At 44.4% G+C, this 72,089-nt stretch overlaps 3 protein-coding genes across 3 annotated transcripts in view; 1 reads left to right on the top strand and 2 right to left on the bottom strand.

Annotated features, from left to right (window-relative positions):
* LOC308155678 (protein FAM83H-like) overlaps window positions 1-7,586 on the bottom strand; it is a gene marked incomplete at both ends in the record, with an annotated part of 14,263 nt that extends 6,677 nt beyond the window's left edge. Inside the window, 5 exons of the mRNA XM_080529052.1 lie at window positions 1,780-2,099; window positions 3,723-4,617; window positions 6,066-6,190; window positions 6,573-6,737; window positions 7,143-7,586. Coding sequence (XP_080385178.1) covers window positions 1,780-2,099; window positions 3,723-4,617; window positions 6,066-6,190; window positions 6,573-6,737; window positions 7,143-7,586 — 1,949 coding nt within the window. The remainder of the gene's footprint in view (window positions 1-1,779; window positions 2,100-3,722; window positions 4,618-6,065; window positions 6,191-6,572; window positions 6,738-7,142) is intronic.
* An 18,836-nt stretch (window positions 7,587-26,422) lies between these two features.
* On the top strand, window positions 26,423-30,178 carry sord (sorbitol dehydrogenase). The gene is made up of 9 exons (XM_080528744.1): window positions 26,423-26,560; window positions 26,744-26,777; window positions 26,919-27,083; window positions 27,458-27,617; window positions 27,721-27,839; window positions 28,323-28,388; window positions 28,710-28,888; window positions 29,179-29,300; window positions 29,758-30,178. Exons 1-9 carry the CDS (start codon window positions 26,507-26,509, stop codon window positions 29,921-29,923), a joined length of 1,065 nt encoding a protein of 354 aa, XP_080384870.1. The 5' UTR covers window positions 26,423-26,506; the 3' UTR covers window positions 29,924-30,178.
* Window positions 30,179-31,651: 1,473 nt separating this feature from the next.
* Window positions 31,652-50,428, bottom strand: apba2b (amyloid beta (A4) precursor protein-binding, family A, member 2b; the record flags this gene model as incomplete). The annotated part of the gene is made up of 12 exons (XM_080529053.1): window positions 31,652-31,723; window positions 32,030-32,170; window positions 33,992-34,111; window positions 34,336-34,548; window positions 34,897-35,076; window positions 36,611-36,796; window positions 39,611-39,697; window positions 41,165-41,200; window positions 44,238-44,383; window positions 45,846-45,885; window positions 47,395-47,475; window positions 48,827-50,428. The coding sequence occupies 12 exons, from the start codon at window positions 50,426-50,428 to the stop codon at window positions 31,652-31,654; spliced, it is 2,904 nt and encodes a 967-aa protein (XP_080385179.1).
* Between the last annotated feature and the right edge of the window lie 21,661 nt (window positions 50,429-72,089).

Below are 72,089 nucleotides of genomic sequence, written 5' to 3' on the forward strand. Positions count from 1 at the left end.
ATACTGTACTGTAAGTCAGAGGGTGCCAAGCACCACTAGTACTTTCAATAAGGGATAAGGGAACTTTTGGAACTTGGTAATGACAACTTAAACAAGCCATAGAAACTGCCTTGCAGAGCACCAATCTTGTCATTCAAAGATGAAATTTGACCTGTTACATAACAATTCCTAGTATAGCACTTACAGTACTGCACTGTGGAGCCTTAAAACAAGTCCAACCAGTTGAATCTCATGAATCTCATTATAACTTTAAAGTTCAACAGACATGTCAGTGCACATACGCAGGGGATTGGGCAAATAACTTTAAAGTTCAAAATACATGCCAGTGCACATACGCAGTGGCGTGGACAAATTACAAATGACAACATTGTTTGGCCTTAGGACTGAAGGCATTACTAATCCATACAAATATTAAACCAACAAACTATTTCTAACTGAAGCATTTTTATAGATAACTAAGTGATACGTTTGTATTATAGTATGTTTAAGTTTTTCCTCTGTTATACAACCACACTGACCCATTATGTTCCATAGATTAACAATCACAGTAGTAAATATTAATTTACACATTTGTGGTGCAAATATACATGATTAATCATACATATGTTTAGCACATGACAAGCTTAATTTGGTAAACTAGAATAAACTAGCCTCAATTAAACAGGTGGTTTGCAGACTACTGTAGCCTAGGACATCAAATGTATTCTCAGATCAAACTCCTTCACATTCTCTTTAATGATCCTAGTCTTTGTACTAGGATGTGTAGATTATGTGAAACGGCTGTTGTCAGTACATTATACAGACCCTCAACCAGATCAGATTTAAGCAACCGACAGAGTAACAGTTATTAAATTGCACTTGACCTGTACTGTCAGTAATAAGACATCTTATATAACATTCTATATAAAGTTGATGAAACAATATTTTTCAAATGTCGGAATGTGGTGTACATTTTGAGCTGATTGGAGTGGTTTTCAATCTGACCTCATCCCAAGGCTATTGCACAAATCACATATAAGCCTGGAATAACAACAACTCAAACCTGGTCTTCATTGGATTGAATTTACTGTGAAGTATTTGTCATTATTTGATTTTAGCAAATCATGACTGTGAGGCGTGGCTGAGAAACGTATGGTGTGCAAGAACTGGGGGGGAAGTGCTGTGAGAGATGATTGATGTGATGCCAATGGCTATGCAGAGTTTTTCCCATTCATTGTATTTGAGAACCAGTACTTCCACGCATATTGGGCAGAAGTGTCTGGTAACAAGATTACTTTCAATCTCACCCTTCACCGGCCCATTGTTTTGCACTAGACCATCTGCTTCTCATAATTCAGTTCATGTTGGCAAATTTAGTCAAAAAAGGTCCTCTCTCTGTTAATACAATCCTAGGTTGACATGCTGATACATGAAGAAATGTCCATGTTTTACAAAAAAAACATATTCTATATATATGGTCTATGCTATATTGTTTTTACAAGATTGAATGACATTATGCCATTTAACACAAGAACTAACATGTAGACTACTAATTTGCATAAGTAATAACCAGGTGAGCAGAAGAGGCAGAAGCCTATTCAGAGAAATTCTTTGAGGGATAATTGTTACAAGGCTGTGAAATTCAGTGATGACCTTTCTGTAATCTCTTCTCTTCTTTTTATGTCCATGGTTAAGGCGTCTATCAAATAAATGGAAGACATGAGCTGACATGAAGAAGGCAAAAACTTTCATCTTACTGTATTGCCATTTACCTATTAATAAGTAGTAATAGTAATATACTTTACCTCAAAGCGGCTGTAGACTTTCCTATCCTTCCGCATTTTCTCAATATTCCGAAGCAGCTTGTTCCGCTCCTGAGGGGTCCTGGTCCGGCCTCTACCCTTTTGTTGAATAAGGGTCTCCACTTCCCCACTCGCATCTCCGTCAGCCTCGTCCTCATTGGTGTCGTCAGTAGCAGCAGATTCTTTGGTGAACTCTGTCCTATTCTGGCTGTTGGCTGAAATCTGTTCTAAAAGGAGCTTTGTGTCATCCTTGAGGTTGCTGCTTGAGAGTACATTGGCTGTGGATGAATGAGAGCGGGACTTTCTTCCTTTTGCATGCTTTGCTGGGATTAACATGGGATTTACTTGATCTGTTGTGCTCTCCGGTGTCATAGTATTATTATTCTCCATTGTCTGATCACGACTCTGTGGTCCACAGCAGACAAGTTCTTCAGGAATATTTTTGTTAACAGTGTTTGGAGTCACAGCATGTCCTCCTGATTTGCTAGATTCAGATGCAATTGTAGGCGGGCATGTGTTAATTTCAGATGGAATGGTAGGGCGGGAGTGGCTAGTTTCTGATGGGATGGTAGGAGGGGATGTGAGGCTCAGAGGTTGGATGTTGGATCCAAATGTTACAGGTTTAGAGGATGATAATTGTTCCTTTGAGGTGTGATTAGATGAACTGGAATCCTTTGTGGTGGGAGTAGTGTTTGATGCAACAGGACTTCTTGTGGTGGTCTTACATGAACTGAATTCCTTTGAGGTAGCCGATAAACCAAACTCCTTTAAGGTGACATTGGAGATGGGGGGCTTTTTTGAGGAGGGTTTAACAAATTCACTTGACTCTCTTGCACTAGACTTCCGTAGATTATTCTTATACTCAAGCTTCTCAGCATCAGTTGAGTCATTTTTTAGAAGATCTTCCTGCTCCTCACATGCTTGTAATGACTCACGGAGCACGGAAGCCTCTTTTGATGTAGATGCAGGTTTGGTTTTTTGGTGCAGGTCTGGTTTACTCATATCTACATAGGATGTATCGCTCAACAAAGGTTTGGGCAATTTGTTACCACCTGCATCATCCAATTTGGAAGACTCTGTAGTCAAGTTATCAGCTGTGTCAGCTGACTTTATATAGTGGCTCCATTCAACAGGTGTTTTAGCAATGGATCTCTGTTTCCCCAGAATTTGAGAGACCTTGGATAATTTGGATTGGTCATTTTCCTCATTGGCAGATTCATGTTGGCCAGGGGTATTTTTCAATTGTTCTAGTTGTGAGCTATAGATTAGTGAGGATTGTAACCTTGAACTTCTCTGGATTACAGGATTGTATTTCCTATGGAATGACTCCTCCTTGGTAATACTGATATCTTTGGGTTCCTTTACATCCATGTCCTCTATTTTATTACCTTCCGTGGTTGATGATGACTCTGAAGGAGTTGTGGGTGTTGTTTTGGTATCTGTTGCCAACAGCTCTGTCCTATTCTGTCTGTTGGCTGAAATCTGCTCTAAAAGGAGCTTTGTGTCATCCCTGAGGTTGATGCTTGAGAATACATTCTTTGGTGGTCTGGCTTCTAAGAAAGCCTCTGATGTAGATGCATTTATGATGGAAGTATCTGCTGGGGTACGTGGTACCTCTGTGACTGTGGTCTTAGTTTTCAAGTCAAATAAAGGCAGTGGAAAATCTGGTTTTATGGGAGCCTTTTCAGCACTGCTTTCAGACTCAGCAGCTTTTCGTTTGGCAGCTAACTCTTTAAAAAACATGAACCTACTGTCTGGATTACTCATATCTACATAGGCTGTATTGCTGATGTACTGATCAACCTGAAAAGGGTTAGATTGTTCCTTTGTAGAAATCGACTCTGTAGTCAAGTTATCAGCTGTGTCAGCTGACTTTATATTGCGGTTCCATTCAAAAGGTGTTCGAGTAAAGGGTCTCTGTTTCCCCAGAATCTGAGAGACCACGGGTAATTTGGATTGGTCGTTTTCCTCATTGGCAGTTTCTTCCTCATGTTGGCCAGGATGTTCTGAGCTAAAGATTCGTGAGTACCTTAACCGTGAGCTTCTCTGGACTGTAGGATTGTATTTCCGAAGGAACGACTCCTCTCTTGTAATACTGATAAATTTGAGCTCCTTGTCCTCAATTTTATCACTTTCAGTGGTTGATGATGACTCTGAAGGAGTTTTGTGTGTTGTTTTGGCATTTGATAGCTTTGGACCTAAGGACTTGCCCTTCAAGGGGTTTAGGGGCTCTTCAATTGCGTCAGGTCCAAAGGGTGGCTGGTCCTCCTCTCCTGCATTATCAGATGCACTGAGGAATGAACTGATCCTCCAGTCTCGCAGCCCCTGCTTTGCATCGGTGTCCTTTTCTTCAGGTGGGTTTAGCTGTTCTACATCAGAGGTTGATGAAAGTACTGGGTCATTGCTGTCTGGTGGCTCTGTGTTTGGTGGGTACACAGGCTCAGAGTCATGATGCTGTTTCCCCTGGAGCTTCTTCCCTTTGATACCCATACCTTCAACGTTTGGCGTGGCTTGATGCTGCATGAAGTGGTAAGCAGAGTGTCTGCCTAGAATGTCCTCAGCATAGTTGTGCCTTTTAAAGCCAGACATCTGAATCTTGTTGGAGGGCACCATAGCATGAGCCTGCTTCATGAAAGGTGGGAGTTTCTGAGTGGAGTATTTCTTCTTGCTGTACTTTACACTACTGACATCTGGCATCGGAGTAAGGGCACTTTCAAGTTTCAATGGTTGCGAATGGGCAAACAGGATCCGGAACTCCTCATCAAAGGTATTCACAAGCTGTCCAAGGAACAGATGAGCTATACAGCGATGAATCTTCTCAAAAGACCACATGAAACTGCAGACAGACATATTTGAAGATTTTACTACATAATGCAGTATAATGCCTGTACCTGCATAGTAATGCTGTAAATACCCCTGTAACAACATGTGTATTAACATGTTACAAAGTCATTTGGTAATTCCATGGCATATGGGGTTGAGTGGTTTGTGTTATTACACACATAGAATAAGGGACAGTTCTTATCCTACTTGTGTAATAACTTTAACTATTATTATTATGCAATTGTGAGCATTTACGAATGGTCTGTGTAGCATCATGTTAATACAAGGTTGTTACTAGAGTACTTCCAGAGGTACTGCAAATGTATAGGGGCAACATCTTCAGTTTTTACATGTTTACAATAATGTACAAGACATTGTACAGTGGACACACATGAAATATCTGAATGATCGAATTCAGAAGCCAACATTACTAGATAGGCCTGTCTGAGAAATCATGCAATATTATAGATTGGTTTCCCCGACCTAGATTATTTTTAAAAGTGTTTTCAAGTCCAGGGGCGTCATTTATAAAACTGTGTGTAGGATTGATTGACGTGAAAAGGTTGCGTATCTACAAAAGACAGAAGGTTTAGGCACAAAAATATTCTGATTTATAATATGCCACGCCGGTTTCCCTTTATAAATCACAATCAACTCTAAATTTTGTGCACGTGAATGAGCGTCTTGTCCCACCCTTTTAACGTCCATAGTTGCCTATAAATGGTCAGTGAAACGCACCTAATTAATATTAATCCATACTGACAGCATGACGACAATGAAAGGAAATCCTGACAGAAAGGCTAAAAAAATTCAGAGCAACAGTTCTGTGCAACGAACACGTGATAACAATATATGGAACTATGCACTCATATCTGAGGCATCGAAAATGGTATCAAAAAGGTATGGTAAGATCATTTCGTATGGTAATCCTATGGTGTCCTACTATTCACCTTATTATTTATGAGAATAAATGTCTTAACATGAAAGTATTGTTTAATAATTACAGATCCAATTAAATATGATTCCAGATTAAACTGTACAAGATACAGTATTTGAGGGGTTGTTTTGCAGAAACAGATATCTACATTTGTATTTATTATCCTAAATCATGTTTAACTCTTAATCAACTCTTCATATATAATACATGAGAGGTAATATTTCAATTTATTTTACACAATGGTATGAAAGCGTTTCTTGAGTTTCATTCTTCTGCCATCGGAGTCGCATTTGCTCATTTCTCCAGTTTATGTGCATAGGCATGGGTCAGAGTGTCCGTAGAAGACCGCACATTCTCTTGTCAAGTCTTTTTTATAAATCCCAAAGTTTGCTTAAAAGTGGCGTACGCCTTCTTTTGTGCATACGCAACATTTATAAATGAGGCCCCAGGACGTGGCTTATTCTGTGTCCAAACCACCCCAAAATGGCTTATAAGTACCACCTTCTTGGAATTAGAAGCCTCACCTATAGTTTCCACTCAGCACTGCCCGGCAGTCTGTCAACAAGAAGCGGTCTTTCATCTGGCCCTTGAAGGACTTCCCAGAACGACAGTAATAGGTCAAGCCAGACACCGTTCTGACGCATATGAGCTGCAAGATAAACATAATTTTACATAGTACTGTATCCCAAAACTGAATTAGGATCATATGGAAAATAAAAATGGGGAGTTCATTGAATTAAAACAAATCCATAACCTACAGACCTAATTGAAGTGTACCAAAGTTCCTGAAAATCCACACATCTAACTATATTCATCCCATTCTCTAGATGGCAGTAATGCACCAAATGGAGCCTCACACAAATAAGAATAAGAATGATAAGAATAAGAATAAGAACTTTCAGAACATTAACTTCTTGAGGAAAGTTACAGCATTTTTTTTTTTTTTTTACAAATGAAATAACAACATCAAAATGATCAAGATACAATATAATGAATCAATAGGATATAACTAATCAATAGGATATACTCACTGGGATGCTCTCCAGATTGACACGGCAGTTGGACACCATGTTGGTGAAGTGATGTGCATTTTGTTCATCAAGAAGGATATAGACCACAACACCACGCATGGCAGCATCCAGAATATCAGAAAATATGTCAACATCTGTAAACATGTCCATTACCACAGCTACCAACTGTGGAGGAGGAGAGAACACTGTCAGAAGCAATACATTCGAGGGATCATTATTGGAAAATGTTATATTACTGTACTATTTTGTGATTATTCCTAAAATGCCAATAAAATATGTTCATAAAAAAATTGCCTTTTCTTTCTTTAAAAAAATTAAATTATATATATTATATTATTAATATATTATATATTATATTCCTTTCAGAAGTTACAAAGCCCTAATAGATTATTTGAGACATGTATTGCATGCAGAATGTGCAATGCAAAGACTCATGATGAAATAATGGGCTGACGTCGACCATCAATGAATTACTTGTAATCATTTGTTGTTACACCACATTGTCTAATAATTGAATAACTAGAAGATTTGGTATGTAAAAGCTCCTACGAGACAATGTGAGAGACGTACTTGTTGAGCGTTCTTAATGAGTCGGCGAGCCTGCTCCTTGATACTGGGCATATCAGGCTCAGAGGGGTTAACCAGTGTGGTGACCTCAGTGGGGCCCAAGAAGCACTGCTGTTCGGGCCAGCCAAGGTCAAGGTGGGGTGCATCCAAGTCTGAGTGGATGGGCCAGTATGTGTCTGAGGAGCTATCATCCCCAGACCCCAGACCCTCTGACTCAGTCTGAGAGCTCTCATGTGGAACCTTTACTGTGGACTTAATAGACTCAATCTCTGGTCTGGATAGGAAATCCACCACATCTGCAGTCTGGAGGAATTCGTAGTAGCCCTCAGAGTTCTTCTCAACAAGTGCATCAATAGCCAGCCTGTACTCCTCCCGGTAATGGTGCCGCAGGTAGTTGGGGTCCAGGGGGTTATCCCCGGCTGAAGAGCACTGTGAGCGGTGTGCCATACTGATATCTGAGGAGAGGACAGACAATTAGCCAAAGCACTATCAATGCCACTTGCATAATTAATAAAATATGCATTACAAGACATGGCTATTCGAATCGGCTATTACACAATGGGAACACTTAACAGATCATGAGGATGATAGATACGAAATAATACGCAGTAGCAGCGGACAATATCAATAATTGTGAGTAGGTTACTTATACAACATACATTGCAAGTATGAACTTTTCATTGAAAATGTCATAAAATGAATGTAATCCATAACCCAGCCTAAAGACCAATCGCTTTGAATAAATGTGTAGGCCTATGCCAAATAACTAAAATGTAAAGTAAATGAGAGGGTGTGGCTATTGCATTGCAAGTACAATATATTTAATATATGTTTATGCCATATGAAACACGCAGGAAATATTCTAGAGCCAATAATGAAATACAAATGCAGAGTATAAAATACATTTCACCAATAATTGAAACCAGAAGTGGGAAATGAACATCAGGCTATGTCGAAAACAAAACAATTAGCCAAGAAGAAAATAAAAAGTTGCATGAAGCATGAACATGTTTCCTGTAGCTAAAAGTTAAGACAACCTTACCTTAAAATGCAATATCAACGGTTAACCTTCTCAAACTTAGTCCGGCCTACGTTTTAAACAAAAGTTGTTAAATCGTAATTTCCAGACCGATTTCTGAAATGTGCCGCATTGCCGGTCCGGGACAGGACTCGACTCGAAAAGGAGTGTATTGAGTAGCTTTATTAGACTATACCTACTCCGGCAAAACCAGTTTATTATTTTTTTCGTGCCTGAGGCAATTGGGGAGAATGCGAGAAACAACTGGCTTCATAACGTTTGCCCCGCCTCAAGACAACCGCAACTGGAGTTCCTTTCCTCAGCTCCCAAACAACAAAACAACAGCAGTTTTTCTTGGCATCCATGGATGCAATAAAGCGGCAGTATAAACCTATTTTGGATTGATAGTATACGTACGTGTCCTTGCAGAGGTGAAACCTTGTGCTACTAAGGCTGAGTGAACATTTGGTCTTAACAAAGCGCCTGCTTGGAGATAAATGAACCATATTTCTTCCCACAGTCTCCCCTAATCTAACTTTATAAATAAAATAAAAATCCGTCTTTACAAGCAGCAATAAATAGGTCACATTGTCAACTTTGCGCTTCCAAACAAAAGCCTCCACTAGATGTTGCCCTCTGACTGAGTGTTATCACAGGTAAGCACATTTAGAAAACACACTGCAATAAGCTAGTCAATTAAATAGCTAGTAACGTTTAGGCCTCGCAGTTAATTCCCACCACACTAAAAGCAGAAACCCCACCAGAAAGAACTGGAGCTAAGGCACCATTGAAAGGGCACTGTCATGCCAAATAGTAGGCTATAGGTGATAATCAGGTCTTTCAAATGCCACGACTCGTTCGTTACTATGCCGATTGCCGATGCTAAATCCACCAACAATGATTGTGTAAATTATAGTCCAAATGATGGTTTGGATAGACTTTGGTGAGCCTGAGGGTGTAGTAAATTCCAAAGATAATTGTTCTTTGGCTCTTAGGCCTAACCTGTCTCTGACAGTGACATAATGCGTGGCCTTAGGTTTGATGAAGCAGGCAAACGACTCTGTCAGAAGCAGCAGGTGGGCCAGTCAGAGGTCATTATCCGAGAGGGGCTGACATCAATGCCAAGACACAGGTGAGAGAACCCACCCCCAACAGAAATACTAGAAAAATAACCCTACCCTCAGTTCCATAAGAAACTTTGTGGGCTTGCCAAATGTTATTTTGGGCATGTAAAAAGTTTAAAGATGCTTCGATAGATAAAGTCAGTGGGTAGAAAGTTGGTTGGTCGAGTGGTTGCGAGTGGTAGAGTTGGTGGGTTAACCGGATGACAGTTTCTGGAGTAAAAAAAATAATAATAATAGTTGAATAGGTATCAAAAGCCTTTTTATGAGGGTTGATCAAGAATTCCTGGGCTAAATTAACATTCCACCATGTTAAAATATGAATAGTTTAAAAAGTATAATGAGTTTGTAAAATATAAATGTATGAATGAATGAATGAATGAATGAATGAATGAATGAATGAATGAATGAATGGACTTTATTGTCATTGCTACAGTACAGGTACCAAACAACGAAGTTTAGGAGGGGTGGCTCCCCTGGTGTTAGGAAAGGGAAAAAAAAAACTTTTAGAAAAAAAATCACAAGAAGGGAAGGAGCTGGTTTACATAAATAAAGGCTATGTACACTATCCACTGTACTATACTGTACAGACAGATGACTAGGGTTGTCATATTGCACAATAGTATTATTCCACATTTATTTAAAGTGTCGCAGTTTGCAGGCTTGAAATGTACATGTTTGTGCCTCAGCACTACACCTGATTTCTTCAGTCCAGCAGCTGCCATCAATCCGTCCAGACTGTCCAGGGCCCTGAACCTAGGTCTTTGCTGTGTTCAGGGCCTGGACGGCCCTGTGGTAGAAGCTGTTCTTCAGTCTGTTTGTCCTTGCGCCCAAGGTCCTGAACCGCCTTTTCGAGGGCAGCCTGGTAAAGTGTTCGTACCCAGGGTGGGTCGGGTCCCTGGAGATCTTGGAGGCCTTCCTGAGACAGCGTGTGTTGTACAGCTCTTCCAGAGAGGGGAGGGGGGCGCCGGTGATCTTCTGTGCTGTTCTCACGACTCTCTGTAGCGCATTTCTCTCCGCTGTTGTGCAGCTGGAGAACCAGTTGCAGATGCCGTAGGTGAGGATGCTCTCCACTGCGCCGCGGTAGAAGGTCACCAGTTGGCAACTCAAGTTAGACATCTCTGCACATTTTAAAGTTTGATGTGTGTGTGTGTGCGTGTGTGCGTGTGTGAGGTGTGTGTGAGGTGTTTTCCAGTAGCGCTCCCGTGCCCTCCCAGAATGAGGAAGTCCTGTGCTGTGCATACTAGTCATTTTACACATTTCTGAATCTCTTCCTTGAGTCAGACTAAACTCCCAACTTCCTTGAGTCATATGCCAGGCTCCAGGCTCCAGGCTCCAGGCTCCAGGCTCCAGGGTCCAGGGTCCAGGCTCCAGGCTCCAGGCTCCAGGCTCCAGGGTCCAGGGTCCAGGCACCAGGCTCCAGGCTCCAGGCTCCAGGGCTGAGTGTGTGTCTGAGTGTGTGTCTGAGTGTGTGTCTGGGCATCTCTGGCACCGCACACTCCTGGTTTTCTTCCTACCTGGCGGGCCGCTCCTACCAGGTGACCTGGAGAGAATCGCTGTCTTCTCCACGAACCCTCTCCACTGGGGTACCCCAGGGTTCTGTCCTAGGGCCCCTACTTTTCTCTCTCTACACCAAGTCTCTTGGCTTGGTAATCTCTTCACATGGGCTCTCCTACCACAGCTACGCAGACGACACTCAACTCTTCCTGTCCTTCCCCCCGTCTGATGTACACGTGGCAACCCGTATCTCTGCATGTCTCGCTGACATTTCAACATGGATGGCTGACCACCATCTCAAGCTCAATCTTAACAAGACCGAGCTCCTCTTCATCCCCGGGAAAGCCTTGATTGATTGATTGAAAACTTTATTAGAAGATTTGCAGAAGTAGGTACATGAAAGTACATATTACATACACGACCCTGCAGTCAGCCCACTGGCACCGTCGGAGGTGCGACAGGCAGCAATGCCCAGCAGGTATACCCACCTGTGCTTTCATCTATTTAATCTGGCTTGCCAGTGACTACTGAGAAAAGAGCAGTTGGCATCCAGGAAAGACTGGTGGGCTGCCAGGGAAGTCTGGCTGGCGGCAGGAAAGACTGCACCGGGGGTGGCGGGGCTAGTTACCCTTTAAACACGTCCTTGTAGCCTTGCTACAGGGACTCCCCAAACTAACTACAAGCAAAATAAGGAAAAAACAACCCGGCGGTCCACCGAGAGGCGGGATGGAAGATGGACCAATCAGGACAGATAACACGGTAACGACTGGAACGGCAACGACTAACGATCAAAGGATCCTGAGAGAATGCAGCTGTGGGTGGTCCAAAGTAACAACCTACTTGGGCCTGCGGATCCACCAGGGGAGGACAAAATGCGGCGGCAGCTATCAGATGCAAACTTGCACTGCGCCAGCAGGTCAGACAAGGAGGAATCAGAGCCAGGTTGAGCACCACAGTGCTACTGATCCCACCATTGCATCCGGTGAGAGAGAGCAAGAACAGCCTCCCCAGCAGGATTTGCAACCACATCTGCACGACCCACAACAGGAGCATCAGAGCAGAACGCCAGGTAGAGAATCCACCAAGGAAACCCCAGAGAAGCCAGACCGGAAACCCAAGATCAGGTGGCCAAAGGCCAGCGACAAGGATTCATGGAGAAGCTTCGACGAAAGCTTACATACCACCCTCCAGAACAGTCTAAGAGGCAGCACAACGTCCAAGCTGAACATCTTCGGCCATATCATCTATGAGGAAGGCAAGGGAAGATTTGGAGAGATGCCTCAGAGGAGGACCGTTCCTAGGCAGAGCGGGAGACGGGAGAGAGAAATCCTCCAGCTGGTAAAGGAGCGGCGACGTTTGCGGAAGGCATGGAGGAGAGCTGAGGAAGAGGAGAAGGAGGGCTTGCAGAACCTCTGGAGTCAGATCAGAACCAGACTCACCCACCTGAGGCGAGCTGAAAGGATCAGGAAACGTAGAAGCAACAAGGAAAAGGCAAGGACGAACTTCTTCCGGGACCCGTTCAAGTACGCCCGGGGTTTGCTTGAGGAGACGAAATCGGGGAAGCTGCAGACCACCAAGCAGGAGCTGGAGGAACACATCAAGGACCAGCTCAGTGACAGCCAAAAGGAGAGTCCCCTTGGTTCCCCAGGGCACGTACCGCTCCCACCCGAGCCCTCTTCTCAGTTTGACACCACTCCCCCCAGATGGTCTGAAGTTAAGCAGGCGGTGGAGCATGCGAGAGCTGCATCTGCACCCGGACCAAATGGCGTCTCCTATAGGGTATACAAGAACTGCCCAATGACCCTGAAGCTTTTGTGGAGACTAATGGGCATTGCCTGGAAAACAGAATCCATCCCTTCAGCATGGAGCAGAGCAGTCACTACCTTCATCCCGAAAGAGAAAGACTCCCATAACATCAGCCAATTCAGAGGCATAGCCTTATTGAATGTGGAGGGGAAGATCTTCTTCTCAGTGATGGCAAAGCGCATGACCAGCTACCTCCTGGCAAACAATTACATCGACACCAGCTGTCAGAAGGCAGGCGTCCCAGGATTTCCTGGCTGCGTGGAGCACTCGGCTATGATCTGGGAACAGATCCAGACAGCGAAGCGGAGCAAATCAGACCTGCACGTCGTTTGGCTGGACCTTGCAAATGCATATGGGTCTGTTCCCCACCAGCTCATCCATTTTGCCCTCAAATTCTTCCACATACCACCGTGCATCCAGAGCCTACTAGCAACCTACTTTAACAACTTCCATGTATGCTACACAACCCAGGAGTTCTCAACGTGTTGGCACCGGCTGGAGAAAGGGATAGCGATGGGTTGTTCGATCTCCCCCATCCTTTTCACAGCAGCGTTTGAGATCATCCTAATCGGCGGAAGACAGATGGTCCGAGGAATCAGATCCCAGTCAGGTCTGCGACTCCCAGCCCTACGGAGCTATATGGATGATGTCACCACACTCCTTCAGACAGCAGCGTGCACAGCGAGACTTCTGAAGAGGTTTGAGGAGCTCCTAACATGGGCCCGGATGAGGATAAAACCAACTAAGTCCCGCAGTCTCTCAATCAGGAAAGGAGTCCGGAATGACAACATCTCTTTCTCAGTGGATGGCGAGAAGATCCCGCTGCTAGTGGACCATCCTGTGCGAAGCCTCGGAAGGCTTTACACGGCTGACCTTTCTGACAAGCACATGGCTTCTTCTGTCACTTCCCAGCTCTTGGACGGCCTGAAGAAGATCGACCAAAGCCTCCTGCCAGGGAAATTCAAGGTGTGGTGTTACCAGTTCATCTTATACCAACGTCTCATGTGGCCCCTGAAGTTGTGTGACATCACTTTAACAACAGTGCTGAAGTTGGACGCAAAAGCCAACAACTACATCCGCAAGTGGCTGGGCCTTCCCCGCTGCCTCACTAATACAGCGCTGTTTGGAAGAACCACACTGAAGCTCCCACTGAAATCCATCAGCCTGGGCTATAAACAGGAGAAAGTGAGACTCGTGTTCGAGCTGAGAGACTCACCCGACCCGTTTGTCCAACACAGCAAGGCCCAGGTTCGCACAGGACGCAAGTGGGATGCCACGCAGGCAGTTGACCAGGCCATCAATCGCTTGAAACACCAGGAGATCGTCGGGGTGCTGCAGCCAGGCAGGACTGGTTTTGGATGGGGATCAGCACCCAAGATGTGGTCCAAGGCAACGAGGAAGGAAAGGAAAGATCTAGTGATCTCTGAAGTCGTAAAGATCGAAGAGGAGTGCTACAAAATCAGAGCCGTGGGCCAACAACAGCAAGGAAGGTGGACAACGTGGGAGGCTGTGATCAACAGAGCCATCACATGGAAGGATATGTGGAGGCTGCCCCAAGCAAGGCTGAGCTTCTCGATCAGGGCCACCTACGACACCCTTCCCAGTTCCCGGAACCTGCACCTCTGGTACGGCACAGAGGAGACCTGCCAACTCTGCAACGCCAACAACCCAAACTTGCGACACATCCTCTCTGGATGCAAGGCGGGACTGACGCAGGGTCGGTACAGATGGCGGCACGACCGGGTGCTGCGCAAACTAGCAGAAATTCTGGAAGCACGCAGACTGGAATCAAACAAGAGCAGCCCAGTCACATCACAGCAGCGGATCCAGTTTGTCCGGCAAGGGGGAGAAAGTCAGGGCAGCAGCACGAAGCAGTGGTCCCTCCTGTCTCCTGGAGGAGAGTGGAACATGAGAGCTGACCTCGATCGACAGCTGAAGTTCCCACACGAGATCACATCAACCTCCCTTCGGCCAGATGTCGTACTCTGGTCTACCCCGATGAGGACAGTCATCATGGTGGAGCTGACCGTTCCATGGGAAGAGGGGATGGAGGCTGCCTTCGAGAGAAAGAAGGAAAAGTACACAGACTTGGCAGCTGCGTGCTCGCAAGCAGGGTGGAGGGCAGTCACCTATCCTGTGGAAGTTGGGTGCAGAGGCTATACAGGAACATCTACACAGCGGCTCCTGAGGTCGCTGGGGATCACAGGATCCAAGCTGAGAAAGGCGCTCAAAGACCTGGCGGAGGAGGCTGAACAAGGGAGCTTCTGGCTCTGGCTCAGAAGAAAGGACAAGGCGTGGGGGAAAGGAGGATCCTAGGGCTGGCTGCAGGGAGTGGCAGGGAGACGTCCCTGTCACTGCTCCACCACCTTGAGATGTTCCGGGATTAAAGGAGCGAAACATCAGTGAAGGGTGGCTCCCGGCTGACGACCCTGCAGTCAGCCCACTGGCACCGTCGGAGGTGCGACAGGCAGCAATGCCCAGCAGGTATACCCACCTGTGCTTTCATCTACATACAAGGTCAACTAACAGGATAAAACCCCAAGAAAGCCACTGGCTTATTTCAATTGGGGTCCTTGATTCTCAATTCATCGTTACATGTAAGACAGACAAAAAAAACTAGTACTATCTACAAGATAATACAGACAAATAACTAGTACTATCTACAAGATAAACATACATCCATCATGGGAAGAACAATACAACAAAACATTAGGTATGTACAGCGGGTAGGACAGGTGGGGACATACACCACAGGTGGGGGCGGGGGACAAAACACAAAGTATGTACAGTGGGTAGTTCGGGTCTTTTAATCTGATTTTTGATTTAGAGGGTCCAGTTACGGATTGCAGCCTCCTGTAAATGTTTTTTGAGAGTGGTTTTGAAGGTGGGCAGTGTTTTGCACTCCTTTAAGATTATAGGAAGGGCGTTCCACATTTTTACTGCATAGTTTGCAAACGAGTTTAACCCCTTGTTTGTGGTGCAACGCGGTTGAACGTGGTTCGTGGAGCTTCCTCTGGTATTGTATGTGTGGACGTTGTTCACTTTTTGGAAGTATGTTGACAGGTACTTGGGTGTCTTTGTGGTGTAGCGTATCTTGAAGACCAGGCCCAGTGCAAGCTGCTGCACTCTGTCAACTACTCGTAGCCAATCAAGGCTCAAAAAATGAGCAGCGGTTAGATGTGTCCTAGGGTTGAGGCCTAGCAGAAGCCTAACCAGTTTATTTTGGGCTGTCTGGAGTCTTGTTTTATGGGCCTTTGTGGTTCTATAGTACCATGATGTTACGGCATAGTCGAAGTGACATTGAATGAGAGCTCCTGATAGGGTCCTCAGTGTGTTTTTACTGACAAGTGAGGATATCCTGTACAAGAATCTAGTTCTATGGTTAACTTTTTTGATTACTTTTGCTGCCATTTTATCTCCGGAAAGATTTGCCTCTAAGATGGGGCCCAGGTATGTAATATCCTCTTTTCTTGTGATATTAATGTTACCCACTTTTATTTTAAAATGTTCAGCCTTTCTTAGTTTAGATGGGGATCCGTATAGGATGGTTTCAGTTTTACCTAGGTGTATTGATAGTTTATTGTCAGCTAGCCAGATGCAGATTCTACTCAGTTCAGTGCTTAGCGCTTTTTCCACCTGCAATATGTCCCTGTCAGAGACCAGCAGAGCCGAGTCATCCGCGAACAGGAACAAATTGCAATCACATGCTGATGACATGTCATTCACATATATTAGGAACAGTAAAGGTCCCAATATGCTTCCTTGTGGAACGCCGCAGGTCACCGGGAGGGGGGGGGACAGTGTTCCGTTCACACTAACCACCTGTTCCCTCCCCTCTAAGTAGGATTGCATCCAGCTCACCGATGTTCTATCTAACCCAATTGCTTTCAGTTTATCTAACAATATGTGGTGATCTACTGTGTCGAAGGCCTTCTGGAGGTCCAGCATGACCATGCCGCAGTACTTGCCCGAGTCCACCTCATGGTTGATGTGGTCGTTCAAATAGAGAAGGCATGTGTCAGTGGAATGGGATGTTCTGAATCCTGATTGAAATTCATACATCAGATTTTTTTCGGTAAGGTACCTATCAACCTGTTCATAAACAATTTTTTCCATAAGTTTCGAGATGGAATTAAGAATAGAAACAGGTCGGTAGTTGCCTGGGTCTAATTTGCTTCCTTTTTTATACAGTGGGGTTACCCTTGCTATTTTAAAGTCAAGGGGGACGTGTCCCTGTTTGATGGAGAGGTTTATTATGTGGGTGATGATTGGGGTAATGGAGGCAGCTGAGTCTTTTAGAAATCTGGCTGGAATATTGTCATGGCCCGTGGCCTTTTCTGAGTGTAGAGCGCCCAGTTTTTTAAACACCTCATCGTTTGACACCATGGAGAGTTTAAAATCATCTTTGCGTACACCCAGTTTATTGTAGAACGCACGGATGTGCTCTACACCATAACGCCCTGAGTGGGGTGGTAGATTGTTAACTAATTTAGTGGCTATGGTTGTAAAGAAAGTGTTTAAGCACTTAGCCACATCCAGCTTGTCTGTAAAGAGAGAATCTCCAGATTTTATGCTGATGTTTGTAGACCTGGTTTTGAGTTTTTGACTGCAACCTAGTTGGCTATTAAGTAGCTTCCAAAGGTCACGTGGTTTGTTTACGTTTTCTTCGATTTTGTTATCGAGGTATTTTTTCTTAGCAGATTTGGTCATGTTAATTACCTGATTGCATAGTTTGTTGCATTGTTTTTTAATTTTCTCAAAGTGGGTTTTGAGATCTTCGTTTAAGTGTTTCACTAATTTTGATTTGCATTTTTGAACTTCAGAGCATTTTAGGTCTCTGACTTTCATAGCATTTAGAATGTCCGAATTCATCCATGGTTCCGATCGGGCTTTAACCCTGGTGGTTCTCATGGGGGCTATACTGTCAATAATATTTAGGAATTTGGTTTTGAAACCTAGCCATGCCTCCTCAACCTGTGTGCTTTTTAGTTCATCTAACCAGTCTTGATTCTTGCCCTCTCCAAGACTTCTCTATCACAGTGGAGAACTCTACTGTAACCCCCTCCCTGACAGCCAAGAACCTTGGAGTGATCCTGGACAACCGACTATCCTGTGCGGAGAACATTGCAGCAACGGCTCGCTCCTGCAGATTCTTCCTCTACAACATCAGAAGGATACGACCATTCCTTACCAGAGAGTCAGCGCAACTCTTGACCCAGGCACTGGTCATCTCCCGCCTGGATTACTGCAACGTACTCCTGGCTGGGCTCCCCGCCTCCGCCATTAGACCTCTGCAGCTCATCCAGAACGCTGCTGCCCAGCTGGTATTCAACCTCCCCAAATACTCTCATGTCACCCCTCTCCTTCGCACCCTGCACTGGCTCCCGATAGCAGCTCGCATCAGATTCAAGACTCTGGTGCTTGCATATCAGGCAGCTAAAGGGACAGCCCCTGCCTACCTGAAGGAAATGGTAACCCCCCAAACTCCAGCCCGCTCACTCCGCTCCTCCACCTCGGCTGGCCGACTGGCCCCACCACCTCTGCACAGCAGTCGGGCTGCCCGATCACGTCTCTTCACAACACTGGCTCCCCGCTGGTGGAATGAGCTCCCCACGGCCGTCAGAACGGCAGAGTCACTACCCATCTTCCGTCGTAGACTGAAGACCCATCTCTTCAGGTTACATCTTAACTGCTCCTCCTGAGACATCTTCTGACCCTCACCACTACGTCTCCTAAAGACACCCGCTTTTCCCTCTACTGTGTCCCTAAGAACTTCTACTGCCCCCCTTGTACTGTTTCTCAGTTTCTCCAGTAAAAAAAAAAAAAAACGTTTTAGTAGAAGGCGATAATAGGGAGAAGGTTTTTCCTTCTATCAGTGGCCCCGGGCCCGAGCTAGAGTACTCTTCCTGCAACGAATAGTGGACTGCTGATTCACATGCTTAGTATTCAAATGTATTGATTGTAAGTCGCTTTGGAATAAGGCGTCTGCTAAATGCCAAAAATGTAAATGTAAATCTATCATGGAGGTCATAGCTCCAGAAGAGGGGTGACTGGTAGACAGCTAGGCCCAGTGAGGGCTCTCCTAATCGGACTGACAGAGTAGCAGTTAGGCCCTGGAGGTCAGAGCTCCAGATGAGGGGTGAATGGTAGACAGCTAGGCCCAGTGAGAGCACTCCTAATCGGACTGTCAGAGTAGCAGTTAGGCCCTGGAGCTCATGTGACCTCCAGCATAGGGCCACAGGCCTAGTCACAGCACCCATGGAAGGTGTGTTGTCTCTGGGCTGTGTGTCTAGCTGAACACCTCTGGTAGTCCTTGGTACATCTCATGTTGGTACATCTCTTCCACAATGGGAGGTGAGAGTAAAGCTATTCAGCTTCACTTTCATCTCCCTTTTTTTAGGCCTCCATAACAGGTAAGTTACTGCCCAGCAGAGTGTCTCTCTGCTGGGCTGAGTGAGTAGCTGAAGCAGCCTGGTTCTATTGTTCCACATGTAGTGAGGCCTATGACTCTGTTTCCATGCCCATGATAGTGTCTCTCTGCTGGGCTGTGTGAGTAAATGAAGCAGCCTGGTTCTATTGTTCCACATGTAGTGAGGCCTATGACTCTGTTTCCATGCCCATGATAGTACCTCTTTGCTGGGCTGTGTGAGTAGCTCAAGCAGCCTGGTTCTATTGTTCCACATGTAGTGAGGCCTATGACTAAGTGTCCATGCCCATGATAGTGCCTCTCTGCTGGGCTGTGTGAGTAGCTCAAGCAGCCTGGTTCTATTGTTCCACATGTAGTGAGGCCTATGACTAAGAGTCCATGCCCATCATAGTGCCTCTCTGCTGGTGCTGTCTAATGTTGTCTAATGTTACCTGTTACCTCCAAACTTCCTCACTTTGAATGCCAACCACCAATGGGGGTGGGGGGGGGTTTGGGGGTTGCACCAGGAAGTGCTCTTGGTGACAAATAAATGCTTGCAATCAACCCAGAATCATGAAAAATGCCTAGTTTGACCCCTCAAAAGTTACTCAAGTCCAATTTAAGCATTTTCGAATTTTCGAAAATCGGTTATCGGTACCCCAACTTTGAGCAGTTTTTTATGAGGTTTCCCACAGGAGTTGAATTTCAACCTTTTAGGCAGTGGCGGGCGGTGCATTTCACACCTAGGCCTTCAGTGATGTCCGACACATTCCTACCTGAATTATTCTACCTCGTTATGACGCCATGGCTCTAGAAACTAGACAGAAACACAGTATAACCGGGCGTTGCATCACCTTAACATCAGACAAGTACAACAGAGTTATATTAATATTTTCGAAGCATTTTTAATCAATAAATCCGCATTTACAATGAAGAGTGTTAAACTAACATCTTTAAGATCGCTACATTACCCACGTCTGTCGTCTCGTCCACCATAATAGCGACAAAGGGTGCCTTTTTAATCTCCATTTTGATCTCTTCTCCCACTTAAGCAATAGCAAAAATCAGGTCGTTTTGTATTTTGCCTGACGTCCCAGTAAACACTTTGTTTGTGGACAGGTGGTAATGTAAATCTGGGTTGTTTTCAGCCAGAAAAGAAAGAAGCTCAACGTAGTTTCCTGTTTGTGGACTCTGCGCTTTTATCGTGTCCCCTAAATGAAAGTTATTGTTTACCCAAAAACAGGACACAATCGATCAGTATTATCGATCAGTCAACGAAAGCTTTCGTTGTGGCGCTCCGTTTCCCTGGCACTTTCAAAAGTTTCACATCTACCGGCATAGTTACACATCTCAATAGTGAATATCAATAGTGCGTATCAATAGTGCGTATCAATAGTGCGTATCCAATCAAAAGACGTGCTGGGTGCTGACATCATTGAGCCTTACAGCAGGCGCCGTTGTTGCTTTTGCTCGCATCTACGTAGGTTTACTAGGAACGCCACAGGTTTTCTCGTTCCAACGTTAAGTTACAGGTCGTACCCGCGGCACCGTTTAGCGTGCAGGCTGGGCAGATTTTGGAGCCCCCTAGCAACACATTTTGATTGGATAAAAGCTCTAACATAAAGGCCAGCCCTCCAAATCTCAATCGGAGATTGGAAGCAGCGCAACCAAGAGGAAAGCTATGAAATGAAGAGAATAGACTATGGGGAATCATTAATACATATTTGTGGAAAAAATATATTAAAATAAAATGTATATTCTGATGATGTTTAGGCCAGCAGAGAAGGCCTTGCTGGCCCTGACGGCACACCACTGCTTTTAGGACATGTTATTACACACCTTTAGAAACACATTGGTGAAGAAATTTCTTGGTAACGATTTACTTCGCAGATTGGTCAAATATCTGGTAAAATGCCCTTACTATTAAAACATGTAACGTTAGATATATATCGTTATACAGGGAGCGATGTATTTCTACGGAAAGGCTGATAGATTGTAGAATCTTCTTGTCGGTAAAACGATGGAATCAATCTATTGAGGATTGTGATCTTAAATGCGTTGTCATCTCATGGTGCACAGCAATGACAGCATACACGATTTGACAAGGAAATAGAATGTTCAACACGGGTTGGAATCTCTGTACTTGATTTATTAAGACAGTCAGCGAATGGTTCATCAGCACAGTACCACAGCATCGGCATTCAACGACATCATTATACAGACAGGCTGATAGATACGAGTGCAGCGCTGTCTGGGGCTCCAATCTCCGCGTTTATAGATCGATATAAATAGATCAACATAATGCAGCACTATCATGCACAGATCAGCCTTAAAACATGTAACGTTAGATATATAACGGAGCGATGTATTTCTACGGAAAAGGCTGACTGACGCGGGCATTTGAATGGAATTCCGGGGTAGAAATAGCGGCTGGGTGAACTCCCGGTTCATCGAGTTTACGGTTAAAAGCATAACTTCTCGGGGTGTCAGCGCGGTGGTTAAGGGCTCAAAATGACCGTAGACAGATGGTGAAGTTAGCAAAGTGTGTACCACCTCCACAGCCGGTGTTATTCGCGGACAAAGACGGTGCATAATAGCGATTTTTGTGTTGTGCTTGTTGTAAATAAAAGTTATATGATTCATTGAAATGACATTAAACTAAGATAATACGATGGTCAGCATAATTTTTCGAATCTTTATTAATAAGCTATTACAGAAACTGTCGTCATCGTTGGCATCGCGAATCCTATGGCCGGAAAGGGCAGAACCTATGGGCGGATACTAATTTGCATTGTATTCCATTCCGATGTAGGTGCCATAATACCTACATCGGAATGGAATACAATGCAAATTACATCGGATTTACATAGGATATCGAAAAGCAATGCAAATGAGTACACCGACACTAGAATGGAATACACTCATGATCAAATGTAATACACATGCAGAATGGAATACACTCGTGACCAAATACAATACACATGCTAGAATGGAATACGCTGCGCTCAAATGTAATACACATTGCTTTTATTTTGGCACAAACATTCCGTATTTTTGCATTGTATTTGGTGTTACACGTGTATTCCATTCCGATGTGTGTATTGCATTCCGATGTTTGTATTGTATTTAAATACGGCATGATACACCCTCCATACATAGAATGATAATGTACAAATGTGTCAGGTCATCCTTAAATCCTGGGATTATAGATGGACAGATTATGACTATAATATAGCCATAATTCTTAATTTTTACAATCAAAGGAAGCCCCGCCGTGAAGCAGGGCATCAAAAAATTAGTTGATACTCATAATGTTCCTCTCCACGGAAATCTTTAGTAAAAGGTGTTTTTTATTGGTTTTTATAAAAACGCAACACCGTGTATACAATCAATTAATCAAACAATCAGACATTTAAGACATTACATTCAACAACAACCAACATTAAACTAACTAAAGTGCTCAGTGTTCAGTGTATTGTCCAGTGTAGTGTAATGTTCAGTGTTCAGTGTTCAGTGTCCAGGTTCCAGTGTCGGTAGGAGGCAGGGGTAAAAAACCTGTTCGCTGTGCATCCGGGAAAAAAATTCCCCTGCAGCCCTCTAGTTGTAGAGCAACTACTATCCAGTTTGCCCACCAGTGCAAAGCCGTGGCTCCCCCACCTCCCTCCCCCGAGGGACCCCACACACCCGACTCACCCGACCCGCCCCACCACCGGCGCATCCGGCCCAGCCCACCAGGCTCAGACTCCTGTAGCCCTTCACGAGGCTAGCCGGACCAGGCGCCCCAGCGGCGGAGCAGATCGAGCACGCAGGCCGACCGGAGGCCCCTGAGGAGAGGCCCAGAGAGCTCGGCGCATGGCAGGCAAGCAGAGGCGAAAAACCTGTACACAGCTTATCCAGGGAAAAAGCTCCCTGGCTCTTCTCAGCTTGTTCCGGGCTGGGGGTTGGGGGTTGGCGGGTAGGGGACTGGGCCTGTAGCTGGGGGCCTGGAGTTGGGGGGGGGTGGCCCGGAACAGGGGGTTTGGGGTCGCTGAGTTGGAACCTGGGGTTGGTGCTGGGGTGACGTGGTGGTTCCCGCCGGTCTCTGCTCCTGGGTCTGGAAGCCTGGGTAGGTGTCAGAGCTGGATATGACATGTGCCTGAAAAGATACAGGAGTGAGAGAAGGGAGGTGTGCATGGTTTGTGTAGTGTGCATTTTGGTGTCAGGCGGGTGATCAGTACTTCCCTGTGACCCAGTGGTGTTGGTCATCCTGGTGCTGGTGGTGCTGGCAGAGACGGCTGGTTCGGCTGTGGGTTGTGTGTGGTGATATTCTGGTGAGGGTAGGAAGTGGGTCAGTGCTGTGTACATGTGTAGGTGGTGGAAGGTGCAGTAAACTTCCCTGTTGGTGTTGTGCGCTGCTCCTCTCCTGGTCCTTGTGATGGTGATACTGCTGACCAGGGCTTGTGCTGGAACGGTGGTGAAGGTGATAGTGCAGGAACTGGTGGTGTAGTGAGGTAGGCCCGGGGTGGGGCGGGGTTGGTCGATGCGGCGCGGCACGGGGGGGGGTTTAGAGGATGACGTCCTTCCATCTCTCCACCCCCCACACCGCTCTTGCTTGATCCGGGTTATTTTTAAAGTCAACAATAGCATGGTCCCTGAGGCAGAGGGTGATTCTCCTCCTCAGGGTTGTCAGGTGGACGCTCTGTTTCTGATAGACCCTGATGTTCCTCGTCTCCCAGAGTACCTGCTTGACGGCGCTGATGATCCTCCACTCTTGTTGTAGTTGGGGGGTTGTGCACCCCCCGGGAGGACCATACAGGATGTTCTCGCCCGTCAAGCGGGGCAGGGTCAGCAGGCTGTTTAGGGAGACAGAGGGAACAAACAGGGCACATTTTGCCTCTCATTTGGAAACCAAGGTCCCAGAGTCTGGAGGAAGAATGGAGAGGCACACAACCCAAGACACTTGAAGTCCAGTGTGAAGTTTCCACAGTCTGTGTTGATTTGGGGAGCCATGTCATCTGCTGGTGTTGGTCCACTGTGCTTTATTAAGTCCACAGTCAACGCAGCCGTCTACCAGGACATTTTAGAGCACTTCATCCTTCCTTCAGCAGACAAGCTTTATGGAGATGCTGACTTCATTTTCCAGCAGGACTTGGCATCTGCCCACACTGCCAAAAGTACCAAAACCTGGTTAAATGACGATGGGATTCCTGTGCTTGATTGGCCAGCAAACCCGCCTGACCTGAACCCCATAGAGAACCTTTGGGGCATTGCCAAGAGAAAGATGAGAGACATGAGGCCGAACAATGCAGAAGAGCTGAAGGCCGCTATTGAAGCATCCTGGTCTTCCATAACACCTCAGCAGTGCCACAGGCTGATAGCATCCATGCCACGCCGCATTGAGGCAGTAATTCATGCAAAGGGCGCCCAAACCAAGTACTGAGTACATATGCATGATTATACTTTTCAGAGTGCTGACATTTCTGTATTTAAAATCCTTTTCTTATTGATTTCATGTAATATTCAAATTGTCTGAGATATTGAATTTGGGGTTTTCATAAGCTGTAAGCCATAATCATCAAATTTATAACAAATAAATAACAAATAAATATCTCGCTTTGCATGTAATGAGTCTATATAATATCTAAGTTTAACCCTTTAAGTTGAATTACTGAAATAAATGAACTTTTGCACGATATTCTAATTTTTTGAGTTGCACCTGTATATACATGAAAACACAAAAGGGCATATCAATTCAGCACATTTATTTATACATTACTTGACACCATGATGTCAATGGGAAAAGAGCGGCGCAATGCTACCAGCGATAATTTCAAAACGGAGATAACCGAGGCTGCGTTCGTAAATACGCTCTGGAAATCTGATCACCACTCATGGAATGCCTCTTGTCCAATCAAATTACGTGGTCCCTTTATGACGTTGCACCTAGTGTGCGTTCCGGTGCTCTCAGAGCAAAATTACGAACGCAGCCCAAGAAACGAGAGGAAACAAGTAAACTCCGACATGGATATAACGATTGTGCGCATGCGACAACGTCCAACAATTAAGTGTTAAATTATATTATATTATAGGTTAAAAATACGGGAGATTTATGGGAAAATATTTAAACGGGAGCACAGCGGGAAATAAAGGTAAAATACGGGAGAATCCCGGGAAAAACGGGAGGGTTGACAGGTATGTCGAGTGGTAGAGTTGGTGGGTTAACCGGATGACAGTTTCTGGGGTTTAAAAAAACCACATAATAGTTGAATAGGTATCAAAAGCCTTTTTATGAGGGTTGATCAAGAATTCCTGGGCTAAATCAACATTCCACCACGTTAAAAGATGAATAGTTTAAAAAGTATAATGAGTTTGTAAAATATAAATGTAGGCAACTCAAGTTAGATATCTCTGCACATTTTAACGTTTGATTAAATAAGTATGAGCAATAACAATAAGAATACACGTATGCGCAATAACATAAGTTGGACTTGCTGAAGAAATCCCACTAATAAGAAATATGTATGAGCAATAACAATAGTTATGTTATGTTAATTTTATTTATAATGCGCCCCCCCATCCAACTTTTACATCGGCCCGGGGCGATTTTTTTTTTTAACTTCGTAAAGCAAGCCCACTAATAAATATGGGCAAGTCCATTAATGAGCCTGAAAGAACTTTGGTTCAACTTTGCACGACCCAGATCACGTGCTCCAGAGCACTGTTTACATCTCCAGAGAAACATTTCCGGATTGTATAATAAACTCTCGTGATTGGCACGTGTACGTAGGCACCACGATCATGTGACTGGCTAGAAAGCGCTGGTTGTCTTACATTTACACTCTTTAGGGTAAGTAATAGACATAAATAACAACACGTTTATATCTGTATACCATTGATTACATATACAGTATTCTTATCAATGATATAAGTGTAGTTCAGACAACCACGTGCCAGCAAATAGCTCCCCAACTAAGTATTGAGTGCTGTACATGCTCATACTTTCCGTGTTCATACTTTTCAGTTGGCCAACATTTTAAAAAAACCTTGTTTTGTATTGGTCTTAAGTAATATTCTAATTTTCTGAGATACTGTATTTGGGATCTTCATTAGTTGTCAGTAATAATCATCAAAATTAAAAGAAATAAATATTTGAAATATATCAGTCTGTGTGTAATGAATGAATATAATATACAAGTTTTACTTTTTGAATGGAATTACTGAAATAAATCAACTTTTTGATGATATTCTAATTATATGACCAGCACCTGTAAGTGTAGTTCAGACAACCACGTGCCAGCAAATAGCTGTAAACACAAGCTTGCTTGTAGCTTGTTTTGTATTGAGTTCTACCCGCCATCTCCATATTGGTAAGCGGTATCTCCGCCAATCATAGTTTGATGTTCGTCCACTGCCCAGAGAGGATACTACACGCCCACTCTGACGCCCAGCAGGAAAGCAGCACTTTGACCCGGCGACACTGATCACATAGTTGTTCATCTGCAGACCACAGCGTCGGTTCAGCCACTGCTCTCTGCTCGATATGGAAAAGGAAAACCTGTCAGTCGTGTTGCATTCCCAAGGCGATCTGAGACTGGTAAAGTGTTATCATCAACTTCACAGACTCATGCTAAATAATGCCAGCGCAGATGCCATCTTGTGGAAGATATCACGAATTGTCTGTCTGTCTATTAGTCTGCTATTCAAGATCATGTGGTTTTGATGATTGATTTGCAAGCAAATTGATGCCAGTAGTAATTGCAATTGTGATTTATTGCAGGAACAACGGCCCATTCCTGAACCAGGTCCAAATGGTATGATGATGATTCATTTAATGTGGCATACTTCGAGCTAGTTAGTTATAAATAGTTCCATTATCCCAGAGAGCACTTATGGAGATTGCTGCTGCTACTGTACATTTCAAAGCACCTAAATTGGCCATTTCCTGTGTCCAGATGTGCTTCTACAAATGCACTCCGTTGGGATCTGCGGGTCTGATGTGCACTACTGGCAGCATGGGCGCATAGGTGACTTTGTGGTGAAGAAGCCCATGGTGCTGGGGCACGAGGCCTCTGGCAGGGTGGTGAAGGTGGGATCAGCAGTGAAGCACCTCAAACCAGGCAAGTACTTTACAAGTACGACATTTAGTTCAAAAAGATCCATGTAAATGATCTAGCAAATAGCTAATATTAGCTATACCTAATATTATTTACATGTAGACGTAACTACTATCTACTATCCTACCAACTATCTATGTAGCCTACTGGTTACTGTATTCAACATGCACTATGTGTTCTCAAACACATTTATCGATTTTCCTGACCTGCTTGACCTAGGCCTACTTCAAACTTTCAAAATAGACCTGTTACCTTCATTTTAAAAGTGAACAACCTCTCTGTGTGCTCCGCCAACCTATGTGGTCTATCCACTGGATAGCATTGATTGCAGTGCAACTATGCCACTATTGACTTATAAATGTGTGTTTGGTGATTAGGGGATAGAGTTGCAGTTGAGCCAGGGGTGCCTCGAGAGATGGACGAGCACTTTAAATCGGGACACTACAATCTATCCCCCACCATCTTCTTCTGTGCCACACCCCCTGATGATGGGAATTTGTGTCAATATTACAAACATAGTGCCAACTTCTGTTACAAGTGAGTTTATCATTATCATTCTACTATCCAACAGGATGAAGGTGATGAGCAACATACTGCCAATGTCCAACGGGATTCTTAAGCTGCCTCTGTTTATGAACAGGTTGCCTGACAATGTGACGTTTGAGGAGGGGGCACTGATTGAGCCGCTGTCTGTGGGCATTCATGCCTGCCGCAGAGCTGGAGTGACGTTGGGCAGCAGTGTGTTCATCTGTGGGGCAGGTAAACCTCAGCTGCCTGGAGCTTCTGGCCCTCATTTACCCTGGCACTGAACAGCTAGAAGCAATGTGGCCCATTTGCAACTGTCTAGGGTTTTGCTCAATTTCCGTAGCAAAGGAGAAGTAGATGAACATGATCGCATTGCGATAACATGCCTGTGGCAAGTTCGGAAAACCAGTGAACCTGAACACCTGTAGTATCAGACTTAACAGATCCACTGGTCTGATAAGCAAACATTAACATATGTAAATATAATTATTAAGCAGTACCCTTGTAAAACTGCTCTAGCCATGAAATGAAAGGGCTGGTTAGATATTGTCATGGTTTTTAGTTGATGATACAGTAGATGTATTTCACATGCAGACCCACGTGCTCGATGTTTCACAATGATCGTCTCAACTGAAAAAAACATCCCTTCAGGGATTGTTAAAAATTAACATACACATTTGAACTAAACCTCTCTGTTATTCATCAATTTTTTTACAGGACCAATTGGGCTGGTCTGCTTGCTGGTGGCTAAGGCTATGGGTGCCTCACAGGTGGTTGTAAGTGGTAAGGCTAATTGTAATTTTATACAATTACTTGCATACCTATGTTTCTAATCCATATGTTCTTGTTTATTGAGAAAGGCCTCCATTTAGAATGTGTTAGTGTAGCAGATGTGAATGAGCTAGTCAGTTTAGCTTATAAGTCTGTTATTGCCCATGGAGCTACAAGGTACCTAGCCTGGTACCTCTGGTAGCACATTGCGCTGATGACTAGAGACCAGAGTTTATATCCAGTGGGTTGCATTAGTTGGTAGTCCTTTCTGTGTGCTCTCTCTCTTCCCTGGTCTGGTCGGACTGTCACAGCACTCTGTCTTTCTTCCCAAAGACCTGACAGCAGAGCGTCTTGCCATGGCCAAGGAGCTGGGTGCGGACTTTCCCTTGACTGTAAAAAGGGAAGATGGACCTGAGGAGCTGGCTACAATAGTGGAGAGTCTGCTGGGAGCACAGCCACATATCACCATCGAGTGCACTGGCGTGGAGAGCAGTGTCCAAACTGCTATCTATGTATGGGACTACTGCCAAAACACTGACGTCAGGGCATATTGTCACTGTTACTGACAAACTACGTGTAGTTTACAGTTCAACTCGAGTAGTTTTTCAAGAGAGCATAACTTCAGCTCTGTGCTTTTCATCTGTAACAAAACACTGTATGTATGTTGGCAATGAGGTCAAATATGAGGTAAAAGATGAGATAAAACAATGAAGCAATCAGAGACAAAATGTCCAGTGTACTCTTGCTAGTGCTTCAGCCTTGGCTGGTAACATTGTAATGTGTGTTATGTGGATGTTGCCAGGCTACTCGTCCTGGAGGAGTGGTGGTGCTGGTGGGGATGGGCTCAGCGATGACCACTGTCCCATTGCTCAATGCTGCAGTCAGAGAGGTGGACATCAGAGGGGTCTTCCGCTACTGCAACACGTACGTTAATCCCTCCCTTTCTCACATCATCCAGGTCAATAAGTACTACTAGTTGCCGCATTTCACATGGGAGAGCCCTACAGTATAGCCAGGACTGGAGTTGTCGTAACAGGGAAGAGATCAAATCAATTGCAGCATCTCATCTACCTTTTTATCCTGAAGTGCCCTCCTCCTCATGGATTTGAAAGAATAAGATTGGTGCAAGTATGGGCTTGAGATGTAGCAGCTTAACACGTTACAGGGCTGACCCAAAAGCCCAGTACAGCTCAGCTCATTTCTCATTTTACACCAATCCATTCCTTTTAAATCCATGTGGGACAGTGCACAAGTCCAACCTTAATATATCTGTGAGGAAAGATTGTCTTCATTGTTCCATCAAGGAATGACGTTGTTCACTGTTTTCATAGAATATATTTGTTTATGCTGTATGTAATGCCTTGGTGTTGTCCTGTTTTAGCTGGCCAATGGCTATTGCCATGTTGGCCTCTAAGAAGGTGAATGTGAAGCCCTTGGTGACCCACCGCTTCCCCCTGGAGCAGGCAGTCCAGGCCTTCGAGACCACACGTCAGGGTCAAGGGATCAAGGTCATGCTCAAGTGTGACAAGACTGACCAGAACCCATGAGCGACTGAGAGAACCAGGACTAACAACCACAGCACTGTAGACATCAGAACCTACAGCTTTTTGTTGTTTGTTTGTAGAGCGCCATGGAAACACACTTGTTTTTGTGTATCTATTTTTAATTCACTTTTTAATGTCATTCATTGATTACTGTATTTCCTTTATAATGTTGTAGTACTATCAGATGTTGCGTTTAAATTTTACCTCAAAAGTGTTAAAATATGTCAAATGTCATCTAATATAATGTTCTTATGCTTCTCAAGTTGTCTGCACTACCTATCTGCTGCCACTAGGGAGAACCAGAGGCTTAGGGATAGGAACCTATCATAAAAAGGAACACAGAACCGTGTCCATACAACATACTAAACAAACCCTTGATTCAGACTGGATCCATCTAATAACTCAATAACACTTTTCATGTTCAGTTTAATGTTGACACAGACACAAATGTGGGTTTATTTTTTATTTTATTGTTACCTTGCCATCATACTTGACTTCATACTTATCATAAGAGGCATGCACACAGATAATGATCATTATTGTTAATTTTCAAATGTCAATTTTAGTACAATGTATTTTAAAAAGCATTACTCAGTGGTAAGGCTTTTTCAGTCACAGTGTGAATCATTGTTCTCTTTCTCAAGGCTGAAGCCTGACGCGGGGGAGATGTTTGCAGTGACTAACTGTGATTCTTATAGGAACACAATACTAGACAAGGTTCTCTTTATGTACAGACATTCTAATACTGCTTATGGCAATGAACACAGCTTGAACAACACAATACATTCACAATCGACTCCAATGTTTCTGTTGAGAAACCAAAAGATGAACATAATAGCACACATATAAAATACACTTTCAAGTTTGAAACATTGTTTATGCTTTTGGGATCAAATCAATGTATGTTAATTGTTATTAAAATGTGAGAGAGACACACCTGTCCAAAAATGTTTGTCTATACATGGAATTTGAAAAGAAAACATTTAAACGAGTCAAGAACATCAACCCCTTTAATGACTTGTTGTCATATTAAGGTTGAATTTGTGTATTGCCCTCTAAAATTAGACAAAGTTCAAATATGGATGGATATGGCATTTGGGAAAATAAAACCTCCACCATTGGTTTGATATACAGTATCACCTCAACAAAATGAGTCAAGTCAACAAGTCACTCCCAAACCCTTTTTTTGCCTAAATTATAATAACAACTGACTTTCAATCATCCCTGCAATCAAACCAACAGGAAAATGACAATACATATATACAAAGCAATTGTGGCCCTTTCTTACTACTTCACACACATTAGCTAAATATGAATTCACATGAAAAATAAATACATCAAAGAAATAAAAGAAACAATATACAAGTACCATATTAAATTTACATGAATATAAAAAATAAATTGCGAAGCATTCACTCTTTCATTCCATGAAGTCTCACTGAACTGACAATCCAAACACAAACGACACAAATAAATAACGTAAACATCTGCCTAGATGACTCTTTAGTATAGTATTAACATCAACAAAATATCTGGAGTGTCAGTTTGATGTTAGCACAAAAAACGTGGATGATAAAAGTAGAAGTCATCAACATGGAAGGAAAAAGATCGGTCTGGTCAAGGAGATGAAACCATCCATAGCCAATTATTTGTCAGCTTGTTGTGTCCACCAAGGTTGTCAAGCAGGTCTGGAAACAATCATGCTTACGGCTCCTGGGATCTGTCCCTCCTCTATATGTACATAGGGGTCTCCTGTCCCGTTAAGAGTCTGAACATGGCTGCTGGCATAGTCTTCATGTGAATCTGTTTCAGACAATGACATATAACATATTTACTGTAAACACCCACAACTGCTACTTTCTACTGTCGTTTCTCTGACTGTTTCTTTATTGACAATGTCGCTATCCCCTTGTACCCCAAATGTAAGTATTAAAGCAGGTGAATACTCAAGCAAACAGAGGCAGATAGAAAACTGCAAACGTGTGATATAAAACATCCTTACTCAGCTAGGTGACACCAGGAGGGGTTTTCAGCTACTAAGTCTAATGCTGCTGTGAATTTGACTATTTCATTGTCCTGTTTTCTGAGATATTGAACACTAATTCTTACCTCGCCCACAGAGTTGGAGAGGGCTTGGACGATCTTCTCGTGTGCCGTGGCCACTACACTTTGGCCATTGATCTCTATGATTCGGTGGCCGACGCGGACACCCCCTCGTTCAGCGATGCCTCCACGCATCAGACTGCAGATCTGTAGGTTAAGAATACAAGAATGTTTCTCACATTATTAATGACGTTCACTCAAGAGAGAGGAACAGCTGTATTCCCAAAATATATTCCAATATATTGAAATACATAAAATTAGCGTTTCTTTCCCACTGATATACACACTCTCCTGTAGGTCGTTAGGGCCTCAGGTAGCATTCCTGAGCCGTTTTGCTCCTCTTTATTCGCTTAGTTTGTAGTGACAGCCTGATCAACATACAGCAGTGTATAACAAATTCAGATTCGATTAAAAATTGTGTGAACAATTGTGATCATTACCTCTAGAGAGATTCAACTCAACATGTACTGTACAACCTGTTGACGTTTTTGCATTTGAGCTAATTCTAGGAGCTACTGAAATGTATCACATTTATTTATTTATTTTTCAGATTTTATCCCTTTTTCACCCAATTTGGTAGCCAATTTAACCCAACTTAGCATCCAATTATCCCCTGCCTATTGCATGGGATCCGCCGCACGACCCCGTGGCCGGCAGTCCCAGAGGAGGGCGCCAGGCAGACTAGGCTGACTGGCTCCTCGAGCCCAGTACCGTTATTCCGGCACCCAGGGGGCGGTGTTGCGCGACGGATCCTAGTCCAGAAATACTCCTATACCCCCCTCGGAAGCGGCCGGCCAATATGCCGCTTCCCGTGTGCCTCGGCCATATCTGGATCTGGCGAGCCGGGATACGAACCCCGGCCCCGGTGGGCAGCATGCACTAGCGGCCAGTGCGTAGACCGCTACACCACCGCGGGGCGGATGTATCAATTTCTAATTCTAATCTTTCACTTTGAAATGGTCTCGTAATCTAAGATGTGTAGATTGGTGGGACAAATCCTAATTCCCCACCGTGAGAGCAATGTGTATCATAACATACTGAACTGTACAGTAGACCAAACGCTGAGATCTGTGAAGGGCAAGGTTTGGTTAATCTGTATGCAGTGGCAAGGGAAGTTCAAACTGAGAACCTACACTGAGACAATAAATCTCTGAGTATTAGCCTCTGCAATGAATGCCAGAGGAGATAGGACAGTAATTGCTACGCAGACCGAAAAAGCAGCAGTAGATTTCCAAGGGATATTGTCTGACTACATTTATTACTCGAGCTATTGACAGTGTGTGTCAGAAGAACAATGTGTTACAGTAGAGACTTGAGACTAGTATACTAGTACAAATCCACTAAATGATAGCACCTGCATATGAAAGCAAAATATATATTTCTTTTTTATCAAAGCATTAAGGCTATCTTTGAAGTAAAAAAAAAAAAAAAGGGCTACCTACAATTGATTAAATTAAGGAAGGCAATATGCAGGTGGAAACAGCCACAACAGCCTTTGATCCATACAGTCTGTCATCTTGTATACGTTGATACAGTACTCTACCACTGAGACTTTATTTCTTTAGTTGTACATGTTGAAAACCGCTTTTAATCATTGATAGTCCTGTCTTCTCCTATTCAGAGCAGCATGGCTGCTTGATGGAGCTGAGATTTCATCAGACAAAAACATAGATCTTGATCAATTCAACCTGTGCACAAGAGCAGACACAGGTCTAGACTTACGAAGCGATTGCATTTGCTCTTTTCAATAGGGAATAGAAACCTGAAAATAAGCTAAACCATGAAATTGCAGTACAGTTACATCATATTCCTTGTCATTACCTTTATGTGCAATTTTTACAGTCAGTTCCCTTTGTAAAAAAACAGGTGTAATCTTTGCAAACACTTATGTAACTTGATGACATTAGTACTTCAATGCAAAGTTTGGCACCTTGCACAGGGGGCAGTGCCCGACCCGCCTATACTTACAATCCCATTCTGGACACTGAACCCCAGCTGGTACTTCAGGTCTGGCCTCTTGATGAGAACGGTAGTGACAGGTGGACAGCTCACGATGTTCAGCTTGACCTGCATCTGGTTCTTCAGTCCCTAATGCACGCAAAACCATAAAAACATGTATTCATGATGCGGTACGGTAAATGTGTTTAACTATCACAGAATGACGCTCGGTCACTATTACCAACCTGGCTATTTAGCAGTATTCTACCAAGAACCTGTGCAATGAAATACATTTCTAAAATATACCACTGACGGTGAATTGTTTTGACTTTACAGCAGTCAGCATAACTCAGCTGGAAGCACCGGAACTGTACCTTGATGATTCCCTGACAGGTGGCGAGAGGCAGCCCCACCAGACTGGTGTTGTTGATGGACATGATCTGGTCTCCGATGCTGAGCTTCCCGGACCGGGCGGCGGGCCCACCGTTCATCATGTTGGCCAGGATCACGGTGGGCAGGATGGAACCCCAGCCAGACTCCACTATCACCACACCCAGGATCTCCCCCTTCAGCTTGTCTAGCTGCAGCTGTACAGAAGCGCCAGCCAAAGGAGAGACAGACGAGAGAGACGCAGAGAGAAAGAGAGAGAGGGGGATGAGTGCAGTGAACGCAGTTTCTGGCCAGAGGAAAATAAATCAGTAGACCTACTGTGGTGAAAGAGGAGAGAGAAGGAGGTCAAACGGGTAAGGGACTACAGTAATGATGACAGCTCCTTTTGGTAATTGGCCCACAGGACTCCTCTGGCTATTCTCGTCAGTACAACGAACAAACACACTTTACTTTTTTCTCATCTAAAGTAAAGGGGCACTAAGGTTCTCACGGTCTTCTCAAAAACAGCTGAGTCTGAGCAACATCCTCATAGAAATGAGCCAAACCTCTTTGCAGTTTTCGGAGTTGGAGAAGTGGATGAGGTCGTCGTTGTACATCTCCTGTGTGTTGATTATGTCGCTGTACTCCTTCTGACTCAGGTCCTCCGGGTTAATGCCATTGGCTCGCAGGAACTCCTGATAAGCCACACTGAACGCCTGGCCAATGGACTGAGCAATGAGCTGGGCCTGGGGTGGTGATGAAGAGACATGGAGGAGAATAAATAACAGTACAGTACAGTACAGTACCCATACTGGCAGAGCAACAATCCACTCCTCACAATGACGAGGGGGGGGGACGAGGGGGGGGGGGGGATCAGAGAGCTACTGAGGAAGGACCCAGATCAATATGATATGTGAATGTATTCATTTCAGTGGTATGAATCAATAATGGCATTCTTTCACTCATGCCAAGTTGAAAATCAATGTCTATTTGGGGAATTAGGCATTGTCTTCATCATTCAATCATGCCATATAAACTGATAAAAACATGTTTGGACAACCAAACTAGTGAACCCAATGAAGTCTGTATCTAGATTAAATCAAATGTAGAATTTGGTAAATTGTCAGGCTCATTGGCAGAAAGTAATCTGATCTGATTCTTCCCCTCAGGCTAGGTGGGGGTAGTGGATAGTGAGGTTTCCAAAGACTGGTGGCATACAAAGGTTGACTTGTTAACAAGCTGAGATCCAACCAGATGCTGGGCTTTGATAAACACATGAAATCGTTGGCCATATCAACCATGACAGACAGCATATCACACACATCTGGCTGTCAATCGAGGGACAGGAGAGGGCATGCTAGTGGTTGAGATGTATTGGCAATAAGGACCCATGCTATGACATGGATTTCCCATCACTCCCATATTCAGACAGTTCTGCTCCTGAACGGATGTAGGACGCAAGGAAAGCTAGCATTGTCATCATCTAGAATCTGGACATCAGACCTGTCCATCATGGACTACAGTCATTTAACTATGTCATAGATTAGTAAGATACAGTGGGGGAAGGATAATTAACATATATACAGTAATTGTTGCTTATGAGGACAAGCTGAAAGGCTCATGTGGTAACACTCCCTGGGCCTTTTATCCCGACAGCTAATTTGACAGGAGATGGTGGTAGAGGAACGACTGCAATGCAGGGGCAGACTGACTGGCCAATCAGAACAGGATTCTCTCATTACCATACTGTACCACACACATACAGCACATTGATTCTAATTTCACTACACTACACCAGCAGCAATTCAACATCTCTATCTTAAAACATGTCATAATGTGTTACCAGCAAACATTATATGATCAAATATGATCATGTATTGTGACTCATCTATAAAAAAAAGCCTCTTCTCTTCTCATCTAAAATCCTTCTTCCAGCACAATGACTGCCAATGGCCCCTGGCCTGAGAATAGATTACCTTTTCCTGCCGTGACTGGTGGATAGATGATTCACTTACTTAGTCAAATGTATTTGTTGTAAATTGCTTGGGAATAAGGCGTCTGCTAAATGCCAAAAATTTAAATCTCGAAAATGAGTCACAACACATTCATGCAAATAGACAAAACACTAGACTTAACATTTAGCACATTGTACAATTTTGTACCTGTGCAAAACATTTCGCCTAGGTCTGCATGGTGTTTACCATTCAATCATGGCCTTAAGAGATAGCTGGGAGTCACACATGCACGTACGCAAACATAAACACAAACACACACACTTACATCCTCAGACTCAAAGACATGGCAGATCATCTTGTACTGCTTCTTGGCTTCAGGTGCCCCGGGCGTGGTCTCAATACAGTCCTGGGAGGCTGTTCGGGGCATACGGCGTCTCGCCATCAGCACCACGATGTTCCCAATGTCAGCAATGTAGGAGATGGTGCGCAAGGCATTGTCCATCATATTTTCCTGTGTAAAAAAACAGCAACAACTATGAATAACTGGGCATTCCCTTTCTACATACAGTACATTAACACAGGTACGCATTACCTGTAAATAATGTACACTCTAGAATGCACCTTCAGACAATCAGAATTGCTGAAATGTGACTAACCATAACATATTCTAGTAACTGGAACAGATTGATAGTATGAACCATAATTAAATGCAGAATGTTCAGTTGGACCCATAAAGCAGAAATGGGTAGTGTGTGTGTGTGTGTGTGTGTGTGTGTGTGTGTGTGTGCGTGTGTGTGTGTGTGTGTGTGTGTGTGTGTCTGTTTAAAAAGCTACAGAGGATATATGATATATGGTATCCACACATGTGCTTCTGGTACTGTAGATCTTGACTGACAACGACAGGAGTGGTTTGTTCCGTCCTGCACATTCTTCAGACATACGGATCATTAGTCTGTCAGGAGAATTAATGATCCAATTTGTCTATGCATGCTCTGCCTACAACCTTTGACCTTTCTCATGGTGAGCATGACAGGAATCCATGCATTTCCATTCAGTGAGCACACACTTTTAGCAACATAACAGCCAGGCATAGAAATCACTGTTCAAATCAACCCCATCTTCTTTACAGAACACATTGCCTATACAAACACATGGTTTAACTTCTAAGCTATTCTATTTCGATATTATTCACACATACAGTATTTATTTCAAAGGTGCTTGGAAAACAATTACCATGATTTAATCCCTGAAATACTGTAGCAAACAACGCATGAATTGTTATCTGTTGTCGCCGTTTATGGGACAGCAGTCTGTATTAGGGTTGGGGTCGATTTCAATTCAGTCGATTCTGGAAGTGATTTAGAATTCCAAAATGAAAAAAAAAAACATTTGTTGTAAAAAGCTTCTCATTTTCAGTTTATTGAGAAATCATTGAATTGTAATTTCAATTTATCTCCTGAATTGTCTGAATAGAAATCCCACTGACACCAACCCTGTGCAAACTCTCACAAACCAACACATTCTCCCTGTTCCCTTTGTGCAGGTTGGGAGTCCATGGCAGGCGGACAGGGAAAGAAGAGATACTGCATTGCAGCACATCGGTCTGTTCCAGTCAGCCCACACACGGCTGCTCAGTCAGCCACACACAGACAGACAGACAGCCACACACAGACAGACAGACAGCCACACAGACAGACAGTCAGCCACACACAGACAGACAGTCAGCCACACACAGACAGACAGTCAGCCACACACAGACAGACAGACAGTCAGTCACACACAGACAGACAGACAGTCAGCCACACACAGACAGACAGTCAGCCACACACAGACAGACAGTCAGTCAGCCACACACAGACAGACAGTCAGCCACACACAGACAGACAGACAGTCAGCCACACACAGACAGACAGTCAGCCACACACAGACAGACAGTCAGTCAGCCACACACAGACAGACAGTCAGCCAGACAGACACATAGACAGCCAGTCAGCCACATAGGCAGACAGACAGACAGCCACACACAGACAGACAGACAGTCAGCCACACACAGACAGACAGCCACACAGACAGACTGCCAGTCAGCCACACAGACAGACAGAAACACAGACAGACAGACAGACAGATAGGGACATAGACAGACAGACAGTCAGCCACACAGGCAGACAGACAGACAGACAGACAGATACACAGACAGACAACCAGTCATCCACACAGACAGACAGTCACACAGACAGACAGTCAGTCACACAGACAGACAGCCAGTCAGCCACACAGACAGACAGCCAGTCAGCCACACAGACAGACAGCCAGTCAACCACACAGACAGACAGCCAGTCAACCACACAGATAGACAGCCAGTCAGCCACACAGACAGGCAGACAGACAGACACACAGACACACAGACAGGCGGACAGACAGTCACACACACAGACAGACAGACAGACACACAGACTGCCAGTCAGCCACACAGACAGACAGAAACACAGACAGACAGACAGACAGACAGCCAGTCAGCCACACAGACAGACAGAAACACAGACAGACAGACAGCCAGTCAGCCACACAGACAGACAGAAACACAGACAGACAGACAGACAGACAGTCAGCCACACAGATAGACAGCCAGTCAGCCACGCAGACAGGCAGACAGGCAGACAGACAGACACACAGACAGACAGACACACAGACAGACACACAGACAGACAGCCAGTCAGCCACACAGACAGACAGACAGTCAGCCTCACAGACAGACATACAGTCAGGGACGCAGACAAACAAACAGTCAGGGACACAGACAGACAGACAGACAGTCAGGGATACAGACAGACAGACAGACAGTCAGGGACACAGACAGACAGACAGACAGTCAGGGATACAGACAGACAGACAGACAGTCAGGGATACAGACAGACAGACAGACAGTCAGGGACACAGACAGATAGACAGACAGGGACACAGACAGACAGCCAGTCAGCCACACAGACAGACAGACTGACAGACAGACAGACAGACATTGACAGCCTTTCTGCTGCCAGTTCTCTCCCAGCCATACAGAATGAATGTTCTCATTTCTGCGAGCCCTACAAACAGCCTTCATCTGTTTGTACAGTACTACCAAGTCTCCCTCTGCCAGATGAGTCTTTCTGGCTTTGCATAATTTATTTTGCGGAATTTAGCTAAAATATCAGAAGATGAAATAAATATATGACCATAATCTGTGTGGTTATGGCATCACTGCATTTGATGATCTATCCTGTCATCTGTGTGTGTGTGTGTGTGTGTGTGTGTGTGTGTGTATGTGCGCCTTTGTGGAGAGACTCACTTGTGTGTCTGCGTTGAGAACTTTGATCCTCTGAGTGGAGATGAACAGGTCCACCTCCGTCAGTGTGTGCGCGTCCCCCTCTGGGCTCTGCAGAGAAGAGACAAAACAGGAAGTAGGTAGTTATGACGGAGCCCCCGTGGCATCAGAGAGACATCCTGATGACCAGCCTGTAGCGGAGGGCCCACCAGGGACCCTGTTTAACAGTCTCTTCTCTTTAACTCCTGTTGAGAGCATGTTTAAGGCTGATTCATTAGGCTGGGCCTCAGGGAATCTGCCTTGTTGTACTATGATGGACTATGGCGCCAACCATAAAGACAGGCCATTCAATTACATAGGCATTCAGTTCATAGTTCCAAAATATGGATCTGAATCATAATTGAAGCACGTAAGTCTCTCTTAAAGGGTTTGATTACACCAACATTACCTTTGGACATGATGGCCATGCTCATAGTATGCTCAATGTTATTGTTCTACACAGAAATAGGACTGTTTGTACTGTTACGACACAACGGGTAGTACTATAAGTAGGTTAACAGTCATAATACAGTCCATGAACATTGTGACAAAGAAAGGAATTACATCGGAAATCAAAACACGCATATTTGTGACAGGCTGTGTTCGTAAATTCGCTCTGGAAATCTGGCACTCATGGAATGGCTCTTGTCCAATCAAATTACTTGGTCCCTTTATGACGTTGAACCCAGTTTGCGCTACGGCGCTCTCAGAGCAAATTTACTAACGCACCCATAGGGTACATGCAGAGCGGGGTGGTGGCGCGCGCGCTCGGGGCGGGGCGGGGGGTTGGAACATGAAGCAGCAGCAGCAGCAGCAGCAGCGGCAGTGAGGGCTGGTCACAGAGGGACGTCTTTGGCGCCGGATCTCAGATCAATAGGCATGTCATGATGATGGTGTTGGCACGGCACCTAGTGCTAAGCCATTAACAGCAGTCTATGCATGCCAGTCACAGACCTCCTCTAATTGCCATACATTTGGGACTAATTAAATCATATTTGATTTAGGATCATTAAGAGATGACAATATTATATTATGTGTAAAATGAGCAGCATACTACAAATATTTTTTCTAAAAGCCATAGCTAATGCATCATGTAAGGAATTGTGAGTAATTCATTTGATGATATGCTTCATAGTATTCATTAGTGGTTTTAGTAGTTCCATGTAGGGAAAGCATGGTCCTCCAGCCTCACGGTGCAGAGCGACAGATGGCAGGGAGGTGATGGGAGAGATTCCTCATGACTCTGGCAACCTCCTCACACTCCATGATCAGACCCTCAATCCCAAATCAACCCCTAGTCCTTACCCCCTACACACTCGTGTAGGTCTGACAGCAAAGATTTGACAATATATAAATAAGATGGCGGTCATTCCACCTGGTTTAGGACTAGGTATCTAGGGAGCCAGGGACTAGTCATTGATCTGGGCTTCCGGGCCATGTGTGAGGATGAGACAAAAAACACACAGATGAAACAGGGAGGAGGGTGAGGGTGGAGTCAAGGTGGCCTTTGTCTGGTCTTTTCTGATTGGTTTTACACACCACCTTTTTCTTGATTTTGGCAGCCTTCTGAACCCTCTGGGACAGGCGTTGGGACAGAACAGGGTCGTCAGACACGGGAGCGGCAAAAACAGGAGGAGGGCAGGAAATAAAGAAAGTAAAAGAATGTAAGACTCAAAAACTGTAAACCAAACAGCAGGTGTGCTATCATTGCTCTGACAGAGAGAGGAGGGATGGCACAGCTGTGTTCTGTAGAAAAAACGAAATCAAAACAGCAATTAGAGGGTTATAATTGCTATTTATCCTTTGTATACAGCAAATCATAAGGCATGCAAAAACGAGCTTGATACTGTACCTTGATATCAAAGGAAAGGGGAAGTTGAGTGTAGCGTATGCATTTCATTAATGTGTTTTATGTATTCTTCAAATCATTTGATAATACAAATGAGAAACACAGCCGAGGCCAGACATGCTTGGCACACCCTTTACGTAAGATATTGTTTCTTGTCAACAGTACGGTAGATCTAAAATGTTGAAGCACTGCGCTGAGACACAGGACCAGAGAACGTCTGGTGGCTTTGTGTTTGAGAGCAGTGCTCTGTTCTCTGCGCTGGAGCAGTGCTCTGTTCCTGTCCTATCCCATCATCCCTCAGCCTCTGAAACCTCTGATGCCGTCGGGATGAATGCTTGTGTGTTGCTGTGACTAGCCAGGTTATTTGTGATTGTACAGGATCAGAGAGAATGGCCCGGGGGGGGCAATCCCACGGAGTCTTCGTTTGGTAACACTTCCTCCGCCACCTTCGGTTGTCTTGATAAAAGGCGGACATCTGAGTCCCCCAGCAAAACTACAGCAGAACGGCGAGGAAGGCGGCGAGAGGAAGGAAGGAGGAGGCGTGGGCGATGAGGCTACATAAATACTGCATCAAAAGAGGGAAGCACGCCAAAAGGATCTGCATAAATAAACCATATGGTCTGTTATTTACCTGCAATGCTACATTTTTGTCGGGTTCAGTTGTTGTTCCCTTTCATCGAAACGTGTAGTATAGCAGTGAAAGTATTCATCGAGTGCGTTGCTGAAGTGCTATAATATCGGTCTCTGGTGCAGACGGGGGGGGGGGGATCCTAGCCAGTCTGGAGGGAGGTGTTTGTGATGGGGAAAGCTGCCCAGCACTGATGGCTTGTGTGTAAGGGGACGGTAGGAGATAAAAGAGCCCATTCCCATCTCCAGAGTGACATATGGCCCATTTATCTGCGGACAAGACATATTATCTGCAGTTCCTCCACAGCTGAGAGGCCACATGAAAATAATGAAGGAAAAAAAGACCTTGCAGTTAAGCGTTGCCATGGTTTCATCTTCAAAGGCCTTTGATGGTAGTGAGAAAGAGGACAGCTTAGATTGCTTTTCAGCGGGACGGACGGTGCCAAATCTGCTCAACAGTGAAGGGGCCTTCAAGACCCAGTTTCCCTCAAATTAAAAGGCTGGCCGCAGCTCGGATTTGAACGATAGCTGGTCCAGTCTGGCGCCTGCTGAAGCGGATTGCTGGACACAAGAGAGTGCCACTGTGTCACACAGTGAGGGGCAAACCTGACCTGCCTCAATGAACACACACTCACATCTCTGGAGTGATTTGACCTTGCCATAGGTGTGTGTTTCTAAAAGAGCTCTGCGAGGCGGGCATATCATCTAATATTAATAATACTGTACAGCGGAGGCCATGTTTACACGAAAGAGAGACGAAATAGGCTGTGCCTGTCCTGGACAGCTTGTGGAATTGTACAGTGTCAATCAAATTCGAAAGTAAATCGTCATTATCGCCCTGTGTACTGTATGTGCTTTGATCCCTACTGATATACCTGAGGTATAGCTTGTTACAATACCAATACAATAGCCGCACAAACTAAACTCCCAAAATCAGGCAGCATACAGGAAACTCAACAAACACATTTCACTGCACTGAAAGCCACCAGTAGGCTTATTGAAGTGATTGAAAACGCACTGTGGCCAAGGCTGTGTTTGAGTATTACCATTCTCTCTGCCTCTCCATCAGTATGCAGAAAGCAAATGTAGAAAATGGCCGGGAAACGGAGCAGGAAACATAACCTCTGAGTGTCAGCAATCCCATTACCCCAGCCATGTGGCGCATGTGCTCTGGTCCAATCTGGCCAAACTGCTAACCTAATGGGCTGTTCAAATCTCTGGCCAAATCTCTAACTGCTCTGGAGAGATAAAAAGCACCGATGTCCATGTGGATTTAATATGGCAATCTGGATCTGCCTTGAATTAAAAAGGCTAGCACCCCATGTTAACAATAAACTCCAATTATAAAACATTATTTCTGCCCGCCCAGAGAGCAGAACCAGCTCTAATATGGGATTCTAGTAGTGCATATGTTGGGTTGATATTACTTGGATGTGTTTTAAAAAAAGTAGAACAAAAAGCATACTGAAGATGTATGTAGAAAAGCTAAGCATGGCAGAGTGGGCAGAGGTGGTTTGTCACAGAAGAAAAAGGAATTTACCAGACTATACACAGTATCTTAGTTACTTTGAGGACAACATATGTTTTTCTTTTCAGGATTTGTAATTCAGATGTAACTTGAAATAATAAATAATACATGTACATCTTTGGGGTATGGTTCTTCTATGGGGCATCATTAAATTGAGACTGATCTAAAACCACTGGGAGGTAAACAGACAGCTGAAGGCCTGCAAACTGGCCCACTGGGGGATGAGCATGATTCTACAGTACCTCTGGATCATAGCAATGGTCCTGTTATACTGATTGGACACTGTCTCTTGGGGTGCAAACACACAGATCTGACACATTACCTCGGAATCATCTAAAAAACCTCTCCTACAGTCAGAGCTGTACAAAAATACAATATCAGAAGGACTTTCTTTTAGGGGAGTATTTGGACTTTTTTTTTTTTTTTACTTCTGTGTAGTATTTACATGGGAATGATGTGACAACAATAGGTACTTTCTGATACTTACTGCAAATAATTCAGGTATTCTTACAGGTAGCGTCAGAGACCAAATGTGGTTGTGTGTGTGTGTGTGTGTGTGTGTGTGTGTGTGTGTGTGTGTGTGTGTGAGATGGGGGGTCTCTCCGTACCTTGACCCGGCTCACAGCTTCCTGAGCCTGCATCATGCGGATGTTTTTAGACGGGTTCCGCTCTGACAGCAGCTGGGTGGAGCCCAGGTAGTTAGCAGCAAAGATGATGCCATCAATGAGGTCTTCTGGCTCACAGGGGCCTGGAACTGAGAGACAGAAAGAAAGAAAGAGAGGGAGAGACCGAGAGAGAAAGAGAGAGAGAGAGACAGAGACAGAGACAGAGACAGAGACAAAGATTGAGCGAGAAGATGGAAAAGGGAAGAAGTCAAATCATTTACTGCAAAATTTTCCTATAAAAATACACAGGAGATCAAGACATCTTAGAGACATCTTTAGTTATTTGGTCTCATAAACCTCGTAGATGTGCAATAAACATCTCACTACTGGTCCTTTCACCACATCTGCGCATTCAGTTACTTTAGGCTTTGAATGTCATAATTCTACATCACTTTGTAATGTTACCTCTGAGAAAAGGCTGGTTAGAAGTTGCCTTACTATTTTGTGGCAACATCATATCGCTGATACACAAGATTGACAGTATATTACACTTAGAGCTATTTTTTTTTTTAAACTGATGGGGAAAAATGTATGGGATTTCTTTGCTTGGACCGGAGGTAAGACTACATTTTGATGAAACCTCTCCATTGCTCATTGCTTGCCTCTCCATTGCTATTCCTGCTGTACATATTTAGTACGGATACGTCATTACATAGTGACTTTGTTATTATTTGCTATATACTGTTCATTCTCTTTCTCTTATAGAAACAACCTTGACTATCACTTGCACTAGTAATGATCTTGCTGGTGTGTGTGTGTTTGGGGTGTGGTCCAGCCAACAGTGGCTAGAACTCTTTTCCATACAATCTAAACAAATCATGCACTGCAAAGCTGTGGCAGTTGGGTATTATGCAGAGAAACAATCAGAGGATTGAGCAGTGAAATGCCCCGCCTGCAGCTGAGAGCTAAGAAAGGCGCAGGGGATTAATCTGGTTGTGTGATATGCAGATGTGGACTCTGTAACACCCACTGAGGGATACAATGCACTGTCATGATTTGAGTGTGAAAGAAACAGCTCAGCCTCCTCCTAAGATTAGGTCCTAAATCTGCTCTGCAATTCATAGAAAGCCTCAGCATCTCTGACCAGACGGAGGCCTGACGCTGGCCTGGAGGCCTCCCACTGTGGTCAATCACTCATTACAATGTCTGGCAGAATGATGGAGTGTCCAGAGAAGGTATTGACAAAGTTATATGATTATTTTATGGTTGCATTTCATCATCGCTCTTGACTTTGTCTCGTTCATCATAATTTTTCAAATACAGGGAAAATACCTGCTGATCTATTCAGTATCTCTCTGTCTGCACTTGCCATAAAGAGGAGGAGGATGTTTCTTGTTATGTTAGTGCTGTACATGATGCCTCACCCTGCTTTCATCTAGCTCTCTGAGCTGTTACTGTACATGTGAAACACTTGATGTTCTATAATCTTCTTACAGACAATATCTGATGTGAATTTGATTCATTTTTGTCTTTTGATTTCATACGCAAAAGATTACACTTCTACAGCAGATTAATAGACACAGATAAAAGGAAAATACAGTGGTGACTTACCATCAACAAAGCTGGGGAAAGATGCAGCCTTCTTTGTTGGCTGCGAAACAAAAACAGAAATATGCCAGTGTTATTTATGATTATGATGACTATAATAATAATCTTAGTGAACAGCCCTGAGATTGTCAGAAAGAGAGTTCCAAAAGTGTATATTTCATAACACTAAAAGAGGAAAAACACCTCTCTGTATAGCATTTGAATTCCACAACAAACATAAAGAAATGTTACACGGTATGAAGTCTCTACTTGAACAGACACGGGAGAAATAGAAGAAATTATGGAGACAAGAAATTGATAGATGTTATATTATGTTAATTCTGGTATGGTGCTATGAATGAATGGAGCAGAGTGTACAATATAAATTGACAGGAAGACGATTCTGTGGAAGAAATGGAACAGTTTTGTAGTTTTGGTCTCAACAATTGCGTTTCGAAATATGGTGACAAGGTTGGGCATAGGCCATCTATTTTACCTCATGGTTGTTCACGAAAATGTGCATCCACTTTAAAACACCATAACCAGACCATGTAGTCAATAGTAGTTTGCTGACTAAATGACTGAGAGTCTGGACAACGCCAGGATAGCCGAACTGTGCTGTTAGTTCTGTGTGCATGAATAAGAGGCCATGTTAGAATGATGAGACATGGGGAAGGAGAAAGCTCTTCTGGAGGTCCTGTAGAGCTGAAAGTGTGTCAGTCCGGTCAAGGCTGCGCACTTTTCCCTGATGTAAACACACACAACCTACTGTTCCTTACTAGTGACAAGAAAGGCCGCAACCATTTCAACCCTCCTATCACGGTAGAGCAGAGAGGGGAGGGGGTCGCATACAGCAACATCCTCAGAAGACATTCAAGAGAAAAATGTACCTAATAACACTGCAGACCTCCAAAGCAAACCGTCTAACCCGGGGGCCGGGACTCAATTTATTTATTTACTAATAACGAACTAATTATCTGTATATGTATCTGTAAAACCGGTCCAGGCGGCTGTTCTCTAGACTGGTCCAGCCAGCCAGCTGTTCTCTAGACGGGTCCAGACAGCTGTTCTCTAGACTGGTCCAGACAGCTGTTCTCTAGACTGGTCCAGACAGCTGTTCTCTAGACGGGTCCAGACAGCTGTTCTCTAGACTGGTCCAGACAGCTGTTCTCTAGACTGGTCCAGACAGCTGTTCTCTAGACGGGTCCAGACAGCTGTTCTCTAGACTGGTCCAGACAGCTGTTCTCTAGACGGGTCCAGACAGCTGTTCTCTAGACTGGTCCAGACAGCTGTTCTCTAGACTGGTCCAGACAGCTGTTCTCTAGACTGGTCCAGCCAGCTGTTCTCTAGACTGGTCCAGACAGCCGTTCTCTAGACTGGTCCAGACAGCCAGCCGTTCTCTAGACTGGTCCAGACAGCCGTTCTCTAGACTGGTCCAGACAGCCGTTCTCTAGACTGGTCCAGACAGCTGTTCTCTAGACTGGTCCAGCCAGCTGTTCTCTAGACTGGTCCAGACAGCTGTTCTCTAGACGGGTCCAGCCAGCTGTTCTCTAGACGGGTCCAGACATCTTACCTCAGGGACGTTGTTGTTCTCCAGTGGCACGTTAAGATCAGAGCGCTGCTGTTTCCTTGGCTGCTCTCCACTATGGCTCACCTGTGGGGGTTGAGAGAGTGACACATGATGTGTGACAGACAGGTCAGCAGCACCTCTCCCGTGGCTAGCTAGAGCTTATACATGCATAATACATTTCTCTCGGGGGGAATGCTAAAATTAAGGTCATGCTATTAATAGACATACATTGAGTAGTGTGTGTGTGTATCATACTGTACTGAGTTTTACCGCTTCTAAAGATGCGACAGCAGTACATTTTCCCTTTGACATTGACATTGTGATATGTCCTTTTTGTCTAATTAGTGCATAATTGTAATCCACGATTAGAATTCAACATCTGTCCAACATCAGCCTGTGCAAACAGTCATTACTAAATCTGATGTATGAATGAATGAATTAATCGTTTAATGACCACACGACCAAGGTATATGTTTAATAGGATACAATGGTAACCCCTGCTCTGCGGAAGGAGGTAGCATACAACCGTATCTGATGCTCTCTCCAATCTACTGTATATACGTATATATATAAAAACTCTATCTGTGTGTATACAGTACATGCCACTACAGTGAGTCTTTGTCACAGTCCAATCTGCAATCTAACATTTGGTGCTAGACGTCTCAGACAGAATGATGGTTGTGCATTTGGGTTTGTCAGTGACTATTCTGTGCAGCATCCATTTGATTGGAGTTTAATCCATTGATGTGGCCTGTCACACCCCTAACACGGTACAGCACAGAGCACATACTGTACAATCACACAGTGGAGCAGGTGTGTATCAGCATGTTGCCCCGCACCCACAGGATATAGGCTTTCTCCCCTCACCATCTGGCTTGTATGTGTGTGTGCGCCCGCGTGCGTCCGTGTGTGTGGGTGTGTGCGTGTGCTCCAAAATAACCCTGACCATACACATCTTATCTTCAGTCCCACTGTATAAACACATATCTATGCTTCTTAATACAGGCTCTCTAAATACAGTCTTCTGCAGTACACCGTTGCACCGTCCAACTGAAGACAGGAGGACTATGGTTGAGCCGATCCAGCCCCTTTGTGTAGCAGCCACCTGGGTGATGTCATGACTGCCATGTTGTGCAAGAAACTGTCACCGCATATCAGCCGTCATGGCATCAACTGAGGACTGACCTTTCCTGAAACACTTTACTGAATAATAACTGCTATAATAAAATACAATTTAATAAGTGACAATTGAATACAATGCAGGGCAACCTTTTCATTAAAGTGGATTCATCAGATTAACATCCAAAGATCAAACTGAGTACATCGAATCGTACACAACCGACTGTACTGTAGATCATTTGAATCTGAAGGACCGTTGCTAATGACATGACATCACCAGGCCCACCCAGCCTCCCCCGCCCTCTCCCCCTCTTACCTGTTCTTGAGCCCATCTCTGCCTCTCCTCGGGGGTGCGAGCGCGTACTTTGAAGCCCCTCTGGAGTTCGGGGTTGTTGTGCCGCGTGGAGGGGAGGTTGAGGGACTTGGGTCTGCTGTCGTGGCGGTGAGGGACGTACGGGGTAGGCTCAGGCTTGACGTGGGTCTCGGGAGGGTAGTCGCTGGGTGCGGGGTCCAGTGCCAGCTCCTCCGGGCTCTGGTCGGTGCCACTGCTCAGGCTGCCCATGCTCATACTCATCTTGATCTCCGCCACTATCTGGTCGATGTCTTCCTCGGCCTCCTCTCCCGTCTCCCCCTCCACCACCACCTTGCGGCCGCGGTACGGCGACGCGCGGACAGAATTCCCATTGTCCTCGGGGGCATAGTAGTCCCCGGTGTAGCCCACCTGCTCCTCCTCCTCCACATCCTCCTCTTCGTTGGGGAAGTACTCCTCACTCTCCTCCTCCTCCCCCTCTTCCTCCTCCCCCGCTCTGGGCAGGGGCTCCTGCAGGGTGGTGGGATGGTGGTCCAGGATGGGCTCCGGTCGGCCGTCGTAGATCTGTTCGTCCGGGTCTTGCTCGACCACCTCACAGCGCACCTCCCCTTCCCCCCACTCCTCCACAGCCTCCTGGCACTCATCGGTGTCAGCAGGCTGCTGGGCCACACGCCCGCCGCTGGGGTCACCTTCGTTGCAATCCATGCCCTCCAGGTAGCTGTCGTCCTCGGGGCAGTAGCGGATGTAGTAGGTCACGCCCTCGTCCTCTTCGGGCAGCCCTTCGTCATAGTCCTCGTCCTCGGAGGTGTTGTTCACATAGTCAGAGCTGGAGTCTCCGTCCAGGCTGTCTGCGTGACCGCGGCAGCCTGCATGGCCGTGGTCGTGGTCGTGAGTGTGACCGTGGCAGTCTGCATGGTCGTGGTCGTGAGTGTGACCGTGGCAGTCTGCATGGTCATGGTCGTGAGTGTGACCGTGGCTGTCTGCATGATCATGGTCGTGGTCATGATCGTGAGTGTGACCGTGGCAGTCTGCATGGTCGGGGGCGTGGTCGTGAGTGTGACTGTGGCAGTCTGCACGGTCGTGGTCGTGGTCATGGTCGTGAGTGTGACCATGGCAGTCTGCACGGTCGTGGTCATGGTCGTGAGTGTGACCTTGGCAGTCTGCATGGTCGTGATCATGGTCGGGAGTGTGACCGTGGCAGTCTGCTTGGTCGTGGTCATGGTCGGGAGTGTGACCGTGGCAGTCTGCTTGGTCGTGAGCATGAGCGTGGACGTCTGCTTGGTCCTGGTCGGGAGTGGTGTGTGTGTAGTCGTGGACGTGGGCGTGCTCATGATCCGGGGTGGTGGGTGAGGCCGGCCGGCTGTCCGTCAGCTCTGGGTCCTGCTGGCCGCAGTGGCGGGGCTCCTCCCCCTCCCCCTCCCTGTCCTCTGGGTGCTGGTGCTCCAGACCATGAGGCCCGGGGGGGTAGGGGGCCGGGCCGGACCGGGCCAGGGGCTCGGTGGCGTAGGGGGCCGGGCCGGTCCGGGCCAGGGGCTCCATGCTGCAGCTGCTTCCTCCCCCGGTCCCTGGCCTCTTCCTGTGAGCCATAGTCGGCTGCTTACAGGCCATGCATCTCTAGATGTCTTCAGTCCTGTCAAACACAGACACAATTCTATGAGAGATCCCGCAATAATCATGAGACAATTGATGACAAGATGTTCTGTGTGTGTATGTGTGTGTGTGTACACGACGTGCATGTGTGTACTCTTTGTATACGCCCTCTGAGGACTTCAATCCAACATATATGCATCCATGCATCCAATTAAAAATAGCTAATGCACATTGATTCCCCTGTTGAACACAAATCTCTTTTTCTCTCAACCTTGGACATAATCACTTAAACAGCTGAGAGACTGATCAATTACTACCATTGAGTTAGACAGGTTCCCATTTACTTTACCCACACCCAGACCAGCACTTATGTGCTTACTTAGCACTATACTACCTTCCCACAATACTGGTCTGCTTGATATATTGTTATATGTTGGATTCTGTCCTGTAGACAAAGGTCTAACACAAATAATGAAACACAGACTTTTTTTGTAGGATACTTTTACCTTAAGCTAAATGGACTTTGACTCATACGATCAATACCCAAACTGATGTCATCTACAAAGGGCCCTGCATGTATTTGTAGATAACATTGTGAGACATTTGCAATTTTCAGCCTCCCATTCAGTCTGGGTTAGTATTGATCTCCCCACCAAGATGGGACATTTGGAGAGGGTATTTCTCTTTTCTCTGCATCCTAAACAAATACAATAACCTTCAAACCATCAAACTGAAGAAGGGATAGTACATCGTAAGAATCAATTAAAGAGGACACACACAGACACTCACACACACACACACACACACACACAGTGCCAGCACATAAACGTTAGATACAAACATACTGCCTTTTAAAGAGCGAGAGAGCACAGACCATGTGTCCTACAATCTCTGTGCCGCCACATCCCCCTGTGCCATCTCCACCAGTTGCCACTAACAACAGCTCTCTGAGGGGCTTTTGTTGTTCCTTCTCCCCGTCTCTCTCTACTCCTAATTACATTTTCCATTTACAATGGCTAATTACCCCCACACCAATTACTCTGTTTCTAGGCATAGGGACTGGTGGTGGAAAGTCTATAAATAGTGTAGGTTAGAACTCAAGCACATGGACAGGTGCACGCGCACGCATGCCCTCATGCACGTGTGCGTGCACACACACACACACACACACACACACACACACACACACACACACACACAAACACACACAGTTTCCTATGCAATGCTTTCATCGTTACCGTTTTATATAATAGTTAATGCAGTGACCAGGCTAACCTAATGCAGAATCTGCTCTTTCAATCTCATTCAATTGGTTCAGTAATGCTCCCAGCCTCTTCTGATGAAGAAAAGATTAGGATAATCATGACTTGTTGATGTTGTCAGTAAGTGCACATCACAAATCAAGTTAGTGAATTCCTAATACGGTAGCTTAATGATTCAGAGCGAGTAGGCTAGGAGGAGACATGTTTTGAAAATCATGTGCCGTTTACAAACCATTTGTTTTTCTGCTGAACGGCTAATCAACTCTGGTAGGCTATGAGAAGTGATCAACCTGTTTGTTATCTGTTGTCTGCCACACATACAGAGAGATGTTCAAGTCGAGTGTACAGCCTTCAAAGCTATACAGTTCACATTTGCTTATTTGCATATTATTATTATTATTATTATTATTATTATAACAGCTCTCCACCTAATTGCACAGTACCTTGCACTGACTGCCATTCAGGTGCACATGATTCATTTGTCCTCTCCTTCTCATTCACTTGAGTCTGTGGCTGTGCTTGTCCGTATCTCCAGCAATGAGAAAAAGATTCAAACACTCCGAAAAGTGAATTGATTCGCTTGAATCGTAGAATGTGTCGTTAAAAAAAGAAAAATAAGTTAATGAGCTGCACATCACTCATGGAGCCAACCCTAGCCAAACACCTCCTATCCTAACTGCATACCATCTACTTTGTATCTCTCTATACTCTCTGTCTGTGGCTGACAGTCAGTGTAATCCCAACAGTGTAACAAGGCGTGTACTGTGTCTCCTACCTCCTTGTTCTGGTCCTGAGCAGTGCTAGGAGAGGGCCAGGCGCTGGAGTGCAATGATCCAGCCCATCCCCATCCCCCTTCCCCTCCAGCTGCTCCCAGCTCCGCCTCCAGCTATTATTCCCAGCATCCTCTACTCCAGCAGCCCTTCCCACTCCCAACAGGGAACAACTGGTAACTAAGGGTAACTGCCTCCCTTGGGGACCAATAACCTTTCACCTCCTTTTTGTACGCTCCTGAATTCATCAGTCCCCCCCTTTAGAATTGGTTGATGAATAAGGGTTGTATATCTACAGTATTTTGTGTTACCTCGCTTATAGACTTGTCTGTCTGACTAGATGTAAGATATGTTTGTATGTTTATATGTCTACGGTATCTGCTCTGTACAGTAAATATGTAGTTTTGAGCGGCTAAACCATGTTAAAAAAAATAAAAATGATAATAATTCATAATACAATATAATATGTACCCTATGCACATTTAAACATGGTTTAGGGGCTCAAACAAGAGATTTACAGAGCAGATATTACATGACACGGTCTGGTCAATTGGTCGGCAAGTCGGCATCCGATTTAATGTTGTAAATACATTTCAGCGTTGTTGAAAATCAACGACACATTTTGGCTTGACTAGCGAGTTTGTGTTGTGATTTTCAACACGTTGAAATGTATTTCTGTGTTTCAAAATAAAAGTCGGAATATTTTGATTGGTTGCCGACTTGCGGCCCAAATGACCAGACCGTGTCACATTAATGTCTCCCAATGTCACCATCCCTGAGAGATAGAGATAACACTACCATGTAGATGTTGAGTTTACATACAGACACTGGTCCGTTCATGCCTATCATCGTGTTCAAGCATCTGCCATACCGTATGTGGTCATGTGATATGCTAAAGGCGGGCAGAAATCACTTTCACAGTTTTCACAGTCAAACCTGTTTGGGAAACCAACCAACCCTCCAGTAAGGATAGTGATTACTATCTTTCTTTCTAGTGTGACAAGCATTACCTTGGGCTGGTGAAGAAATGATTAAGAACACATTAAGATCAGCGCTGCAGTATGATAGAGAGGGTTTCCCTATGTGATTTCCATAATCAGGAGATACCATATACAAGATTGAATGCGTGTGTCTGTGAAGAATATCAAAGTGGTTTCTAGGCCATGGCTGTCAACTGCTAACATGATATGATATGATATGATATGAACAGTTAACATAGCTGCTAACAGCCAACACGCTGACATCCACTCTAACCTGTATTAGCAATGTTAATGGCAGTATATTTGATAAACACAACGATGGAAGTCTACGTACTACAGGCACATTAGTGCTGGTTTGGTTTCTAAAAGAACTCTGCCTCTATAGGCCCTAAAAGGTAGTTTAATCTCTTCCTTCCTACAACAGTATCAGCTGCAACGCCGTGCAGGCTACACTTTGTCCTCCCAACTACAGTAGCAGACTGCACAAGAGATCTGGAAAACAAAAAAGACTGATGGAAAAAAACAAACGTATGAAATAAAGAATCACTCCACTGTAGAGTATGAACAACAGAATCCAATGCAGTGTGACGTCCTATGGAGGGACTCTAGCTCTAAAGGATAATGATGATGATGATGATGATGATGGTGATGATGGAGGAGGAGGAGGAGGAGGGGGAGGGGGTCAGAGAGGTGATGGTCAGAAGTGATACAGGTTCCTTTGATTAGCCACACTGCACTGAGGATGTACAGATCTGTCTACTTAAAAAGCAAGTCTGATCAGAGCATCAAACCATCCACTCATATCCCTATGTCGTACAGAACTACAGAAATACACTGCCATTCCCAAAGGTGTCCTTGGTTTCCACTCACCTCTATCTACCACACACACTTACATCACAAAGAAAGAGGTTTAAAAGGTTTTAAATTACTGAGGAAAATCATTGGGCAGGGTTGACGAAAATGTATCAAAAACATAGGCCCATGAATCCAGCCCATGCACTGCTGACATACTCTCTCAATGAAAAAAAAAGAAATATTACATTAATCACACTGTGCTCTATGCAAGGCTATTCCTTCAACATTCATGATCAAACGCAGAAATGTGGTCTACTTTGTTAAAAGCCCACACACCCACACACACACACACACACACGCACACGCACACACACGCACACACACACCCCCGATCACCCACTCCTGAACAAAGAAGCTGCACCTCGCACTGCAGCACCATGATGCACTGTTTCAATTTAACAGCCTGAGATGTAATAAACTCTACCAAGGAGAATATATCACCTCCATGGCTGTGTGAAATGATAAATGTCGGTGATGCTTCTGAGAGGGGGTATAGGAACGCCTCAGGATCACGCACGCTTCCTCATCTTTATTAGGGCGGGGGCCACAGAGAGAGTCGCCCCATAGAGACCAGAGGCCACGAAGAGACATACAAACGAGACACAAACAAGCCAATCAGGTCCTAATGAGCAGATAACTGAGCGAGAGAGAACATGAGGAGCGAGGGGGATGTGTTAATTCCACGGAGATGATCCCTCTCCTGCAGAGCCTGGCTGACTGGGGCTCCGTTCAGCATCGCAATGGAGCGATTTGAGCCGCAGCTGGAGGCGAGCGACCGCCGCCTCGTAAAGGAACTGTTATTCCTATCTGCTACGGGGGACTGCTACAGCTTCAAATGAGTCTGGGACACATTCCTTGTTTGTCTGACAAACGCCTCGACATCTCTCTCTCTCTCTCTCGCTCTGTGAGCTGACTGAGTGAGAGAAGGAGTGCGTCCCGCCCGTGCTTTAGGCAGCCAGGCAGGCAGGCGGGGATTAGAACCAGTACATCCATCTGTGGGTGTGAGCAGAGGCCTTAGGAATACTAATGGTTCTGCCCTAAGCCCTAAAGTCATGGCCATTGTTTATTCTAGCAAAGCAAACAAGAGGCTTAAACAATAGGGGCCTAGAACAGAAGCCTAGTGCTCACTCAGCCTTGGGAGGGAAAAGTCTAATTGTATCCTATCGTTGGTTTAAACCATAACTGTTTGGATGATAAGGTATGGATTTTTTAGGGTTGGGGAAGGAGGGGAAGATAGCAAAACAACACTGTAAAAGGGCCAGCACAACATTCAGGTTTCTAAAAGAAACTGCACTCTAATAAACAACACACTATTGATCTCATCACCACTCAATGTCATTAAAGATGCATTAGATGGCAAGCGTGTGTGCTCTTTATTTGGATAATCATAGCTATATCAGTATTACTGAAGGAAATATGCCCCCTGAAATAGAGGGCAGGCGTATAGCAGGTCCCACCACCCCAGCCCCAGCCCTCACCACCCCCTTAGAACATGAATGAGCCGATGCCTTACAACACCTTTTAATGACTTGCTTTATCAACCGTGGCTCAGTCATTAAAGACTAAATTAAAGTCGTGAAACGTCGTCAAGCGGAACAATTAGACAGGACCAATAAATGGAGCCACAACTCTGGAGTCTGTTAATACTACTGTACATCTGAGACCACAGTCCATGCACTCACGGGCGGGGCTGAATATACCTGGTTGTTACTATATGTTAGCAGTTGTTACTATATGTTAGCACGCAGTGTATTGGATAGCCCTTACTGTGTGTGTCTGTAGAGCTGAGAGATCAATTATTGAATTAATATAGTACATTTCATATTTCTCTCCATCTTCCAGTGTCTTGTCTTAAGTAGGCGGTCTTTAGCGGTATCGGTCGCAACAGAGAGTCTGATGAGTTGGATGTTTTCTTAAAAGGAAGCAAATATATTTTCATGAGCAGAGAGAGAACAATGGAGCAGTGTAAGAAGATTACCTTTAACAATGACATTCTGACTACCTGCTGCTTTCCATGACCAGAAGAGCTGCTTTGGCAAAGACAAGGGCGCTCTCCATGAATATCCCTCAGAGAACATTGCATATGTTTTTGTTTTTTTACAGGACTGTCTCTCAAGAAACCCTATTTGTCTCTATCCCGGACTCGTTCCCCCTCCCCCAGGCACTAAATCTGGGACACAGAGTTAGGGCTTTTAGACAGAGTTCAAAGTAAGAATTGAAATTGAACTCTTACTCTTCCCCTTGGGACAGGTTTACAACATGCACAACACCTTCCCCCTTCACTAATGAATGAGCCTGAGGTCTAACTTCCATGGTCTTTAACAGGCTCACCAGTGCCTTTGCATAGCCCTTTGTTAGTCTGTCAGCCATCTTTATGAGGACCAAATGCAGTCATCTCCATGTTGTCAGTAACTCTAACTGAATTGATAAACGAATGTCCTCTACTCTGAACATTTCAAAGACACCACCTCATCAATTGTGATTTATTGGTATAATCAAAAGTACTCATGATGTATAACTCAACAGTACCCATTATGTATATAAAATAGTTATCACACAGGTTATGCTGCTAGTGAATGAGAACCAGGGGAAGACAGCAGTAGTGCTTGTTGTGAGTGAGAAGAAAGCACATTCTCATTGAAATTCAGTGTCTGTTCTCCTCCTAGCCTCCCACACGCTGCAGGGAGAGTAGGTGAGAGAGAGAGAGAGAGAGAGAGAGAGAGAGAGAGAGAGAGAAAGAAAGAAAGAAAGAGCAAGAGAGAAAGGCCCTCATCACAGGCACCAAGCCCGCCTGCCCACCCACCGATAATGCTACTGCTGCTACCCGGGCTACTGACACGCCCTCTCTCTTCCTGTCCCCACAGCAACCCTCTTTGTTTGTGTGTGCTAGGTCAGCCTGAGGACTGGGAGATGGACCCACACAAAGAGCTCAACACTTTTCGTCTTCAGTCAACCACATTATTATGGTTGACAGCAAGGAAAACACAAAAACACATTTTACAATTTTTTCTAATGTATTTACAATCCTCTTACAATGAATCTACAGGACACAATCATTTATAACATGTGTTATACCTGTAGCCATGCAATAGTATTCTTTGTAACACCAAATAGGTTGAATGTCACGGGCGAAATCTGTTGCTAAGAGCCTCAAGGAATGGGTGGAAATAATCGTTCACGGAAAATAGGCGGATGTATAATAGTGTTAATTAATTAACTAAAGGACTCGTAACGAATCAAATGCCTTGGAGAAACATGGTTGGCTAAGACCCACATCTTCCAGCCAGATGCACAGATGAGGTCTACAGTGTTTGAGAGCGAACCATGGCGATGCCTGCTAATCTCACTGACAGCTATCCAGTCTCATGAATAGGCTACCTTTGAGAGCATGCAGAGAGAGATTCCATTCTTAGACGCAGAAACCCAAAGGGTACAGATGATGTGAGCTGGCAAACGATAAGAGCTAAAAACCCAACACAATATCGCTCATATAAATGCTGCTGCTGCTTGCCGTGGCTAAGTGGGTTGGTTTTGAGAGTGTGAAACCCTCTGCTCTTTGGGTGACAGGGCCTCTCTGTGACGCTCCCCGGCGCTGAATACAAGACATAATAGGCCCAGAGGGAGAAATACTGGCACCGTTTCACACCAAGCAAGGGTTTGATAGGGAGACACCAAGGCCGCCAGCTGGAACCTCTCCTTAGAGAGAGGACATTAGAGCACATGTGCCGAGCATGTGTACTTTATGACCATTATCAACGGGGCTATAAACATACACGTTACTGTTTATTGGTATGATCAGAACAACATATAGAACTGTTGTAAAAGCAGGGTTCCATAATTTCACCAATACATACACATGCACGCACGCACGCACGCACACGCACACGCAGACACACAGACACACACACACACACACATACGCACACACAGACACACACAGACACAGACACACACACACACACACACACACACACACGCACACACGCACACACACACCACCAGCACCATGAGCACACATGCTGGCACACTGTCAACCATTAGCACACTGCTGACCACGGGGCAACAACAGCACTGAAAACCCCAGGCACGACAGGCAGACCACCCACTCCCTGTCAGTCTGCCACCAAAAAGACACTCACAAAATGAGAAGATGGGAGAGAATAGGCAAGGACAGTCTTGAGGGGACTGACAGGAAAATAAATGTGTGTGTATTTGAATGAACACTTGGGAGTCGGATCAGAGAGTGAATGGAAAATCACAGTGGCAGCCACCAGATACCTCCTGCCTCTGCCTCTCTGCCTCTCTCTCTCTTTTTGAAAACAGCCCTCTAACTCTACCAGAGAGCCATTATGCACGGTCTCAATGAGATGAAAAACACTCACTTAAACCTCTCTGTCTCCGGATTCATCTTTTTGAAATTCCACAGTGAATATGTGTCTTTATTAACTTTTTTATAATAGAGGATGGTGTATAGTTTAATGTAGTGAAGGTTTGAGGAGTGTCAATTATTTCTGTAGAAGTTGGAAAACTCTGGAACTGGTAATCCTAAAGGGCATGAATGGAAGCATACTAGGGGCGGCTGTGGGTCAGGATGTAGAACGCAAAGGTCAGCAGCTCGGTGGTTCGAACCCCGGCTGGCCACGTGTTGAGGCACTGAAGGCAGTGCAAGGCACTGAATCCCTAAATTGCTGCAGGGTCACCGTCTATGGCTGACCCCTTCCCTAGAGCATAAAATACAAAATTCCAACAATTGACTGACAAGTGATATATTATACTAGGGCCCAATACCAATACACCCCTCGCCACTAGCACTTCGCCCTAACCTCCATCGCGTAGAGGTAGGGTGTCCCAATTCTTGTTTGGATAGAGGGGTAGGGTGAAGTGGTAGGGCTATATGGCCCTCCAAACTGAGTTTTTTTTCCCAAGGCACACTTAAAACCTAGTGTGTGAGAAATCTCCCAGAATGCCTTGCATTTGATATGTAAAGACAAATATTTGTTTGTTGTTAGAGTAAAAAAAAAAAAAGTTAAAATCTGAAAATACAGAATTTTCTGTGTCCTATTTACTGCCATTGACTGCTAAAGTAAATGTTGTGAATATTAAGTTACATACTGTAGAGTCCCAATTGAAGTTACATGGAAGCGGTTACATGGAGTCCCTTTAGGTTACAAGGAAGCCCTAAAATTGATTAGCCTACATACATTTCTTTAGATATCTCTCTCTCTCTCTCTTGTGGCGCTTTTCCACTACCGACCCGAACCGGGCCGCATTTGTATCCGAGCCGTGCCGTACTTTCTCTCTCTCACTCTCTTGGTCTCTCTCTCTCTCTCTCTCTCTCTCTCTCTCTCTCTCTCAGACACACACACACACACACACACACACACACACACATACACACACACACACACACACACACACACACACACACAAAGCAGTTGCTTGGTAAATCTGTATCAATCTCCATCAATCTCCATCTGTATCAAGCAACCATCTGGGGCTGGCATCAGCTGCCCAGAGCAGGTCCTAACCTGTAGGAGTTGTCACTGCCTGGTGCCTAGCTACTGTGCCCATGGGACAGACTAGAGGGAGAAATAAGAGGGTCAGTCAAAAACTCTATAAACAGTCATTTAGTTAAAGACTGAATCATTGGTTCTGCTCTGAGATGATTAATTCAAGTCCCCAACCTGAGAGTCAGGCCATACAGCGGATCCCTGATGGACGATCAGCTGCCCTCCTCCCTGATACTCTCTAGCGCCTCCCTATGGCCACTGGCCAATCAGCAGGCTGTGACCTCTGAGTCATCACAGCCAGCAGTGCGAAACAGAACACTGTGACTGACCTGTCACTGTCTCTGAAATGGGACAGGAGGCTGCTGGTGAGTGTACCCAGAAACACTGATACACCACACCGTCCCAGAAGAGGACTGTTTCTTTCTCTAAACATTGACTAAACGTGTCAATGTTTGCCCCGGAATGTTCTCCTCTCACTGAACATCACGTGTAGCTACAATAGACTGACAGCAATAGCGTATAATGTCAACAGGTTAGCTATGTTGGACGTGTGAGAGTGCCTCCGAAATAATCATACAGCAATAGCAGTTGGAGTTGTTGAGGTAGAATTGGTGCCATCATCATAACCACTATTATCATTATCAATGTAATCATAATCCCTCATTATCAGGGCCATTTCAAATGCCCCCTCTATAAAGCCCATGCCTTAGCTGATTGGAATAGAGTCATACATCATCAGGTAGAGAATGGAAAATACCCCGGAGAACGGTGCAGGATATGGAAGAGAAATGTGAAACAGAGAGGAGAGATGTCATGTGCCATTGAGTTCAAGAGAACACATCAGTTCACACTCTCTAAGCTACTGGCAATTAACACTATGGGCAACAGTCTTAAAACATCTATATTTACATTTTTGCTATGTCAATGTAAATTAAAAATCAAAGAAGTCTGAATAAACTGCAGTTGGTTCATGTTCATATTGCTGCTGTACACCAGGGCTCGTTCCCCACATCTGCCTTTGTCCTACAGTGTCTCTGAATGGAAAAATGCTCATGAATAGTAATTCATGTTGGACAGGCGCTGCACAATGGCATTAGGAAGGTCTTCCATATCTACTCCACCTTTCCCAACGGTTTGGTACGGATGCATTCCTGAGGCAGAAAACAGCAGGATTGACATAATTCAGTGAATAATGCTAATAATATTCATTGAATGTGGTGATGTTCAATGTGTTCAATGACAGGACAATGTAGAGCGATAGCAGGACAGTAAATGTGCCCTTATCAAAGCAGCAGCCGCAGTCATAATGATTGTGCCCACTAATGCATTTTGGTAGCAGCCAGCCACACATGAAATAGCTCTGCTTTTTGGTCACAGCCTCTCAGAGGAAAGACAGGAGGATGGAATTATTCATAACACATGCACGCATGCACAGGTATGCAAACCAACACACATACACACGCATTAACACCCACACCCACCCAGCACACACACACACACACACACGCAAACCAACACACACACACACACACTTTAGATGAGAAACACAACCCTCTCTCACATACACACAGACAGTAAAGCATTCATAAATCTGACATGGCATTTGAAGGGTACTGAGCAGTGTACCTGTGGACTTAAGTGCACTGGGCCTTTCGGATACTGTATCTGCGCTGCACGCAAACATTTGTTTCAAGAGGCTGAGGATTTATCATCTTGGTCCTGTCTCCCAGAGGGCAGCAGGGAAAAATGCAGTATTGTTGACAAAAACAAGAAAACATTTTGAGGAAGAGATTTGATTCCCAGTCTACGTTTGTTTATGTCTGTGTGTGTGTGTGTGTGTGTGTGTGTGTGTGTGTGTTTGTCTGTGTTGGTGTCAGCGTGTGTGTTTAAGGGCGTGGCTCTGTGTGCTACTGAAGATATTGATCCTGATCGATATAAGGGATGTGGGGCAATTCTGGGCTGTTGTCGCATCACTCCTGACAATATGGCAGGCTTAGGACGATGTGTCAGGGGTTCCCAGCATCCTTCATGCTTTAGTGGGCCCAGGGGACAGAGCGTGACGAGGAGAGAAGCAGGCTGGGAGATTTAAATCTACCTCCCCCATCTTGGAAGGAGTGTTGCCATGTTCTCTGTGTGTTTCCTCAGCAACAAAAGCAGGACCGGGCAGAAACCAGTGTTGATGCAGCAAAGGAAAAGACGTAGAATGTGATAAGCATGGTAAGCATTCTTTAATGTCTCTTCACTCTGGAAGGGGGAGTCATCATCAGTTACCCACTAGCAAACACTAAGCTATGGTAATGAGTTCAGGGAATCTTTTCAAATTGCAGGCCTGAAAACAATGGGAGACAATAAGCACTGCAGAAATCCCAGAAACACTGATACACCACACCGTCCCAGGAGATGACAGTGCTTACTCTGGACAAACATGTCAATGTTTGCCCCGTAATGGTCTCTCACTAAACATCCCATCTGTAGCTACAATAGGCCTACAGCAATAGCGTATGAATCACAAGCAGGTTAGCTATGTAAATGCTGCCTGACAGCACTGGCAGCCCCACCACGAATAATGTATGATTCAATGCTATTTTAAGATGGTGGTTTACTAATCCCCTATGTTCTTCTGGGGCCTCTCCATCACTCGCTGCAAGCTGTGCTACGAGTGCCTCACTTTGAGAATGGGAATTTCAACATTACCCAGTTTCTGGGATAAGAAGTGTGCCAACGCATGTTCGGAACAATCACACAGTGATTTGCTCTTTACAAGGCAGATCTAACATGGAGTCTAGAAGTCAGGAGTTCCACTCTCTCATCTACTCACTCCAGGTTGCCAGTGGCAGGGGGCTCCAATGGTTGATCCCACAACTGCCAATGTGCACGAGCATGAGCTGAATCTACATACTGTAGCTTGTGATTACAAAGAACACTGATTGCACTACCACTAACTGGAGTATGTGTCCAATCAATATACAACAAATCAATTCCTATAGCTTTTTTTTACAAAAAGTCTTTTTTTCATAAACGGCTGGTTAATAGAAAAGATAAGTGTAAAATGTATTTGTATTCAGACCTCTGGAAAGCAGGTGCTTAAATATATCAAATTATTATTATTATCATAAATTATAGAATTTGTATAATTTCAGCCGACAGTTCTAAACGTAGCACTAATGAGCACAAACCGGTCCCCGATGTGCGCCCCCCAGTGTGGTGCGTATGCGTGTGGATCCCACAAAGCCCAATGCCAGTGGCACTCTATACAAAATGAAAGTGAAACTTAACTGCTGCTTCAAAGGTTGGCACTGATAGTTCAGTGTTCAGTTTTTCAGATAAAACAGTGCATTCATTAGTGTCCCAGGCGATACAGATTGTCATCATGTAATGTGGATCCGAGCCTCTAGTCATCGGATCAGCGTCTGGCCAGAGGACGTCCCACTCGGTCCCACTAGAGTCTAGTGGGACCGAGTGGGACGTCCTCTGGCCAGACGCTGATCCGATGAGGCCGGAGGTCTGGATTACTGAGCTTGGACTGCAATCCCTCTTACATCACAAAGCCTTGTAGCACAGTTCACTCTGCCGCTCTGAACTCACTACATATATTATATATTATATCACTTATAATGAGTAGGGTCATATATAATACATATATATACTGTATATATATATATTATATCACTTATAATGGATAGGGTCATAACAATGTTAATATTGCAAGTGTGCCAGAATTTGGGTTGGCTTTCCTTGGCTAATCACTTACGTTTATGTAGCATTTCTCCAGAAACTTCCATCGTACCTTGCCCTACTTTTGAATCGGAAGGTCACAAATGATCACACAAGATCTCAAGACTGACTCGCTTTGGAGGTTCTCTATGCTTCCACAGTTTCTCAGAGAACGACTTTTAGGGTTCATCCTCTTGGAATGGTCTTCAGGAGGAACTAAAGACACATTGACACCCTGGTCACCTTGGGTCTTTTCAAGAAAATGTTAGTGGATTTATTCGTTGAAAATTGTAACTGTTTTAGCTGGTCCTTTGTTATGTAATCTATAGTTTTTTTCTGTTATCCAGAAATATAAAATATTACATGTAAAAAAATAATTAAAAAAATGTTTTAAATCTAGGTTATTGCTTATGTCTTTAGGGTCCATATCATTGTTGTTATTCTATTCTTTCCATTCATTCTTTTGTAGATTTCCATTTGTTCGCCCTTGCGCTTTTATTTCCTTGAAATATTCAGTGCTTTTATCTGTCTGTGTGTTTCTTTTATCCCCATGTATCGTACAGGCCTCTCCTGTAAAAGAGACTCAGGTCTCAGTAAGATCTCTCCTGTATAAATAAAGGATACCGTATTTTCCGGACTATAAGTCGCGGTTTTTTTCATACTTTGGCTGGTCCTGCGACTTATAGTCAGGTGCGACTTATATATCAATAATTCATAATCTCTGACTGACATGAACTGACATACGGTAATCTCTGACTGACATGAACCAAGGAGTAACTTCCGCTAGCGCCTCATACACGATAGAATAGCCATTATACTTGACAATGTGGACATTAAACACGACAATGTGGACATTAAACATGATGTTATGGACCTTATACACAATGTTATGGACGTTAGAAACGATATTAAAGTCATTTATTCCTTCCAGAGGCTGTTTAACGTTGCAATGTTGTACCCGCGAGTAGCATTTTGCTACTTCCGGTAGCGCTTCATACGCGATAGAATAGCCATTATACTCGACAATGTGGACATTAAACACGACAATGTGGACATTAAACATGATGTTATGGACCTTATACACAATGTTATGGACGTTAGAAACGATATTAAAGTCATTTATTCCTTCCAGAGGCTGTTTAACGTTGCAATGTTGTACCCGCGAGTAGCATTTTGCTACTTCCGGTAGCGCTTCATACGCGATAGAATAGCCATTATACTCGACAATGTGGACATTAAACACGACAATGTGGACATTAAACATGATGTTATGGACCTTATACACAATGTTATGGACGTTAGAAACGATATTAAAGTCATTTATTACCTTTTAGAGGCTGTTCAAAGTTTCATTTTTCCTCCGCGACGCCATGTTGTTAGCCCCGCGCTAGCTAGCGGACTTTACACTCGATAATACAAGTATTCCTTAACCTTTCAGAAGAAGTTTCAACGTGAATTATGTCCTTCCTGGGCTTACAAATCCTCTCATGTCTCTTCACAGTGCCAGACTAGAGTCAAGCTCAACAGGTTCTTCTTTCCCCGCTGATTCCGCCAAGCCCGTTCCCTTGAACCATGCGACTTATAGTCCAGTGCGACTTATATGTGGTTTTTTCCTCTTCATGGCCCATTTTTGGCCTGCTGCGACTTATACTCGGGTGCGACTTATAGTCCGGAAAATACGGTAAATAACAAATAAAACAACCTTCTTGCTTGGTTGCTTACTTGCTTTGAAACAGCTACACATCATAATGGAGAACCAATGGAAAGCTGTTTAATATGTACAGCTAGTATGTAAAAGAGACTAAGCTGTATGTTCCTATCAGTGTATAAACCTTTGATCAGTAAAGCAGACACAAGACCAGCAGAAAGCCAACACCACCATGTCTGTGGCCAGGATATAAGAGCTGCAACACAAAACTAGAGGCCATTTGCATGGTCTACAAATATTAAATTATCCTTCTGTTTGTTCATGCTTTTCCCTGAGGATCTTATTCATTTGGAGCAACATTTGTGTCCTCGGCGAGACACAATTTCCTAAATGACTATAAGCAAGAGGATATACATACAAGGACTTGTAAGTAGTACACATGTACACACACGCGCGCGCACACACACACACACACACACACACACACACACACACTGTGTTGCACATACAGATAATACAGATCCACAGCCATACAGTACAGAATATCAAGATATAGAACAATATTGTTCATTGCTGAAATGGTGGTGATATGCCTGCATGAGCAAAAATGACTAAACTATATATATACACACACACTCTAGCCATACACATGCTGCAGTTTACTCTATGTGTTGCAGTTTTGTCATATTTGCTCACGCAGGCATGTCACCACCGTACTTTGGCAATGAACAATATTATTATCTTGATCTTTTTTTTAGTAATATCATCAATAACAAAATGTTGTTATCGCTAGAAACAGAGTGTAATATTGGCTGTTTGATCTTACTGTATGGTTGTGGATATGTGCTCGGTATGCACAAGACATTTCGTTTGGACAAATATAAATCATGTTTTACTGATTTTAATCAGACAGTGAAGAAAATGTACTTCAGAAAACTGACAATGAAAAGGGTAGTGATGGCTATTTCTCCTTTGAGAAGTTCAGATCATGTTCCCAACAAAGAAACGAGGAGTTGATTATTTATACATTCGAGAGAATTCGTGATGACAGGGCAAAGCTTCACAATCAAGCTGAATGCTTGACACCAAATGTATAGCAGATTTTGAACCTATCATTATCAGGGGTAACGTATCAGTTTACACTTGGGTCTTATGGCCTTTAGATGATTAAACTAAAGTAGCTAGAACTCTACCGGTGGGTTTCCCAGACAAGGCTTAAGCCTAGTCCTGGACTAAATCACACTTTGTAAAATCTCCATTGAAGATGCTTTTTAGTCTGAGACTAGTCTTAAGCCTTGTCTGTGAAACCGGCCCACTGACAAGCATCGTGTGAGAGTTATTCAACCTTTTAATCATGATATGTAAAGCATGGTTTTAAATATGTATTGACTACACTGATACAACCATCAAATGCAGTCGTCCCCAAATTGGTCTAATATGGAAGTATGGGTCACATATACACATTCCTATACACTATCTGTGACGTGCAGAGGGACAGAGAACACTGGAGGGGAGATTATGGGCCTCCAAAAGGACAAGAGAGAGTTGGGGGCCACATCACAGAGCTAGCTGGCTCTGTCATACCCTTCTGAAGAGCTCCACTCTGGCACCAGGCGGACAGTAACCCCTAACAGCTCTATCCTCCTTTTCAGCAAATAATCCTCTTCAGTGCTCAATCGTGGTCTTTTTCGCTGAAAACAATCATAAATATGGAATAAGAAAATGGGGAAACAATAGAAGTTGTTCAGACTAACTGCTTCATGAGTCCAAACACTCAAACCAAGGATTTACTGTATTACGGCAATGTTGCTTCTGAATAATTTGTCTGTATTACATTTGATAAGTCATTTACAAACCAACTGTTGAATATTATTTTATTACGGTCTTTTTTTAAGGTCCAATAAAGAAGACCTCTGATGTTCAGTAGACCCTCCTGCCATCAATCACGACTGCCGCTGTTGACAACAAGAGGCTAATCAACTTGTAGATTTGTCAGGGAATAAGTCTAATGTATTTAGTATGTTATTAAAACAGATAAAAACATTTTATTTTGAAACTAAAATGAACACATTTTATATTACAGTCGCAAAATATTTCAGAGTGTTTTGAATGAAACAATTGAATTGTTTGAAAAAATATATACGATTAATGCACATAAAAACTGGGTGGGGTGGGGAACCACTTTGAATACTAGTGATAGACTATAACGTATGCAAATATAGTGGAGCATCACTCCAGGAAAAACTGAAGTGAAAACAGAATGCTTTCAACATTGTTCAACATTGCTCACAACCAACATTTCATCATTGGCATAACATGTTCTACAACATGAATCAATTCACAATTTTGTGACATGACAGTGACAGGGTCTGGTTAAAAAGTCCTCAAGTAGGGCAATGTCATTTTTCAGTTTTTTCCAGATTATGAAAGTGCAGATTGTAAGCTTTCAAATTATGTGCCATCCATTGAAATAGTTGAAGAAGATATGCTTATTTGAATATTGGTACACCTCAAACCAAATTGTGGAGAAACTGTACGTGCTAAAAAGCGCTAAAAAGGAACATCGCTACGAATATCTAACTGCATGTTTAGCACATTACAACATGCTGATAGAACATCAACATGCTAAAAACACATAACTACACATAATTAGATGATCACACAGTCCTTGCTTTTGAACAACGTCCTAAAACATACTTTTGTGTTATTGTGCTAAACACATAAAACAAGGGGGAAAAAATAAACGCTTTTTGCTCATTTGCACGACTTGAGAATTGCCAATTCCACTTCCCTGCTGTTGCCACTGCTTCGCACTTACTGTCATGCCAGGAGTGCACATTAACAGGCTGCCTCGACAGGCGGTGTCATACCACTCTGGATTTACCTCAATAATGATCATAATAAGCTTCACTTGTTTAGCACGTTTCATACATTCATTCATACATTTCAGGTATGATGTGTTTTCAGCTGCCAGGATTGTGCAATTCTGTACTGTTACTTCTGTGTAATTTTTTTGCTTACAGATACAGTATGTTGATTGGTAAGATCACACTGCGGTGGACCTAGTATGTAAAAAAAGTTATTATTATTGATATAATTATTCAATTATATTTAAATATCTTCTGCAGTAAAAGTGTGATGTAGAACGTAAAGTGCTGAACGAATTAACATGTCTTAACTGAAATGTAAGTGTGTTGCAAATTACACTTAAAGGTACTACATCTGGTTTACCTCATTAATGATTGCCTGCCAGTGTTGAGTGACAGACTGGTCTTCGTCTTTAGAAAATGGCACTGAAGCTCCATCTCAAAAGATGGCACTGTATAAATATTGCAGCATAAATGAATAAGTGATGATGAGAGGCTGCTGTTGAGAGGTTCAGAGCGTTGAACGGAGTTGAACCGGTGTTGTTTTTTCTTCTTTCTCCTCATTCGTTTTCAGTTATTATTCTAAACGTATTCAGTTTTCCAATGATCCCCTCCTCCCTCATCATTGTGTCTACTCATCTACTCATCCTTCGCATGAATTATCTGCGTCAAGATGGTGCCTATCTACAGTGAGCCTTATGGGCTCACAAATGATGTGTTATTTTCATAATTTAATTTATGTTTCAGGTATATGGTGTTACGTTACGTAGTTACATTTAAGTTATATGGTGACGTTTTAATATAAGTCCATGCCAGTTTCCTACATCACCTGCACTTTTTAAATTGTGCATTATTATTTCACAGTATTGTATTTCTTTATGTGCAAATAAACTAAACTAAACTAAACTTCATACAACATCACACTATATATGGCTAGTAATGAGATGGGTAAGTTATACGATACTAGCAGGGCAGCTAGGAGCCACAATTTGAAGGGATTTTATGATAAAAGCACCACATTATACACATACAGCTTGGACAAGACAAGTATTGTAGCTATAGGGGCATCACAGATTATGTTATTTCCCCACTGCCACCATCCCTATGAGGCCAAATATGCATTTATCTTGAATGACCATAACTAAATAAATGATTGGTGGAGGAAGATAAATTCTGATTTAAATTGTTTGTGCACAGAATACAAAACACTCCAAACGTGTGGCACAACAGTTTTTAGTTGAGCAACAGCACATAAAAAAGAAAAAAAGAAAAAAATGAAAAAAAGAAACCCACCACATTCTGCTCAGCTGCAAATGCACTCTAAACAACAACAACAACAACAACAACAACAACAACAACAAGTACGCATGTTCACTCACCAGGTTATAGGTTGTAAGTTGATATGGATATGGTATCTTTCCCAAGTGCACACCTAAAAACAGAGAGAGCATGGGATGAGCATCAGACTGACAGAAGTGATGAAGAGACGAACGCCTCCTTTCAGAGGATAAGCCTTGATGCATCACCCCTCTTCCCCGTTTCCCTTGGTAATAACACATACAGGCCTTTTGTGGGAAAAACATCATTAATGCACCACATTAATGCACCACTCACAGCAAGATTTCACACAACTCAGGAACACTGCACAGATACATACAGATACATTCATGAGATGAATAAAAAGCACAGCCTTTAACAGGAAATTAAAGCCTGAGCACGTGTAACCTGCAGACAGATGAACTGACATCACATGCTTTCACAGAGCTAGTTCAGTATCATGGTTGATAGGATTCTCATGCCAGTACACTTCACAAAGAGCACTTTCAGCGTCTCTGTGTGAGCATCCCAGCAGGGACTAGCATGTCATTAACAACAAACCCAGGCACTGTTGGACCCATTTAAGAGAGGGAGAGAGAGATGTTGTTTCTTAGTTTAGCGTGGTGTGATTACTGAGCACTGACTGACAATGATTCTGATTCATTAAGTGGCTCGATTCTGCTGGCACCATCAGATGGAGGAAGTAAGGGTGGGAGGGAGGGTGGAGGAAGGGTGCCTACTGAGACAGGCAGCACAGGAAAACGATATTGCTGATACTGTCAGCTGTGTGGTCCTCTGTGGCTCAGAGGCGCTAACAATGCTTAGGTTATGGGTTTGATTCTTGCTGGGACCATAGAAACTGAAAAATGTATGCACTCACTGCAATGTAAGTCGCTTTGGATAAAAGTGTAGGCTAAACAGCATATATATATTATTATTATTATATTATATTAACTCTCACCCTGCCTCAGACACAAACACGCAATGCTGTCTCGTTAGGAGCACACCTCCCTCTGGCCAGTTATATACATGACAAGCGCTGAGACAACAAGGATGTACGCCAAAAAGATATTTCAGTCCGACTTTAAGAGCAAACCTCTGGCGCATTTGGAGAAATGTTGATTAATGAGTATTAATGAGTCCCTGTAAAACTACATTTAATAAAGTTTAGAGTTAATGGGGTGAAAAAAAAGTAGGTCCAGCTCACTATCTCTCATCTAAATCCTTGGTCCAACAGTCTTATCTTATGAAAACCCCAAATATAAGTTGTTAATTCTTCTTCTGCTTCTCACACCGATGCGTAAATACTCGCCTCGCCAGCGTGACGCATGGTAAATGGTCTGTATGACAGTGTCTGACAGACCCCTGCGCTCTAACAAGTCCCTCTCAGTAACCAAGCCATGAGAGGGCCCCCAATCACCGGCCTCTGACTTGGGAGAGTGCCTGGGCCGTGGGCCCATACTTTTCACTGCCTCAGGCTTATGTCTGGTAGACAGAGAGCCGGCCACATGCTGATGAGCTGGGCCAGCCTCTGTTAGACATGGGGGGACATGTCGTTATTATCAGCACCGACCAACCTAGCTGACTACGTTCAGGGGTGAGATACTCCGTCTGTGTCGAGGCAGGGGTAAGTCTGACAGGCAGAGAGCCAACCACACGCTGATAAGCAGGGCCGGCCTCCGCTCTCTCTGGTAGACAATTTTCTTTTTCTCTCAGGCTCATGTCTGACAGCTAGAGAGCTGGCCGCATGTTGATGAGCTGGGCCAGCCACTGTTAGACATGAGGGGGGTTGTTATTTTCGACACCAATAGTCACTCTGTCATCGTGTCGAGGGCGCATTTAGGAGCGCCATCCTGTCAGCCCCAGCCATGGTTGTCAGTGATAGCCATTGGTGGCGTTGTTGGACCGCAGCGTTCGCCACGGTTCTGCCGCCACAGGTTGCCAGGCCCTGAGCGAGGTGCGGGGTGGCTGCACACATCTTGCTCAGCAGGGCCGCCTCCATCCCTGATACACCGTCCGGTCTATCGGCGGTAATCTTGGGAGGCTGGCTCAACTTAGCCTTCTTCTGGTAAACTCCCCCTTCCCAAACGTTAGTAGCCTCCGCGGAGGAGACCGGAAGGGGGCACTCCACCTGCCGTTTCCAGGAGGGCGAGAGCAGGGAGCTCGGAAGCTGTCACCTGTCTCTCGTCAACCTTCTCCCTGAACCTTGCTGCCCACGTCCGTCTTTCCAACATGTGGAGGCGGGCGCAGGAGGGGCGTGTTCAACGCCGAGGCATACGAAGCACAGAACGTGCTTGTCAGTCGCCGTCATGGATTTGCAGCAGCAATGAGCCCTTAAAGGGGCTTTTGGGGGTGGTAGATCCATCGAAGGAAATGCTGGTTCTCCAGCATTCTAGCTTCTTTGTTTCTAGTCTACAGAATATCAACCCGTGCTGAAACTTTTGGGAGGACGAAATAACAGAGTCATTCAGTCATTAGCTACCTTAGGTAGCGGGGTAAACCAATAGGAGCAGAGCTCCCCTATGGGGCAGAGCTCCACGAAATAGAACTGAGATGAGTGGATGGGGCTGATGATGTTCAAAATGAAATGACTGACATGTCGTAGCACCAATTAGATAGCACAACATCCCATTTTGAAATGAAAAAACAACAGTGTGTGAGAAGGGGAGGAGCTTCCTCAGGCTCAATCTAATTTTGTCTACTATAGAATTGGATCCAATCATCAGTCTCAATCTCTGAATACCCATATAAGGTTA

Source organism: Nansenia antarctica (assembly GCF_963989245.1).
Source record: "Nansenia antarctica genome assembly, chromosome: 4".
Taxonomy (NCBI): Eukaryota; Metazoa; Chordata; class Actinopteri; order Argentiniformes; family Microstomatidae; genus Nansenia; species Nansenia antarctica.

What these genes read in the sequence shown, in the direction of transcription:
- sord (XM_080528744.1), top strand. Translation starts at nt 26,507, where the DNA reads ATGGAAAAGGAAAACCTGTCAGTCGTGTTGCATTCCCAAGGCGATCTG. An exon ending in AGTGAAGCACCTCAAACCAG is followed by an intron (nt 27,084 to 27,457) that starts GCAAGTACTTTA and finishes TTTGGTGATTAG; the next exon opens with GGGATAGAGTTGCAGTTGAG. An exon ending in AGTGCCAACTTCTGTTACAA is followed by an intron (nt 27,618 to 27,720) that starts GTGAGTTTATCA and finishes GTTTATGAACAG; the next exon opens with GTTGCCTGACAATGTGACGT.